At 41.5% G+C, this 70412-nt stretch overlaps 8 protein-coding genes across 8 annotated transcripts in view; 5 read left to right on the forward strand and 3 right to left on the reverse strand.

The window, feature by feature from the left end:
* Positions 1-5242: 5242 nt before the first annotated feature.
* pnpla8 (patatin-like phospholipase domain containing 8) lies at positions 5243-17866 on the reverse strand. The gene is made up of 10 exons (XM_080050800.1): positions 17791-17866; positions 14523-15649; positions 13974-14123; positions 13435-13586; positions 12989-13083; positions 12726-12897; positions 12545-12602; positions 12097-12291; positions 7181-7376; positions 5243-6638 (listed from the first exon to the last, which is right to left on the reverse strand). The coding sequence occupies exons 2-10, from the start codon at positions 15462-15464 to the stop codon at positions 6364-6366; spliced, it is 2235 nt and encodes a 744-aa protein (XP_079906926.1). The 5' UTR covers positions 15465-15649; positions 17791-17866; the 3' UTR covers positions 5243-6363.
* Positions 17867-21033: 3167 nt separating this feature from the next.
* On the forward strand, positions 21034-22132 carry avpr2l (arginine vasopressin receptor 2, like; the record flags this gene model as incomplete). The annotated part of the gene is made up of 2 exons (XM_080051520.1): positions 21034-21874; positions 22053-22132. The coding sequence occupies 2 exons, from the start codon at positions 21034-21036 to the stop codon at positions 22130-22132; spliced, it is 921 nt and encodes a 306-aa protein (XP_079907646.1).
* A 2492-nt stretch (positions 22133-24624) lies between these two features.
* On the reverse strand, positions 24625-26533 carry LOC307268799 (THAP domain-containing protein 5-like). The gene is made up of 3 exons (XM_080051545.1): positions 26413-26533; positions 26047-26233; positions 24625-25713 (listed from the first exon to the last, which is right to left on the reverse strand). The coding sequence occupies exons 1-3, from the start codon at positions 26496-26498 to the stop codon at positions 24970-24972; spliced, it is 1017 nt and encodes a 338-aa protein (XP_079907671.1). The 5' UTR covers positions 26499-26533; the 3' UTR covers positions 24625-24969.
* A 505-nt stretch (positions 26534-27038) lies between these two features.
* Positions 27039-29746, forward strand: LOC307268665 (dnaJ homolog subfamily B member 9-like). Its single transcript, XM_080051396.1, has 3 exons — positions 27039-27106; positions 27478-27729; positions 28239-29746. The coding sequence occupies exons 2-3, from the start codon at positions 27513-27515 to the stop codon at positions 28733-28735; spliced, it is 714 nt and encodes a 237-aa protein (XP_079907522.1). The 5' UTR covers positions 27039-27106; positions 27478-27512; the 3' UTR covers positions 28736-29746.
* Positions 29747-30913: 1167 nt separating this feature from the next.
* Positions 30914-37403, forward strand: LOC307268546 (aldo-keto reductase family 1 member B1-like; the record flags this gene model as incomplete). Its single annotated transcript, XM_080051221.1, has 9 exons — positions 30914-30979; positions 32271-32438; positions 32791-32907; positions 34252-34329; positions 34438-34667; positions 36189-36270; positions 36629-36712; positions 37140-37222; positions 37361-37403. The coding sequence occupies 9 exons, from the start codon at positions 30914-30916 to the stop codon at positions 37401-37403; spliced, it is 951 nt and encodes a 316-aa protein (XP_079907347.1).
* Positions 37404-40225: 2822 nt separating this feature from the next.
* Positions 40226-47119, forward strand: LOC307268684 (aldo-keto reductase family 1 member B1-like). Its single transcript, XM_080051416.1, has 9 exons — positions 40226-40338; positions 42167-42334; positions 42625-42741; positions 43317-43394; positions 43507-43736; positions 45621-45702; positions 46084-46167; positions 46619-46701; positions 46817-47119. Exons 1-9 carry the CDS (start codon positions 40273-40275, stop codon positions 46857-46859), a joined length of 951 nt encoding a protein of 316 aa, XP_079907542.1. The 5' UTR covers positions 40226-40272; the 3' UTR covers positions 46860-47119.
* Positions 47120-47131: 12 nt separating this feature from the next.
* On the reverse strand, positions 47132-52795 carry LOC307268683 (aldo-keto reductase family 1 member B1-like). Its single transcript, XM_080051415.1, has 10 exons — positions 52662-52795; positions 51489-51656; positions 51190-51306; positions 50951-51028; positions 50538-50660; positions 49518-49624; positions 48835-48916; positions 48600-48683; positions 48389-48471; positions 47132-48276 (listed from the first exon to the last, which is right to left on the reverse strand). The coding sequence occupies exons 1-10, from the start codon at positions 52725-52727 to the stop codon at positions 48234-48236; spliced, it is 951 nt and encodes a 316-aa protein (XP_079907541.1). The 5' UTR covers positions 52728-52795; the 3' UTR covers positions 47132-48233.
* An 11239-nt stretch (positions 52796-64034) lies between these two features.
* tfec (transcription factor EC) overlaps positions 64035-70412 on the forward strand; it is a gene marked incomplete at both ends in the record, with an annotated part of 40110 nt that continues 33732 nt past the window's right edge. Inside the window, one exon of the mRNA XM_080051521.1 lies at positions 64035-64250. Within this exon, the coding sequence (XP_079907647.1) occupies positions 64035-64250 (216 nt within the window). The remainder of the gene's footprint in view (positions 64251-70412) is intronic.

Below are 70412 nucleotides of genomic sequence, written 5' to 3' on the forward strand. Positions count from 1 at the left end.
GTGCGACAATGTCTCTTTGACAGCTACCAGACACCTTCTGCCATACTTTTGTTAACACACCAGCCTTCCTCAATTAGTCAGAGATGTACACCACTGTAAAGAATGTTTTTTTTTTTTTTTTTTTTTTTTAAACATCATAGATGCTGAGAGGACCCATGATTTTGTCCTCTGCGATCAAAAGATTGGACACACACACACACACACACACACACACACACACACACACACACACACACACACACACACACACACACACACACACACACACACACACACACACACACACACACACACACACACACACACACACACACACACACACACACACACACACACACACACACACACACACACACACACACACACACACACACACACACACACACACACCATCCCAGGGACTTTACTGTTGGTCGACTCGCATCATCGGAGCGACTCCACGATTATGATCACACGCATAAGTGTGTTTTACAGCGCTAGCAGCAACAGCCCATGGAGCAGGACCTCCGATGTCTCTTTGCATTTCAAAAATAAAAGCAGAGCCGTGGCAAAAACAAGGGCGAGGCGACTTGTGCCAACATCTCTCTCACTCGCAGCAATGTTGATTGTGTAAGGAGATATGGCACATCCTGGCAAGACACTGGGAAGACAAACAGTAGGCCTACGTGCCGAACAATATACAGTCTATGGTGCCAACTGAAGGAGCTTGAAAAACGGGTCCGAGATATTGATAGCAAACTTGAATGTGAACACAATATCAACCGTCAAAATAAAAATGACAGGAGCATAGGCAAAAAGAGGTCGGTTATGTAAGTAATACATTTTCAACAGATCAGGGACAATTTTAGGCGAACGTGGGCACACATACATTGAGCAGATTGTATTCAAGGAGGGGGGGGGACTATGACGGTTGCTAGGGAACACCATAAGACCAGACAATCCAACCCTGCTTGATGAACACTGCTATGAGGAGGAGGAGGAGGAGGAGGAGGAGGAGGAGGAGGAGGAGAGACGGACAGCTCCTGCCACAACAAGCAACTTGTGGAATGAACTGTATATTTTTTTCCCCTCACTCCTACATGTAAACACAGCCCGGCTGGCAGACTTCACTTTACATTGGCACTTTGGCCTTTTCCCTGCTCGATTGTCACTGCCAGCAGGATGAACATCGCCAGAGAGTGTGATAATCTCATATTCACCTCATTTGTCTGTCTGGACTGTGCTCGTCAAAGACACTCAAGTCTCCACGTAGCTGGACGTGCAAGGCTTGACACGTTTAGTGTTAAGTTTGATGGCAGAATTTCCCAAGCAACAATCACCCCTCTGTATTAACTTTTTTGAAGTTATTAAACTCAGAAAATGTATATGAGTATGAAGTACATTTGTATGCTTTGTGGTTTGGGTGTGTCAGGAAATGTGGGTATTGTTTTTTTGATTATGCATTTATCATTAAAAAAAAGTTCAATTAATGTTGTATCGCATTACAAGGAATTTAACCTGGCCTTCTGTTACTAGAATTATTTCATCAAACTACCCAAGTATTTGAATAATTGAAACTGAGTCAGGCCTTCTTGGAAGCAGGTGAATTTACTTGCAAACAGCAGCAAGGGTCAAACAATAATGTACCACAAATGGGCTTACATGATTGAATACATCGAATGAACAGTGTACAGAGATTATATGCAAGAGAAGTTGGTGTGTGCGCAAACACATACTAAGTTTGGTGTGTCCAGCCCTTATTTTGCTGGCGAAAGCAGAAATGTTTTTAATTGGCAGATATTCCCAGAAATTCATCTCAGCTGGTGTTATCCTTCATATAATGTCTGATAACAGAATATGGGGAGTGAAATTACTGTGCACATGAATGCGTCATACCTCTGTATGGGCCAAAATCTTATTAGGCAGTTTCTTTTTCAAGGCTAAACAACAACTTGAAGCAAAACACTTTGGAGTTCTCAGGTTCTGGGACAAAGTTCAATAGGCAGAAAGCATGTATTGTGCATTAAAATATTATACAATAAAGCAAATTAAATTCTGTTAACATTCCACCCTTTTTATAATATTTAATGCAACTTTTAGGTAACACTTCAAAGCAAAAGGGCAAAGCATATGAGTAGATATATTTCAGTCAAGCAGAATAATATCAAGTACATCAACATCACAGTTGTGAAAATGCAAGTGTGTGTACTGGTGCAACAGTCTATGTACAGTTTCAGAGAGGACAGTTTTTTGCAGAAGCCAGGGAACAGGAACCAGGATCGTCTTGATGGTCAACAAGTCCTTTTTGTGGCATTTTGACGCAAAGTGTCCTTCATATCACAGTCACTGGGGGAATGGTTATGTAGGATATTACCATAACCGATTCAGATTGTTCCTCAGTGTCCAATTGTCCTTATTGAAGAATGGTCAGCTTTGTCTTCTCCTTGCATCTGAAACAGAATGAATTTGAGCAGTAACATGTTCTCAAAAGAAATGCTCATCATTCTGCCAGGGTTGTTTCTAAAATATCATCCTTCAGTTCACATTTTTTTTTCTGTGTTTGGGCAGCATTCAAGCACACACAGGCAGTCAGTGAGACAGGCCCTCCCTTTTCTGCATGGGACTGAATCACACACACACCACATTCCTGAGAAGCTCTCTACTTCTCCAAATCTGACATGGTGTTATAGTTTGTTCTTCAAATAACAAAAGTTAACATGTAGGTTAAGTATAGGTGTCTTTACAGTTAACCAGTTTTTGAATCAATTTATATCAACAATACACATTATGATCATATTTTCAGCATAAAAATCCCCTTTAACTTGTAATTCAAATCAAAAGCATTGAACAAGTCTTTTCAGTGAACATTTTCATAAAAAGAACACAAAAGGTCGCTTTTTTGTAAGTTTATGCTGGAACTTCAAATGATTGACTGCACCTTTAATCTTTAAGGTTCACTATGGGGCTGGAATTGGCAAGATATTCAGCTCTAAACTTTAAAGCTTTTAGCAATTTAGTCAGAACTCTGGTCATCTTTAGGAGACAAGCATTTTCTTATTCATCTCCTGGGCCACCACCTCTCTCTGATTGATTTTTTCCTTCTCTGGGATGGGGGCACTTGCGAAGCCAGTGATCATTCTGGCCGCATCTGAAACACCCAGTTTGCCTTTCTTTCTCTGTGGCCCCTCTCTGTTTCCCACCTCCCCATTGTTTCTTATTAAACTCTTTTTCTCTGCCTCTTTCAGCTGTCGGGTGAATTACCTCATTGTTAATTACAACCTCCTCACAGGCTGTAACTAGCTGCCGGAGTTGAGATGTTAGTTCTTCACTTGTCTTAAGGAGGCTTTTAAGCTGGTCTTTGCTTATTTTTATATCAAATGTATCCATTTTACAAGTAATTTAATTTTTAAAATGTAAAATCTAATATCAAATTACCCAGTAATCTATTTAAACAGGGTGAACACCCCTATTCCCTCCAATTGATTAACAAAATTCACCAATTTAAACTAGAACACCCTATGTGATGTATTCTAAATAAAACTAATAAGTCTACTCTGCAGTTGTAGACTATTGACAAACATAACAAAACAAAACAAATCAGCTGTTAATATTCACCTGATTTCAAGAAAGCCCCGATTCGCTCAGGCTCCGGATTCCGTCACCCCCCCTCCGTCCAAGTCGAGTCTGCTGACGGCCTCTCCCCGTAGCAAAGGGCTGGAGGTCTTCTGTGGAGAGTCCCAGACTCCCCCGTCTTCACGTGCAGGCTCTTCTTGTCCAGAGAAGAGGATGTCGGATCCGGCAACCCGAAGGACAGTCAGGCCTTCTCGAAAGCAGGTGAAATTTACTTGCAAACAGCATACAAGGGTCAAACAACAATGTACCTGGCTTGATACATGGTTGAATACATCGAATGAACAGTGTACAGAGATTATATGCAAGAGAAGTTGGTGTGTGCGCAAACACATACTAAGTTTGGTGTGTCCAGCCCTTATTTTGCTGGCGAAAGCAGAAATGTTTTTAATTGGCAGATATTCCCAGAAATTCATCTCAGCTGGTGTTATCCTTCATATAATGTCTGATAACAGAATATGGGGAGTGAAATTACTGTGCACATGAATGCGTCATACCTCTGTATGGGCCAAAATCTTATTAGGCAGTTTCTTTTTCAAGGCTAAACAACAACTTGAAGCAAAACACTTTGGAGTTCTCAGGTTCTGGGACAAAGTTCAATAGGCAGAAAGCATGTATTGTGCATTAAAATATTATACAATAAAGCAAATTAAATTCTGTTAACACCTTCTTTTAAATTATTATCCTTTCTTGAGGACTTTGATAGCCTAACTGTGCATCGGGAGAACTGGTTTTGTGTAAGTGTTGTTGATTCTGAAAAGTGCATTCCTTACTTGTTATGGCTTTCCATTAGCCTGGCACTGCCCGCCTACCTACTTCTGCTCAATTTTAATTTCCCTTCAGTAGTTCCCTTCTGTACAAATGAAATTAAGTACGATGGTCTGGTAGAACCAGGCTAGCTTTCCATATGGAAAACTCAGCAATTCCTTAACAATTCCGCGCAACTAAAACCAACATTGATTCAACGTGCCATAGGCTTCAAATACTAGCGTAAGCCCATTGAAGACCTTTGTAGAGTAAGGCCAATTCTAGGCAACACAGCAATACATCAGACCTTGACATCTGGGGTTTCAAGCTCAAGCTGGCATTACAAAAAATGTGTCATCAATCTATCAGTCAAGCCTGTACACTTCTGACAGTTTGAAACCAGGATTGAGGCATGGCACAAATGAAATACCTGACATATCATTCCCCATCGTTTTGACGTGTGTCATTGTTGGGACGTTTTGTATTTGAGCCTCCTTGTGGCGCATTGTTAGCGTTGATTGGGGGGACCACGGTGTGACTGGGAGGAATGAGGCTGTGGAATTTCAGAGAGGATCTTCAATGGGATCGAAACAATAAAGCAGAACATCAACGCGTGTAACTTGGGGGAAAAGAAAAGCAATTCATCACAGGAGCACACTCCGCATTCTTGTGTGACAACTCTATTGTGGGGCTTTTTGTGGTGTGTATGTGTATGTGTATGTGTGTGTGTGTGTGTGTGTGTGTGTGTGTGTGTGTGTGTGTGGGCATATATTCCCAACGTATGTGAGCAGAATTTAGAAAGAAGAGAACAGAATTTATACTAAGGTTTCGCAAACCACGTTTTATTTTTTTCATGACATTTCTTTCACTCATATTCCACCGAGCAATAAAGAAGGGAGGAAACAGGTTGATTAGGATTCTTAAAATGTAAAAAAAAAAAAAAGACTAAATTTTATAAAAGATGTGCGATAAACAGCAGCAAAGACTTAGGAATTCAGACTTGAGCAAGCTTAAAAGGCAAAAGCTGTGTTGTGTACTAAATAATGGGCCACAACATGCTTTGTACCAAGAGGAAAACTAAAAAATTAGTATTGGAACCAATTTCAGTGTGTGTGTGTGTGTGTGTGTGTGTGTGTGTGTGTGTGTGTGTGTGTGTGTGTGTGTGTGTGTGTGTGTGTGTGTGTGTGTGTGTGTGTGTGTGTGTGTGTGTGTGTGTGTGTGGAATAGGAACATTATGCAGCAGCAGTATTTATTTAGCAATGTTCTTACATTATAGTAAGAGCACTATCAAGTAATTCATAATTATTTTAAATATTATGTACACCTGTCATGGTTAAGAATCATATAAGTGCATGAGGTCCACCTTCTGTACAGTGTTAGAAATAGGTCATGTTTGTGCAATCACCAATCAATGGCATCTAAATGTATTCAAGTCACTGAAAATGCATATGGACATCAGTCTAATTTCTTTACAAAATAGCTACAATAATCATATTACCGTATATTGTTCATAATAAGGTTGTGTGTCAGTGTCACACACTTATAATCTTTTCGTGGTTAGACAACCAACACTTTCAGCCGGCTTTAAATTCATACAGCTATGAACTTCTGTCGACGTACCCTTTCTTTCTTTAACCAGTCATGTGAATGATATCCCCATTAGTGTCAAAACCTGATAAATTCTTTTTTTAAAGTATATAATTCCTGTCTCCATCATACACACTTTATGTTCCACATAATAAATGACATCTCATTTGCAATCAAACACTATTATTCATTGTATTAATTGTCTTTTTTTAATGAATAATCAAAGTCATATATTTCTCTAAGAGTCACTTTAGTTTTACGTAGCCTCGATGATAACCAAACTATGTGAACTAAATTCCTTGGATTCTACTTACTATATAAATAGTTTCAAGTGTGCTCCCTTTTCAACATGGGGAGATTTTACCCTCTCTGTCTTCTTACCTTAAAAAAACTCTCTTGTGGTCAAGAGCCAGTGACTGACTACAGCTTGGAGATGAAGGGCAGACCGTCGTACATGTCCGATTTGAGCTTGCCCCACTCTGCCAGCCTCTGTATGGTGCTCTTCTCCTGGCTTAGCACGCTAGCTGCCTTCTTTAGCTTGGGTTCGTTGCGCTCCAGGTAGCGCTCGCCCTCGCTCTTGAGGAAGTTCAACTTGTCCGTGCGGCTCTCGTTCAACGGGATGTCCTCCGTCATGTAAGGGTTGAAGCGGAAGTATGTGTCCGGGGGCAGGAGGGCGTCTAGCATGGTGTGCACCTCTGAAAATAAGGATAGAGCGTGGAGCTTTTAGCTACCAAAGTCCAACAAAAGTCACTCTCTTGGTTTATATTACAAAAGACTGCACTGAACCAGAAAAATCCTAGTGCATGACTCTTCTAGTGAGTGCACGCCTTTTAAAAAAATGGAGTCAGCCATCTTGGAGAATGCTTGTTGTTAAAATTATTTTTTGTCAGAATCAGTGAATATCTCCCAACGATCTGCTACCTGTACGTACTGTGTGTGCGCTGAAAAACAGAATCCAGTATAAATAAACAGCCTAGCATAATGGTGTGCCCCCTTTGTTTACATGTCAGTTTACAGAGCCTAGGCTATGTATTGAGACTACATTTGTTTTGCAGCGCACTCACAATATGGACAGGAAGCGGATCATGTGGAGATATTCACTGATTTTGACTAATGGTGATTTTGACAACAAGCATTCTCAATAATCGCTGACTGCACTTTTATTCTGCAGTGTATACCTAACTATCAAACTGGGATGTCAAACACATACAAACAACAACATTTCTGGTGGTCCTACCCTCTGTATCCGTGGCACTGCTGATGACGTTAGTGATCTTGGCCTTGAGGCTTGTGTAGTTGGTGCTGTTGTTGCCTAGCGTCTCGTACCGTCCGGTGCCCAGAGACAACACACACTGCAGCGGTGTGTTGGGCCACAGACACTTACACTCGTGGATGGCCAATGCCGTGGGGTTGTTGATTAGGAGACCTCCATCCTTAAAAAGGACAAGACAGATGGGATGAGAGAAAATATAAAGCCATAGTACGTAAGTTTTTTTGCCGCCCTTGAGGAATTCTGAGCTCATGTGTCAGTGTTTTGGGGTGGGGGCGACACCAGTTTGTACAGCTGCTGCCATACTGAGAGAGAGTTTGTGGAACAGATATGCTTAATCAATGTTTTGTTGACTCGCTTGGCGATGGATCGAATGTATCCGACATTAATATCTTTGAAAAAGTTACGCACTATAGCTTCAAAAGTAAGAGAGAAGCACCAATAAAATTAATCCCAAAATAACCCAACAAGCCATTCGCGTGTGCTTACCAAGTCTAAAGCACACACTACACTTTGTATGGATAGAAAGTGCCTGTATGTTTAATATATTTGCTGTGACAGCCTGTAAAAGGAACAAATGAAGGCAAAGTGAGCAAGCATTCCCACAACTTCAAAGCTTTAAGCCCCGAGGATAAGAAGTGCCCTGGCCTGAGATGTGCTGCGCTGGCAAACAGCCCTGCTTATTCACAAGTAAACAAGTCGGAAAAGCAGTTTTTTTTTGTTTTTTTTTGGCTATAAGCAGCTAAAATAAGTCAATTTTAGTTGGTAATTTTGGTCAAGAATTCCTCTTGATAAAGTCTGACTGCAGTAATACTCTGAATTCAGCTTGATTGATGAGGCATATATTTTGAGGCGTTTAAGCTTTCTTATCTTTACTGACTTCATTTAGAAAGCTAATCACAAATGACATGCTTGTTTTTTTAAGTAGGCTCGTGCTGTCTCTTTCTCCATTCAATAATGTTACTGGAATCATGGACGGGTTGCTGATCTAAATAAAATGACGCCAACAATGAGAGAAAAAGGGGGACGATGAGGCTTGAATGGGTGCCTGGGCAGATTTAGTGCTAAACAGTCCTTTCACAGTCTTTCCCCAAGGTCTAGTTCTGGAGCGTATCCAGCCACTGAAGTGCTTTTGGCTGGGACTAATAGAGACGGACAGAGGGGCAACACAAGAGGTCCCATCCTTCCCTCGAGCAGAGCAGGGGTATGGGTCATCTTCACGCCTCTATGGGGGTGGTGGGAGAGAGGTAGAAAAGTATCCAAAAAGCTTCAAATCTTCTCCTCCTTCAGGGATAAGGCAAAAACAATATGTAGCCTCATGTTGATAGTCGACAACAACGTCTTTATTAATATTAGTAGGTTTTTCTACTGGTTAAAAAAAAATACTTGAATAGGCTTTATATTTTGGATTCAACATTTCCATCTACGGGTGACTCGTGCCCTCGATTGGCCCACTGGTATCATAATTGGACAATGACTCTTGGTCAAATTAAAAAAAAGCTTTTACCCCTCAGGTGTAAGCTAATGAAACAGTGGAACACAGTTCATACTTGAGACAGCAGGTTAATTACACAGCTGCTCCTCAGCCCTGAACCCTCAACCTCTCACCCTCAGTGTCACCTCACTGAATGACAATCCAGCATGCATCACAATCACAACACCCAAACAAAAATGCTGCATCCTCACACAGACAAAACTGGGTATAGCGTTTGGCCATGTAATACCTTGCTATTATAAATAAATAGCTACATCTTGGAGGGAAATGTTTAAAATGTGATCTCTGCTTTGGGTCTGTGAATACATCTTTTCTCCACTGTGTCTATGTGCACATGTGTGTATTTTTTTTTTATAGATGCGACGGAAGAATTTTCCTGAGAAATACCACTGCTAGTGCCGAAAACTAGAGTAGGAGTGAGATTGGTGGGTGGCAACGGTTAGCTCAAACTGTTGACGGAACCCTATGCAGCTGCAAGAGGAATTTGGAACACAACACACACACGCACACACCACTCATTCATTCATATTCCTGCTGTCATCCCAGACTCCATGGGAAACCACTCAAAACAGATACTTGGAAATAGAAGTCATAATTTATAAATCCACATCACATTATTATAGCCATTAGAGGTCCTCAACTCATGTCATTCTGGCTAAAAAAAAAGCTAATTTAAAAAAACAAAATGACTCCATCATGCTATCTTGCCCCCATGGATTAAACATTTTAGCTTGAGGGTGATCATAAAGGCTTTGATTATATATCAGTTAATATCAGTTTGTAATTTAGCATGCCAATCAAAATAATATTAATCAGATTTCATTTTTTATATATATATATATATATATATATATATATATATATAGGGGAAGGTGGGGTGATTTGTGCAACTTTTTACTCAAAGTGATTTTAAAGTGAGGCCTTGACAGTTATGTCTCCAACTCAAATATGTACATATATTTCAGGATGTTATGCATCCCTGGCAATAAAAACTTTGGATCTGGAATAAACTGTTTAAGAAATATAGCTTTCGGAAAAAAAGTTGTCTTGTCGCACAAATCACCCCACGTAGTGGGGTGATTTGTGCGTCATTGTGTCACAATGACAAAGTCACCATCATCATCTTTCTGGCCATCTGAACTCTCATCAGTGGTGTCGTTAAGTGGAATTGAGATGTCACTCTCTCCTGAGCTACTGTAGACTATCACTTTCTTTTGGTGACCAGCGTATACAGCCATGCCACTGGCACAACTCTCAGAAATGTACTTTGCACTAGTTGCTCCGTGCTTGTGGAACCAACTGCCACCTGACAAATGTGATTCCCCCTACATTTCTGCCTTTAAATCAAGGCTCAAAACCCATATGTACACCCTGGTGTTTCCTCCCCATTAACCTCTGCACTACTTACTTACCTCTGCACTACTATCTGTGTTTATGTGGATGTATGGGCTTTACGTCTTTTATTTTGGTTATTGTTATTTTACCTTCATTGTTTACCTACTGAATGCACTATGTACAGCACTTTGGACAGTGCAAACTGTCATAAATGTGCTTTTATAAATACATTTTACTTACTTACTTACTTATAACTCACCCAGGCCCTTGCGCACAAATCACCCCATCCCCAGAATTTTGGATAATAGGCATGATGCAGCAATTTAGGGTTGACATTGTGCTAACTATATAGACTCAAAGTGTAGCATACCAAAGCACTAAAACATGTGTCAAATGTTTTCAAACGTGTCTATAATTGTTCAGACACAATAATCAAAAAACCTTGATCATGGAAATTTTACTTTGAAAGGCAAAACACAGTTTTTTGAGCTTAAATGTGCTTATATCTTATTCCTTGTGTCTCCCTTCTTTACAGGATGAGTCAAATGGATGGCTCTTCTTAAATATGTGGTCACATTTCCAATTTCTTCCACGGTTTTCTAGAAACAAGGGGTTTTGCAACTTCCAAAATGCACAAATCACCCCACCTTCCCCTATATATAATGGCAACACTAGCTAAACATCACACAGGAGGTTAGAGGTTGCAGTTCCATTTGTTTCTTTGCTAAATGGCTAGCTGGAAAAGCCTTGAGTCTGGGCAAAGAACTGGGAGGCCATTTGTTTGGATTCTAAATGCCAAGGGGAATAAAGGCCTGGGTCAGTAAACATGCCGAGTGGGATTCAAGATTAGGGCCTGCTATTGACTAAAACATTACAGAGGGGCCGTCTACCACTGTTGGACTGTTGTTTCATTAGGAAATGGCAGGGGACAGAAATACTTGGTGGAAGCAAAAGGACAAGGCCAGTTTTGCCTAAGTAGGTTATCAAAATTAAGTTAAGCCTTGAGCTTAATTGCTGCCCATTAAGACCATCTAAAGATATCTGGCCTAATAATCAAACTTCATAAAATAATACATTAAACGGCACTCTACGGAAAAGGCCCAAGCGCAAAAAAAAATCATAGTAGAGTGTCAAAACAAAGTGTGCCACTAAGTGTCTGATTTAAAGATCTTAAAGCTATAAACTAAAGAGTTACAATTTGAACACATTAGCTAGACAAACACTGACAGAGACAGTTTTTTTCTCCAACTTTGGACCACCTGTCTGGTCTGACACACAGGAGCCATGGTGGATATTTTCGTTCAAGGGGAATCAAGTCATAAGCTTTCCATTTCTCTGCAGGAAGGCAGGCTGAGTCATAGGGGGAAGATGCCTTTGATGTTTAGGGGGCACAGACCGGGTCCAAGGACTCTCTCTTCCTCTCTCTCTTTCTCTACGGTCATTTCATTCTCCTCACATTCTATCGCTCTCTCTCTCTCTAGGACTCTAGACAACCAGAGGAGAATATGGACCAATTCTGGGAACACCTTCAAGGTTAAGGGTTTGTTAGAGTGAAACTAATCTACACACACACACACACACACACACACACACACACACACACACACACACACACACACACACACACACACACACACACACACACACACACACACACACACACACACACACACACACACACACACACACACACACACACACACACACACACACACACACACACTCTCTCTCTCTCTCTCTGCAGTGTAATGTTTATTGCTTCTGTCCTTGGCATGAAGCAATGCATTAGCGTAGTGAAAGTGCATAGACGTCTGAGGTTTCTAGGAAATGACCATGTCACCAACTAAGGGAACAGAGGCGAACTGCAGCCCTGTTGATGCTTATGCAGCGGATTTGGACAAAATTACAAATGTGGCAACATCTAATGAAGGAGACCAAAACATTGTCATTTCTAATTCACTGAGGAAGTTTCATTGTTTTCTTTGGATTTATTATTGCCTTGTCATGTGTGTATTCTGTAGTGAGAGCTATTATTTTCAGTTGGATGTCATACCTGATGGAGGTCTCTTCCCAGGACAAATTCCTGGAAGTAGCCCGGGGCGGCCGACGAGGCCCTGATGGCCTCCCACATTTTGTATTTGCAGTCTCCGAGGTAGTGGGACCTCACTCCCGGCATGAGTCTGTAGTTCCTGAACACAAAGGCCTTCAATGGTAAACCCCTGTTCACTATGGTGCTCACTGCTGACACCTGGTGGACGTACAAAGAGCAGATTTAGAGAGGAACGCTCCAAGTCATCTTTATGTTTATAGCACTTCAGCAAGCTCTGTTTTGTACTGGTTTGGTTTTTACATTAAAGATCTGAGTAATGAGCACTTGTGTGACTCTCTGTATTGCTATGCTGCATTTAAATATCCACTTATACAATTTAAAATATATACACATATTAGGTTTATTAAGAGATTTGTCTAATCACTGTAGAGCTGAAAAACACAAAACTTACTTTAGGGCAGTGAGGGTCCCTGGCACTCTCAATCATGATCCCCTCACCCATCCGTTCCCTAAAGCAAATGATCAGATTAATTATACAGACAAACTGGGCCTATGCCACTGTCTTTAATGGATCATGGATGGAAGAGAATTGTAAATCGTAAAAGGAATGACTAAGACTGCACTAGACTAACTTGAGGATGTTCTCCCATATTTCGCTGTCGTAGAAAGCGTGGCTCCAGCTCATTTTGACCGTCCCAACGATGACGTTCTGTTTGAAGACGTCTGCGCCCAGCTTCCTGTACATCTCCTCACACTCCTCCAAGGGGATCTTAAATATTCCCAGCATGTAGGCCAAAATGGCTCCTGTAAGTGTAAAAAAGAAAACAAGTGTGACGTATTTGGTGAGCAAAAGGAAAAAATAACCGGGTGTTGGGACTCGGATAAAAATAATGACCTGTGCTGACTCCACAGATGTAGTCGAACAGCTGGTGGATTGGTTTGCCAGTCATGTCCTGCAGTTTCACCAGAGCCTGCAGGGCCAGCAGTCCCCTGCAACAAAAAAATACACAAGGTTTAAACACTATTAGACTGACAGAAAAGAAGCCATTATATTTGATCCCCTGCATTAAAGATTACATAGGTGGTGTTGTGCAGTTGACCTTTTTTTTTGTATTTGTCTAAAGTGAAATAGAACCAAATTTCTCCCATCATTTGTCACATCTCAATCAAACAGTGGAGCCAATTCTGAGACTTTTTTCTCTTTGGATTTTCAGTTGGTACATTTTAAAATTCAGTAGGTGACTAGGTGGCAGTCCTGAACTCATAGAACAGCTTACTAGAACTGTTATTGCTAAAGCATGTTGAATGGATTTTTTTTTAAGAATAGAATAGCTGTAGTACCTTGTTCCGCCTCCGTCTATGGACAGGATCCGAATCCCTCTTCCTTTGACAGCTTCGTTGTAGCCGAGCAACGCCAGCGCTTCCCTCACAGACGCCTGAAGAGGAAGGTCTCTGGCTTGGCGCAGACGCAGCAGACAAGGCAGCGCTCTCTCCTAAAAGGTCACATAGGGGGGGTCCACTTTGAAATATGTGTAAAACAAATGTTTTTACTTTTTATTTATCAAATTCGATTCGACATCTATTGTGCATAGAAAGATTAAAAAAACAAAAAAAACAAGCAAGGAATAAAAATAGAGAAGAAACAAGCAATAATTCAAGGAAGAAAAAAAAACACATACAAAAGGAAATTATTATAATTATTATCATGAAAAATTCTTATTATTGAATTTTTTTTCATGACGATAATGCAAGCTCATTGTCACTGTAAGAAAGTACAATAAAACCTTCACAGGTAAAAAAGCCAAAACTTTTTTCAATATGCCTGTTCAACCTAGAAAGCCTGTTGGTTTGAAGTGTTGACACGCCAATCAAACACGTACCTTGATGGCCACGCCTTGCGTCTCAGGGAACTCCATGAGGTGACGGCTGAGCTCCTCCACTCGACTGGTGAGGAGCTTGACATCGTTGACTCTCTGCAGGCCTTTCACTAGGCCTCTGGTCCTGTTGTCAACACTAACCCTGGCTATTATCTGTTTGTGACACATACACAACATGAACAAAACATTAGGACCATCTGATAAATATCAGACCTTCAATATATTTGACTTTTTTTTATTTATTTTTTTTAAATAAAAGGTGCACTATGTAACTTTGGGTGTGTAAAAGAGGTGAATATTTGCTAAGGTATATTCGCACAACTGAATTACCCATAGGACAAATTGGCTCCCTGGAACACTTTTTGAAGTTAACTGAAAAGTTTTACATGGAAAAAGAATTACATGTAGAGTAAATATGTTTCGTGAAGTAAGTAACTGCAGGCTCTGCCAATGTAATCAAATCCCCCTTCTCCGAATCTACATGCAGAGTGCACCTTTTAAAATGGGGAAAAATACCAAGTTTGTCTGATCTGCCAAAACTGAGCACCTGACCTTTTCTCTCTGACTCAGCAGCTGTTGCTTGGCTCTTTCCTCCTCTTCATTCTTCTTTTCGGCTGCCTTGTCCACAGTGGGCGTTTCCGCGGCGACCACCAGAGACTTGTCTTTGTCAGCGGCGGCGGCGATGCTTTTGGAATCACTTCTGAACTTGGGGACCAGAGGTGCTATGTAGCTGCCCACAAAGGCCTGGACGCTGGGCCGGGGGTAGGACAGGTATTGGGTGAAGCCTTTTCTTGGAGGGGATGCAGCAGCGGGAACTACGGGGACTGACTGAGCATCTTTTTCTGTTGCAGGAATTGTGGAAGCTGGAGGACTGAGGTTTTCTGACAAAGACGGAGAGCTAGTGGGCGCTTCGATACTTTTAGCTCCTGCTGCCACCGGAGACAAAATAGGAATGTGAACCCCGGTGGTACCAGTAGCAGTGCTGAGGATGGGCCCTGAAACAGCTGGGGGGGTGTCCTTTCCTCTTTGCTGGGGCCGCACACTGCCTTCGCTGCCTTCGTCCACTGGTGTGCTGGTGCCAAAGTAGCTGTTGATGTGCTGCGCCACAGATTTGTAGGTCTCGTCAATGTTGGTGGATAGAGCCGCCGGGTGAAACAGCTGCATAGATTGTTTTGCCACGGTCGAGGAAGAGGAGGAGCTATGCGCGGATAAACTGGCTGCTGCTGAAGCCAAACTTGATGTGGTGGACATCTTGGCGGCAACGACAGCCTTCTCCGTGTCTTCTTCTGTGGTGTTCCTCTCGACACCTACTCCTTCTTCTTCTACTTCTTCTTTCATGGCGGTTTCGGTGGCTGTGTTGTTTAGGGATACGGTCTCGGCTTTATCGACCGCGGCGGCACCAGGCTTGCGGCGGGAGAACTTGGAGATGAGGTCAGAGCCACTGCTGCCCACTGCCTTGGTGACGCTGTCCAGCGTGCTCCTGATTCGAGACATGCGTTGGCCGGCTCACTCAGCGCAGGGCTTGGGAGTTAGTCGGACAAATTGAAGACGATTCTCGTTGACGGCGTAAATAAAAGCAGCATCCTGGCTGAGCAGCTGCCATCGGCTACAGCGGCTTTACTATCGGTTCCATTTGTGAGGGTGATTATTTACAAGGTTGGATTTGTCGCTGCATTTTCCTATAAGAAAGGGAAACAAGTATTAAAAAAAAAAAAATTCTCCAAACTATAAAAAAAAGTTTCAAAAGAAGGAGGTTGCACTTCAACAATTGAGGTTCTCAGTTGAGTGCTAAACCCCAAATCCAATAGACATGTTCCAAAAAGTAAAGACAATGGAGCACATCTCAAGTTCCCAAGTTAAGGAAGACAACATATTGCCCCCATCCCCTAAACTGACTGCTCCGTAACCCACCTCTAATCTGATCTCAGTAGCCACTTTTCACCCTCGCTAGTCACTTTTATAATTGCTAACTGTGGGACTTTATTATTGTTTTAAACATTTTATTATTTATAATCGATTGGTTTTTTGTTGGACATTTCATATTATTCTGACGCCAAAAAAAAAAAAAATCGAACTGTTTTAATGTTTTATTTTATACTAGAATCTTTTTAATGTTGAACAATTTGTCTAATGTTTGTCTGTTTTGCACTGTCGGACGGGAGAGACCGTATTTTTTTTCCTTATGTACGCAAGTAGGCTACACAAAAAAATGACAAGAACCTTGTTATAAGAGCCAACAAATGACACTGCAAAGTAAAAGTGGACCAACAGAGGGCTCCAACACCCTTCCCATCCCTTGTAGCCATAGAAACTGTCACAACAACAAAAACAGATGCAACAACGCCTTTCAGAAAATAACAGAAACCCTGCAGTTCCCAAGTGCCCTGCGTGCTGTTTACTATTCTTACAAAAGACAAGATGGCAGAGAACCAACATTCATCCATCCCTACAGAGTCAGCTCGGCTTGAGAAAGCCTTGCTGGACAGACACCGTGACACCGTCTCGAAGGAGGATAACCCTCTTGACAGTGGGCTGAGGAATATCAACTGGGTGGCCTGCAAAGACTTTACAGTGGGAGTGGGTCTGGATCAGATCAGGGAGTACATTCAGACCTGGGGGGTGCGGCCCTGCTGGCTTTACAGTCTGGACTTCCTGGATTCCAGCGAGTGGGAGCATCACACCTTCCATCACTACCGGGCTCGCTTCAGTACCCCCACCCCGCAGAGACCGGTGCAGGGGACAGCCAGCGTCTACTTTGTGGTGGACGTATCTAAAGTCAAACCCAGCAGTGTGCCCGTGGAGGTGCGCTTCATAGTGGAGTCAAACAGGCTGGTGCATGCGCCCGGGAGGAGCCGGTTCAGGGAGAAGTGGCTGGAGGACGTGGTCGAAAGCAAGACGTTGCTCAGACAAGCAGTTCGCCTTTGAGCCAAAGTGGCATGTCAGATAACGCTGAACGGACATCCACCTTGCTAAGTGTTAAAGTAGCATTAAAGGAGAAGTATGGCTTTTGAATTTAGAATGTTCTGTCGCCGGAAATAAATGCTGTTAACCCAGCTGTCTACAGAGTTCCTACAGCTTAAGGAAAGACTTTTGAATGCCATTTGGAATGAAAAAATTACCAATTTTACAGTGACCAAGACTGAAGAAAAAAACGAGATCATTTACTTTTTGGGTAGGGACACTTTTGCCAAGATGTTTATTGTAACATAATTGTTGGGTCTGGTGAAAAGACTATGCGTTTTACTTCAAATGATGGAAAAAAATGATTACATTAATTTATTTTGATAGGCTGTGTGAATAATATTGGATTATAATATGCATTGGTAAAGTATTTAAAAAAATAGATAGCCTACAACCGATTATTTTGACTTTTTAAAATGCGACTTCAGAAAAACAAATCCTAAAATCCACCTCGCCATGTGTTGGCATATTTAAAACTTTTGAAGGAATGATTTCAATTGTTTACATTAATGAACTAGTTGACTTTTACCTACGTAGCCAAACTGGCGGTCTAGTGACCTTCGTCTGACGTTATTTTGTTAGACCTCACAAATAATGTTACGGTAACCGATAGCTAATCTGGGTTCAACGTTATGAAGCGGATTCAAACGCATTGAATCCGACGAAGCTGTGTTAGCTAATATGCATAAACTGTTTAACAACAAACACGTCTGACGTCAGGTGCACAGTGTTTGGAAGCTAACGGGCTAAACACACCGCTGGATATGTAAACACCGGAAGACGTTACTGGCCCAACGTTAGCGCTAATGCTACAATTCTAAACGAATGTCACTAAATAAAGAAATGTTCTCCTTCTTACCGTACAAAGCGGAGGCCGGTGAATATTTAATTCAATTGTGTGCTGGTACAGTAGTTGCATGAATGGTGTTGCTGCTGGTTCAGGAAAAAAAAAACTAAACAGGAAGACGAGAGGAAGTGACGTAACAATGACCTCGATGGTTTGGAGGTGTACAATGCAATGTTTTATTTGTGCCACCAGATGTCAACAAAAACACCGTAGGGGTAAAGAGAACACACTTTTGCATTGATGTGAGGAAACCACAACACAGTGTGTAGGCCTACGTTGGAATCCATTGCAGACACTTTGATAAATTGACAATGAAGTCAGTTTGACAATATCACCGTATAGGCATACTAACTTCCCTGCTACATTAGCCTACCACAGCGAGCAGCAGCTATACTGTAAGAATTTCAGCACCACGGAGAGCAACATATAATCCAGTGGTTGCAGTGAAACGAATAACAAACTAATGCATTCAAACCATGGATAAAAACATGACAACACTATTCAAATATCCCTGCAGCCATCTTTGCAGCCATCTGTGTCTTGAACAGAAAACAGAAGAATATGTCATCCTAATGCCATGTGCAGGCTTTCGAGATCTCGGGCACGGCTGTCTTGAGTTTGCAGTAATCAACTATTCAACACATGTTCACGTAAAACTGAGAGAAGCCAATTGACAGAGGTTTGTCACATATACTGTACACAGTATCACATGTTGAAAATGCTCGAGAATTACGGAATGGACTTAAAATTCACAATGAACTGTCTCCCTTTCTCGGTTAACACACACTCACTCACTCAATCATTCCCTTCCGTTCCATATTGGCCATAAAATGAGTGTGACGTGGAGACTTTCAAACATTTCCAACCTTTCTGTAGCTATAATCATAATCAAGTGATTGGTCTCCCACTCTTACTGCATGGGGTAGTGTCTTTTCAACAGCTTTGTTCCCATGAATCACCTATAGTGGCTGAGTACTACAATCTGTGATAAAAGCGTGAACATTGTCATGAGTAGTCTCCATAGGTCCCTTGAAAATTGTCCGAGACAAAAATAATTTTTTTTTGTTTTGTTTTTTGTTTTAATGAAAAAACACAATACATTTCTATGAGAAATTTTCAAATTCACAATTTCGGACATTTTGGACAATTTTCTTGAAAAGTGACCCATGGAGACTGGTCATGCCAATTTTCACGCTTGCATCATCAACACTGAAAGATTCTGACGAAAATAAGCACTTAGCCGCTCCACTACCTACTCATGTTGAGCACTTCACAAGTGCACGTCACTTATTTGAAGTGGCACAGCGGTTACTTCGGCTATACGACCACTAACCGTTCAGGTTAAATGTTAATTCTTGGGAAAAAAAAGCTCCTGTTCACTTGCAACCAGCAGTAGAAAGACAACACTTTTATGTTCTTTTCACTTTCTGCCCACTGTAATCTTTTCTCCCCCAGGATGAACACCCTGTCATGGTCCAGAAAGAATGTAGCTATTGTATTTTCATTTGTCATGGGTGAAGTGGTGGCGACCTCACATATAGGCTAGCTTCTCCTTTTGTTGTCACTGTTCCAACATGGGGATCGTATATACTGTAACCTATGCACTTGTCAATTGCTGGCAACTACTCCCCAACACATTCTCATGTGAAACCTGCTCATTGTGCTACACACTGCAATGCATAATTTAAAAAAAAAGTCAAAAAGGTCATGCAAAGAAAGACAGAGCTGCACTTTGACAGATAATTGATATGTTTAGTATGTTCTGTACAGTATGTAACATTGCTTTAAAAAGGTGAACTTTGTAACGTTTGGCTGTGTCAGAGAAGTGAAAATGTTGTAAGTATATTGTATATTCTCATAGCTGAATAAACAAACTTTCATCACAGGAAAATTGGATCCCTGGGACACTGTTATATGTTAGAAAGCTTCCTGAAAAGTTACTCTTATACAGTTGTTGTTGTTGTTTACAGCAGCAGGGCCCACCATTTTTATTTAAAATATATTCTTGTCTCACATTTGGTTCCTGGTTTGATCGATGATGATAGAATGATTCATTCATAAGAATTACATGTAGAAAAAAATTGGTTTGTAAACTACCTGCGGGCTCTGAAAATGTAAACAAAATTAAGAAAAAAAGACCCCTCTCCTGAATCTGCATAGTGCACCTTTAAAGAAAGGTGACATATTGTGACCTCTGCGAAATACGTATTTTGATCAACAGGCTATTCTTGAAAAAATATTTGACGGAAAACCTGTAGTAAAAAATGAGTTGCCTAAAGTGAAAAGTGAAAGGCATTGCACAGACCACCATGGAATAATGGAAGAGGCTCTTGAGTTGCAAGTGCCTCTTGCAAGCCCTGCAACCACATGGAGATGCAATGTAAAATCTCTGGGGTAAGCAAATTGTGTTGTTCGACAGCCATCCATTGCTACTCATCTGATTTCACTGAACACCTGCAACAACCACCACCTGATACAGTCTAAGCAAACTGTCTAAGACTATTACCCTGCCTTTTGATATCCAGTCTGAATTGTAAAGTGCACAACATTCATTAGGCCACACACACTGTCCAAAGTGTTGTGTTGAAGGATGTTATTGACACTGGTAGTTAGTGCCTCTCCATTGTGGTCTTACATTCCTCTCTCTCAGCCTCTGCAATCTAAATGTCAGAGTTTTTACTGCCACTACCAGAGCAATTACTGCCAAGCCTCAATTATAACAACAATGAAGGGGACCCCCCCTGCATGTGCAATGTTCTGTGTTCCTTAATTCAATTGCTCCCCCAAGACCAACATTAAGATGCAAAGCCTTTTAATGACATTACTATTGTAATTATATTGGCGTCATGAAGACATGCTGATATTCCACGCAGAAAGATTGACGACAATTGGATACTTGGAAGACTATATTGTGCTTTTAAATACATTTGGACAGTTATGAACAGAGTGAATTGTAGCCAGAAGCCATAAGTCCTTGTGATTCATAAGCCTGACATTTACAGTATTCGGAAGTGTCACTGAATTCCCCCCCCCCCCCCCCCCACACACACACACCACCGCCACCACCCTTCGGTTGATTGATTTTCCTCCACAGAGCCACTTGCAACGTGCGCGCAAAAGGAGGATCATTAGATATGTATCTGTGCGCACACAATGCAAGATTCCAACACGTGGAACATGAACACATATATTTGTTAATTAAACTCTGAAGTGGCGGCACATATATACAGGGGAACGCCAGGCATTCGCTGCTAAATGGATTCCAGCAGCAACAGATCTGGAAAGGCAACCGGTGGGGACGAAGACGAGGAGGAGGACGCGCACGGACGATTGGCGCTTCTCAGGGCCGGGATATTGGGTTTGGTGTTTGTGCTCGCGACGTGCGCCAACCTGTTCCTCTTGGGCACGCTTTGGAAGAAGCGCAAAAGGAGCACGAGGACCCAGCTGTTCCTCTTGCACCTGTGCCTGGCGGATCTGGTGGTCGCCTTCTTCCAAGTGCTCCCGCAGCTGTCCATTGAAATTACGCACAGGTTCCGAGGCACGGACTTCCTGTGCCGCGCCGTCAAATACCTGCAGGTGGTCGGGATGTTTGCCTCCACATATATGATCGTGGCCATGACCATAGACCGGTACCACGCGGTGTGTAAGCCCATGGTTTCCTTCCTGAAGGGCTCGTTCAGGAGGTATCTCTCCATAGGCGCAGCGTGGTTCGGGTCCCTCGCCTTCAGCTCTCCTCAGCTCTTCATCTTCTCACTGCGCGAGGTGGAGGAAAACCGTTACGACTGCTGGGCCACATTTGTGGAGCCGTGGGGCAGCCGGATCTACATCAGCTGGATCACGTTGGCGGTGTTCGCCCTTCCTGCGGTCATTCTACTCTACTGCCAGGTCATGATATGCACCACCATCTACTTTAACATGAAGAGAAAGGCGCTGCAGCAGGCCGGGGGGCGCGCGGGCACCAAGGGGGTGTCCAACGCCATGCTCAAGACCGTCAAAATGACATTTGTGATCATCTTGGCGTACACGGTGTGTTGGAGCCCGTTTTTTGTGGTCCAGTTGTGGTCTGCGTGGAGCCCAAGCAGTGCGCCTACTCAAGGTTTGTCAAAGAAGGGGTCCCCCCATCCTTTGCCACCCAAAAGATGCCTGTAACATTTGTATTTGATGTCACTGTAGTGTAGTCACGTGATATTGGAGGAAATATTTGTGTTCCTTTTTCTTTGTCAAAGTATTTCAGTGTGTCAATACATTACCCTACCTCTCTTTCTCTCACATAGGTCCAGTATTTGCCATCATCATGCTGCTGGCCAGTCTCAACAGCTGCACCAACCCTTGGATATATCTTTACTACAGCTGAAAGACGGGGAAAAAACCCCACAGCTGCATAATCCAAAAACTGTTACAGACCTTTTCTAAATCAATGGATTTGCCCTGCTGGAGTCCAGTTTGGTCATCTATGAACATTTATAATATAATATAATATCATGGTTTTCTTAAAAATGTAGCAAAGTGCTGTTTTTACCAGAACAATGGTTACAAGCATGCATATTTGTAAATATGAATAAATAAAAAGATTCAATGTGGAAAGGATCTTTTCCCAAGGTTTTACAATATCCAATTGTTTAACCCTATTATTACTGTGTTATTCAGATAAAATATGGCCAGTCATTTCAAAATAAAGCCTTGTTTAAAGAAATACACATTTAACTTCTTTTTAATTGTTCTATCAATGTTTATGGCATTGCAATGTAAACCGCACACATGAGTTACATTCACTCTTCTTCTATCTGCCCGTATCACTTTGCCTTTTGTGTAATATATGCACCCAAAGAAAAGTAAAAAAAATAAAAATAAATCCTGATATTCAATCAAATGAAAATGTACTATTTAAAGCATTGATGTTTCCTTTTTTTAATTTTGCCTGCATTATCCAATGCAACTAAATTTGTTTCTGTATACCGCAGACATAAAGCACATGACACACGACTGTACTTTTATCATAAGTCCTTTGGTCTATATAATGTTATGTTTTTTCTCATGTAATCATTATTATATGTTGATGTTAATATTGTTTTTTTTTTCACTATCAACATTTTATTCTCTAATGTCCATTTCTTATTGATCCCATTTCATTACCCCGGCTGTGAAGGACTGCGTTATTAATATTATACATTTCCAAGCCAAGATGCATGAGTCCACTAGTATCTGCACTTATGGATGTCCCTCCTCACAACCATGAGTCACTTGCAACACACATGCAAAAGGAGGATCATTGTCCCCCGCCAAGAGATAACACATTAGTCCCCCTTTAGGCACCGTTTTGACATCATGTTTAAAATTACATTTCATTATTAGTTTTGAGAATGAATTCTTTTCAACCCTGCTGGTGCAGTTGAGCTCCGGTGTCAATCTCTGCCTGGGGAATATGTTACTTTGTAATGCAATGCCTCATAGTGAATTGGAATTGCACTTGGCAAACCTTTCCATACGCATAGATAAGGTGTAATTTATTCCAATGGTGCCTTGGTGCCAGTAAATAAGTATCTCTCTCCAACACTCCCCCCCCAACCCCCCACCACTCACACACAAATACATACATGCAGTGGGATTACTGCTATCACCCTGACAACCAGACACTCCATCATGTGTATAGCCTTCTTGATTTTTAATCCACAATGAAATCTTGATTTAAAGCAGTGCCAGTGACGCAATGTTTTGCTCAGTAAAAAGCACAACAGGTGGATTTCCTCCTTTGTCCCAAGCTTTGCTATTTGGACAAGAAACGCAAGTTATCCTAGTGCACACGGGCAGTTAATTACTATTCTCACCACATGTGTTTTTTTTTTTAAACAACACTGTTTTAACATGGTCACGATCCATTTAGTAACACTTATAGATTATGTGGCCAGGAGTGCTACAGTGCAGGGACAGCCTACGGCACATTTCATCCTGGAAAAAGCTTCTTCAAATAAGATTATCTTACCCATTTAGCCAAAATACTATGATGATGACGAATTCTTGGCCCAAGGGTAGACACGGCCGGATCAATAATGCTGCTGGCTCATGATCTTTTCATTGTGGCGGGGGGCTTAAAACAATCACAGGGGACAAAGTGGCCACAAATGGAGCCCCCAAGAGAAAAAATAAATAAATTTACAGTACATTTTGTTCGAATTCTACTCATAAATCCATCGCTGCTATTACATTGAAGCTTTGTTCGTTGTTGGACTTGCGGGATATTGCGCGTTATGACATGGTGGTACTGGCAATCAAGCCCAGGAGAGCAAAACAAATCAGCCTCTGCTTACACCGACATGTCCTGCAGCGATTCCTGGACACTAGCCGTTATATATGTGTGTATGTGTGTGTGAACAGTGCTGTTTGAAAAGTCAGAATAATTGATTTGCTTTCAGGTAACACAGCAGGTGGCAGCTGATCCTGCTGTTTGTTTGGTCTCTCCTCTTTCCCTAGTTAGTTCCTGGGAGAAGGATCCCTCCCTCTGTGCCTCTTGCCCATCTTTTTTTTCTTTTCATCTTCCATTCAATCATGGTGGTGTGCTACTTGGAGGAGATGACACCTAACAGACGTGTTAAAGTGCAGTTTGAAGGATATGGCAAGGTTTGTGTCCATTTAAAAAAGCGATCCGCTGCATTAAAGCATCATGAAACTTTCAAGTCTATTCAAATGTAAATAAAGAGAGGGCATTTGAAGAACCAAATTAAAAACAGCAAAAATGACACCAATCAAACATCACATCACACCATATAATTATATTGAAAAGGACCATGACACTGTCACAAAAGGCAATTTGTTAAAATGCAGACCATAATCTTATAAAAAGTGTAAACACCAAAGACAAAAACCTATTATGTATCAGTAATGTATACTTTAGCAAAGAGCTGCAAATCAAAGCTTCAGGCAATTACTTTCTGTAAAGACAGTCAAACAGTGCCACCATGTGGACATTAAGTAAACTTCGACAAGAATTGCAGTGGCGTGAAAATGTGAGAGCCGACTCTTGCAGGACACTGGGCACAAAGAGTTTTTGCAAGACACAAGTTGAGAGTCTGACCTTGATGCATGGGACCACATGTAACACAGCACTGGTAACAATTAAAAAAACATATGCGCGCACACACACACACACAATCTCATTTTTGAGTCTGTAATGGCTTGTGTGAATGGCTGGCAGTATCAGATCAACACTGATGATATACAATCTTCTAAAACTTTTTGCCTCTCTTTGAAAGCAGCCCCGTCTCTCTTCAGCAGGGCCATCTCCGTCTCCAGTTCACGGATTTTGGCCACCGTGCTCTGCTCCCGTTGATCCAGTTCCATGAGCTTGGCGTGCAAACTCAAGATCTTACTCCATAGCTGCTCTTTGTCCGTGTCCGCTCGGCAGTACGAGTGCTCGCAAGCCGAAATGTGCTCTCCCTCGCTCGGCCCACCCGCCTCCCAATAGCACCCATTGACCATTTCCATTGGGACAAGGCTAAAGGCCTGGCCCAGCGCTGTGCGGAGGGCATCCATGTTTGCCTCCCCATTAGATAGTGGGCCCAGTGACTCACAGCACAACACTGTCACAGTCGAGTCAGCAGCGTGCTCCTCAGAATGGGGCTCAATGTGTGGGGACGGTGGCAGGAAAGACACTGGTGATGGCTTCACAATCTCACAAGCAGACGTCTGTACTTCAGAGAGGTTTAAATGGCAGGAGATGTCAGTGTCAGACACGGGAGGCGTTTCAAATATCGTCCCCGTGTTTTCGACAACAGTGTTATTCCTTGTACTCGACTGGACCTTTTTGCAAGTTCTTCTCAAAATGAGAGGCCTCTTTCTGAGAGGAGGAGAGTCCAATCGTGTGGGCTCAAAGTCATTGTCTAAAGTCCCGGTTTTGGCGTTAGGACTTCTTTCGCTGGAGGTAACCTTATTTTCCCCATCCTGACATAAAAGAAAACGAGTCTTTGTTAAAAATGGGATTATGGCTAAATCAGCAAAGTACATGCACAGCGCACAATACTGTGACATACATGTGCCTACTGGGATGGAGAATTATCTGGAATTCCCTGCAGAGCATTAGGATTAAGACGCATGCAGTTAAATCGCAGGCAATGAAATGCAAGACAATAAAACAAAACACTCTTGATGCATTCAAAACATATTGGTATTTTCTGCAAGTGAAAGAGAGCTCTTCCACTAGCATAACCACGCAAACGTTTGTGGCAGATGTCCATTACTTAACATTAAGAACTGCGATGAAAGACAGATACATACTTCTTCAGTGGAGGGAAACATGGTCGGGACTGCTGTGTTCTTCAGGTAGCGGATGCCCCATCGAATGTCAAAGCAGTCCTCTGTAAAATGCTCGCTGCACAGGTACTGATGTCGACTCGGGGTCCACTCCTCCCTCTTCATGTTGTCCACCCATGCCTGAAGCCTGGACTTGTCTTGCAAGGGAAACCTATGATAATTGCAAAGTAAAAGGGTCTTACAACCGAAACTACTCAAGGTGTCAGCGTCACTTGAATGTCACATTATTTTAACAACCTCACTTCCACTCTACCTAAAATTATCTTTGACAAACATTTGATAAACCAAGCAAACACAAGTGACACATCATTAAGAAAGCAGAAAACATACGGGTAGAAGCTAATTCTCTTGTTGTCATGTCTCGAGGCGGTCCCCCCACGGTTGCTGCAGACTTTCACAGCGCAGTACCTCGGCATGTCTGCAGCCAAACTACACCAATATTCTTTGCATAGGCACGTTTGTGAATATCATCTTTTTGAAAAACCAGGGCAGGTCGCATATGGGCAGGTCGTAGACTCACTTCCGGGTTTTAGTCCTCATATCGGATGTGACGCTTACTCCACGTCAAGACAGTTAACGTACCAGTCACTGCTTGGAGGAAATTAAATTAAATAATAAGACACAATTGCCCCCTTACAGCTTTATGCAGTTACAATTTAGTATAGTACATATATACACTACATTCTATCATTGACTAGGCTAAAAACACATGTTGTTCTCATACTTCAAATTGATAGTGCCAAAATAAAAAGAGGAAAGCAAAGACGGAAGTGAAAACAGCCAATCCTCTTGCTTCGCTTGTACTCTTTTCGGATGATTCCCCGCGCTCCACGTGCACACTGTTTCCACCAATCGCATAGAGTTCAGTCATCGCGTTCAGAAAATGGGCCAATGGCGTTGCGAGTCGTGGTTTTACAGCTCAGGAATGCGGCTCGTCAACAATATAGCTTTCGTTTCGCATCAGCTGGAGCTGTTGTCGGCTGATAGAAGTGTCCCCAGGCTGTGTTTGTCGCCCCGTCTCCAGGTAATGACTCGTTTTCTTCTATACGCACTTGCGCTATGTGTCGCGGGTGGTTTATCTGTCATTTAGAACAAAAAAAACGAGTATAATTTGAAAGCTTTTTGAAGGCAGAACTGATATAGCCTTATAAGTTTCTCCCTTTTTCGTCTGAACCAGTGAGTTTTCATTTTTCGTACGCGTCTCTCTTTTGAAGCCAGCTAGGAAAGTAGGGTCAGTCGTACGTCATGTAACCTAGTTCCTGGCTTTTTTTTAAAAATACTTCGCATCCGAATTCAACATTGTTTTCGAACCAGTTCTCAAAGTATTCCTGTGTATCAGCGGATTGGGGTGTAAAACTGTCTTTGACCGAGCTGTCAAACTGCTTCTCGTCACAGCTCCCCTCCCTCAAAAGGTGCCAAAACCAGGCAGTATGGCCACAGCGCAGTCGGTGTTGCTGCTTGCGGTGCATATCCTGCTTATCTCGGAGTTCATCCTGGCCAAGAGGGACTACTACGAGATCCTGGGGGTGCCCAAAGATGCCACGGAGCGCCAGATCAAGAAGGCCTTCCATAAGCTGGCGCTCAAGTACCACCCGGACCGAAACAGGGAGCCCAACGCCGAAGCCAAGTTCAGAGAAATGGCAGAGGGTAAGCGAGTCATCGTGTCACTCCATAATATAGGGCAATAATCTCTCTCTTTCTCTCTCTCTGTCTCTCTCTCCTTTGCCATGTCTTCTGTATTTGCTGCCTGAAGTTTCTGGAATTCAAAACATAACATTACTTGTAAAATGAATTAGAATATATATGAAATTAAATGTAGCCTATAAGTAAATTGCGAAATGTCAGTGACAGCCCCATAATAAATGTCAATAGTTGGCTTAGGTAACTCATCCTATAGTTGTGTAAGTTGAGGAATGCCTCTCCCCTTTCTTCACTGAAAGACAAAATAGCTTGTCTTGTTTCTGCAATGTGCTGTCATGATGGCAGCTGAGGTTTCTCTCCCTTCTCTCTAATGGGCCTTTTTTTTCTATAAAAGGTAATAGGTTAATAATTTAATGATATGCATGTTACTTGCATGGAGGTAAGTTAGGTTGAAGTCGAGTGGGGATCTTCATAGCAGCTAACTAATTCCCTGTGTGTTTTCTGTCTCTTGTCAGCATATGAAACGTTGTCGGACGATAAGAGGAGGCGGGAGTATGACCAGTTGGGCCATGGGGAGGAGGGACACAGAGGAGCTGGAGGCGGCAACTACAACTTCAACCAGCACCACCAGTCATTCAACTTTGATGACATCTTCAAAGACTTTGACCCCTTCGGTCAGCAGCAACAGCAACAGCGCCAGCACAGACACCACTCGCACTTCCAAAACCAAGGCCACCAAAAGAGACACTTTGACAGCCACTTCCAGGCCCACCAGGAGGCCATGAACAGACATAGGAGACAGTTTCAGGAGCAGCAGCAGCAGCAGCAGCAGGGGGGGGGCTTTGGTGGGGGACTTTTTGACGACGTGTTCGAGGACTTGGAGAAGATGTTCTCCTTTAACGCGCACGCTTCCAGGAGTGAGGACAGGTTCCAGGGCTCGGCCAAGCAGCACTGCAGGACAGTGACACAGCGCCGCGGCAACATGGTGACCACCTTCACTGACTGTTCCTAAAGGCTCCACTTCGATTTTCAGTTGTGGTTTATGGAATTGAATACTAATTTATCACTCGGGGGTGGAACAGAGAACGATTTTTGTGTGGCTTTTGTAATTTTCTCTATGTAATTATTACCTCTAGGAACAAATATCTAAGCCGGCCTGATAAACGGCTTACTTCCAAGCAATAACTCTCACATTTACTGCTCATAGCACAAGTCAGATATTTACCCATTATTTAGCTCTCCAGGTTAATTATGTTTACTTGATTTTTTGTTGGTGGTATAATCTGTTTGACTCAGGTATGGCCTAAGGTTATAAGATCATTTTGAATTAGAAATATTGTTCTTTTGAGAGCAATAATGCCATACGATTTGAACTACCACCGATTAATTTTGCAGCTATTTAGGCTATACTATTATCTTCCTGTCTACAACATATAAGCCTTTCGCTAAAGTAAAACCCGTCTTGGCTCTTTTAGGATAGTGTACTCCACATATTTACTCTATTGATTTTGTTACATAAGCTTCAAGAAAATTACTCAGTTTTAAGTCTCGCAAATTTCGATTTCTATAACTTTCTATAACTTGCATCAAATTTTGCTGTGAAAAGTATGTGTTAAGTTGGCCCTCATCAACTGTTACCTCGTTTAAGTTTCCTCCTCACAGATTTGCATCTACCTTCACACAGTCAGCGTAGGGGAATTCTCATCAGACCAATGACAAATGCTGGTATCCTAAGCTACAAGAAGGTTTCTTAACTTTCTCAGCTGCTTTGATGGTTCCACAAACCTGGGGTCAGCTGCCAGTGAAGCTAAATGGTCTGAAGAGTTTCCTTGAACTGATCATAATGTGCAATACTTAGCACCTTTTGCTCTTCATGTTGCCTATCTTTCGTAGACAGTCATTGTCTAATGTCTGCACTTTGTGTGCGTGTGTGTGTGTGTGTGCGTGCGTGCGTGCGTGCGTGCGTGCGTGCGTGCGTGCGTGTGTGTGTGTGCGTGTGTGGAGATCTGCCTGAATGTTGACTGACTACATAATGTTTGGAGAATTCATAAAAAGTTGAACGCATAAATGTCTCTTCTTTCTTTTCTTCTTTTTTTATATATTGGGAGGGGACAAGTGATGAATTGGTCTTACAAGCTCTGTAAAAAAAAATCAAATACCAAGATTTGGAATGGTTAATATAGTAAGATGTAGCATAACGGAAGAAGATGGAACATGAACAACTGTACAATTCAGAGCAATCCACCAGCACTGTAGTGAATACTCCCGTTGTCAAACTTAAATTGATCAAATTAAATTAGATGAGGTGAGTTGGAGTACACATTTTTTAGTAGTTTTCTAAAACGTATTCAAGCCATCTGTTGTTCTGTAAAGCTGCTGTTTAGGTTCAACTCCAGTAGAGAGCGCCCTTTCATAAGATAGTGTCCCTAACCCTGCCTTTCTATCTCCAATAGCCTGTCAAATGGAATGACAGGTGATGGTCAAGAAAAAAAGTTGACAAAAAGATAGTGTGGGTTACACATAGTTTTTAAAATAACCCTTCTAGACATTATGTCACAGAGCCTATATCGATTCTCTTGTAGAAAGCAGATAGTACAAACAAGTGTTTTTAAATGATTAAACTGTTTAATACAACATTTAAATCAATTTAAATCATACCTTCTCAACAACTTTTAGCATTTAATCCTTTGAGTTCCATCTGGCAGAGGGTGCATAAGACAACATTTTGATATCCAAAGATGAGGGTCTGGCCCACTGCAGGCCTGTTATGTGTGTGTGTCATGCTACACTTTCACTGACAGGTGTCATGCATTTATAAAAGAGAACGAAAAATGGCTGGTCTCATGTTTGTTTTTTTCACAGTCATTTGTGCTTTGCTAAATGGACCTTAGAGGCTAAACCATGGACCTATAAAGAAATGAAACCACCAATGTATGTCATTCGCATCCGGGTTCTTGGCTGACACGGCCAATAGAATCAATAGAACTGTCCATCCACTGCCCACTGTCGCTTTCTCTACTCGACACGGCAGACGTGACTAATCAAACCCTGACACAACCTCTTGTGTTACACACACACACACCACCCACCTCTATCAACCACTTAAAATGCAGAAGGCTGCCTCTGACTTCAGCTCTTATTGCAATGCTGTAACGTCTGCTCGCCTGTTGCTTCAACCAGAAAATCCAGCATGATACCCTCAGTTACGCTCAACGATGGCGCAAAGATGCCCATTGTGGGTCTGGGAACATGGAAGGTATGGATGAACATTGTATAGGCCTACGTATAATATAAAGGGTTTAAACACTGCATTGACGTAATACCTTCATTCGTTTCCGTGGTGTTCTTTCTGTCATGCATGCATTCCCTGCGTTATGTAAGGCTACCCATTACGGTGATCCTGCTCGCACCCATGTGCTCGCACCGCAACTTCAGACATTCCTATTTGAAAGAAAGTGTGCAGTATTAAAAGAGAACGCGCTGCAAATACAGAACACATTTTTTTAAATAAGAACGTTGACAGCATTATATTCAAAGTTAACAAATGCACCATATTATAGCGTTTGCTTCATTCCTTCAAAGTGTAGCTGCGTTAGGTTAATTAAAGCCAAGAAGTGAAATGAATGTATCGTCTATTACAGCCTACACAGGCAACGGTCCATCACCTTTCATGCACTTACTATCTATGGTCATACACTATGAATGGCATGAGTAGATACTCTCTCATGTCCCCAATTGTCTCTCTGATTTTACACTGTTGTCGTTGGGCTACAGCGGAATCTAGTGGTCACTTTCGTAGCCTCTCTGAACTTTGTTGTTTTCATTTCATGTAGCCTACAACTTTTGTGTTTCGAGTCGCCCCATTCTAAGTGCACAATAATCATAGAATCCACAATACATATGATCACCAAATGTTGTGTTTGATCTTTTTGTTATGAACTAGTTTTACTTCAACAAATGGCCACGCCTACTAAGATTAAACATATTGTGCTACTTATCATTACATTGTGTCAAAGTTTAACAAGGATCATTTCAGTTTTTTTCAAATGGCAAAAAATCCAATTCACTGTGTTCCCGCCTGGCAAGCGACCATTGGGCCTATGATTTCATTAGTAAGGAACATACTTAGGCCTGAAACTACACATGAAAACACCACAATAATACAAAATTAATGTCGGACAATAGGGATGTCTTTTCAAAAGGCAGCCTTAAAGTAGCCAAATAGCAGCAACATGATCACATGCAGATCCCCACCAGAAGGGAGTATATACAGTAGCTGCTATTGTACCTGAAAAACTAGGCTCAAAAGGTACAGATACATCTGTTATAGAGAAGTTATATTAGAGATACCGGGATTGACAACATAACCTTTTATATTAATTTCTTACCCTTCATATTTTATTAATAGAACATTCACTGATATGAGGCAGAAAGAACAGACAAAAGACCCTTAATGCCAGGGCTGCCGCTGACACATATTTACCGCAATGTTTTGATGCTTATCCAGATCTGTAATATCCTTCTTTTTAATCAACCAACCTTTACAGGCAGATCCAGGACAAGTCACTGAGGCTGTGAAGGTGGCAATAAGTGTTGGTTACAGGCACATCGACGGTGCATATGTTTACCAAAATGAAAAAGACGTTGGAGCTGGAATTCGTGCAATGATTGACGAAGGAGTGGTTAAGAGGGAGGATCTGTTCATTGTCAGTAAGGTACGATATATGAACCCAAATTGAGAAAACACAAGGGGACATTCAAAATACACAAACCTGTGAAATCCAGACCGAAATGTGGACATATTTCCTCGTTTTATTGTAGATAACGCGGATTTCACCACTTTACTTTACTGGTGCTTTTGTTGCTATTGCTTTTCAAGCTTGTCAGGGTTATGCAATACTGTGCAGAAATGGATATCCGATTCACCTTATCCCATTTTACATTCACATTTAATTCCCCTGCTTGTTTTACCCTCTCAAAGCTGATGAACCCCCCCCCCCCCAAAAAAAAAATGCCACAAACCGACAGGTATGGTGTGTGTAATAAAAACGGTTTGTTTTTTCCTAGCTGTGGTGCACCTTCCACATCCCATCTCTGGTGAGGGGAGCCTGTGAGAAGACACTCAGTGACCTTAACCTGGACTACCTAGACCTTTACCTCATGCATTCCCCTATTGGAGTCAAGGTAAGAGCATTTCAGTTGATCATTTGCCTATTTCACAAGCCTGAGCATTGAGCAATCTTGACATCAAATAGGGGAGAACGGGGTTGGTAGGCACACTTTTTACTCTAGTGAGAATTGCTCATCACCAAAACATCTTACAACAGCCATTCCTACATTAAATTGATGTTTAAGGTGTTGGCTTGAAATGTGTATCCCTCTCATTTTCCACCTTATTGTAATGACAGACATTCTGGGGTGGATAGAAGCAGGAAGCACGAAGTGAAAATATATAATTGATATAATATGGGGTGAAAGATCATAAATAAATAGGCCTACATCTAGCCTATGAATAAAGAAGAAAAACATCAAATTATTGTTGTTTCATATGGTTATAATATGTTGCTTATGTCAAGGTTACGTTATGTGGCTTGAAGCCTACGATGTGAAACATAATTTTTAATGTATTTTTGCTGCTGGACGCACGGCTCTCGAGAAGAATTGGCGCAAGCTGAGCCGTGTGTCAGTTCGGCGCAGCTCAGCTCCAAACTGACATGGGGATAGTATTGACGGTCTTGTTAACATGGGAAGCAAAATAAAAACACACACTTCATGCAAAGCACAGCGTGAACCTGTTGGCACTGTGCGGGAGACACTCCCCTCTCCTTCATGTGATCACTGAACACATAATTTTTACGCGTCCTCTTTATCAAATGCACAGGCTCCTGGTCAAACCACAACTAATCTTCTTAACAATGGCGACAACAACATTTTCCTATATTGTGAACCTGACGGCGATTTATTAAAAAAGAAAATAATTAAAAGGCACAGTGCTTCCTGCAATTAGGTGGGATCGAGTCCGGCCAAATTCACACCACAAACGAAGTGCAGCAGAGTGCGTTTGGTAGCGCACCGATACCACCTCTTCAGCTGGGTCTCGGTGCTCTTGTTTGGTCCGTCCCCGAGTGTGATTGCTGTATTCACACCTGCCTGAAAGATGCGCACCGAAGGCGGAAGTGCACCTGAGTTTGTTTCAGGCGAACTGAAGTTGTAGAAAAACCCTGCAGTTTAGCATACAATTGAATGGATATTTAGGTTTTAGGTTAACATTTATATTCGCTTAACGCCATCTCCAAGGTAACACACTAACTATGCCTAAGTACCTCATACAACCCCACTTCAAAAATACTGAACTATCCCTTTAAGACCTTAGCATTTTGATGGCCAAGTTTCCCTTTCTTAACATTTCTATGTAATGCATTGCATACCTGTTTACACTGTAGACACAAAAAAACAAGCCAATACATTTTTTAACTCAAATTAAAAAAGAATGCTCATGTCTTAACACTTCTATTTTTTACACTGCAGCCAGGGGAGGAGCTATTTCCCTCGGATGAGGAAGGACAGGCCGTTCCTGATGGCAGCAGCTTCTTGGACACTTGGGAGGTAATTTAAGTGACTAAGTGCACTTTCAAATGGAAAGCAAAGCACACTGTCAGACTAGTGCAAAAACTAAGATGCATCACTAACAGCAGTGTATACTGTGTCTCAAAGGCTATGGAAAAGCTGGTGGATGCAGGTTTGGTCAAGACCATCGGGATCTCCAACTTCAACAAAGACCAGATTGAAGCTGTACTCAACAAACCTGGCCTCAAGTACAAGCCTGCCACCAACCAGGTGGAGTGCCATCCATACCTGACCCAGGAGAAGCTGATCAACTACTGCCACTCAAAGGGCATCTCAGTGACAGCCTACAGCCCCCTGGGATCCCCTGGCAGACCCTGGTGAGAGGCAGTGGTCTTCAATCACACAACTCCATACATCCATCATCATCTGCTTATCCGGTGGTGGGTCACAGGGGAAACAGATCCAGACTGAAACTGGATCCAGACCCAAACTTTCCTTTAAGGGCCAAATCAGCCCGCTTTGGTTCGGGCATTCCTAGGCCAGTGTGGCGATATAATCTCTCTACCTAGTCCTTGGTCCAGCGTCTCCTTCCAGCTGGATGTGCATGGAACATCTCCCTAGGGAGGCAGCCAGGGGGGCATCCTTACTAGATACCCTAACTACAAAGGAGCAGCAGCTTTACTTATTTCCTTGCGTATGACTTTGCTTCTTACCTTATATCTGAGAAAAAACCAAGCCACCATCATGAGGAAACCCATTTTGTCCACTTGTACTTGCAATTTTTAGAGGTTGGACGGCTTCCCTGATCACCAGTGTTCACCACCCCATAAGCGACCCTAAGACCCTGAGACCATAGCTTTCTGCCGCAGCTTCAGCAATGGAAGCTTTGAACTTTGTCCACGCAGGTTCAATGTCCTCAACCTCCACAGCTCTTCAAGAGCGCTTAGATGTTCCTAGTTCATCCGCATTACTCCTTTGGGTTTACCAGTAATATCCGCACTCTTCCCCCATTCCTTGACCCACTAAATGGGGATCAGTGGACAGCTCCACCCCTCTCTTCACCCAAGTGTCCAAAACATGCAGCCTCAGAGCAGACGTCTGCCAGCAGAACAATGGTGTCCACTACCAGATCCCCATGCAGGATTCTATTCAGGGACTCCAAGAAGGCTGAATACTCTGAGCTGCTGTTCGGTGCATATGGACAGACAACAGTCCAGGTTTTCGCCCTATAACCCGTAGGCGTAGGTAGGTGACCCTCTTGGGTCCGGGGGAAAACTCCAATGTAGCAGTACTCAGCTAGTGGTCTGGTATATCCCCACACAGCATCAAACACTTTGGGCACCTCCAGAGGAGAATATGGTCCAACCCATGTCCATGGGTACAGTTCCAGAACCGAGCCTGTGCGTAATGGTTTAATTACGCCTCCTACACAAGCTCCAGCTCCTTGTCCAACAGAAAGGTTACATTCCAGGTCCCCCGAGCCAGCCTCTGCCACACTGGTCTGGTCTGTCAAAGTCCCTGGCCTTCACACAACCTTAGTGTGTCCTACCACTGAGAAGATAGGGGTGCCATGTAGCTCTTTTTGGCTGTGCCCGGCTGTGGCCCGGGGCAGACTTGGCTCCAGACAGTTGCCCCGGACTTCCTCCGGGCAATGTTACTACTCTTCTTCCTCGTATGGCTACTCGCCTAAGACTAATTTGCCATGGGACACCCTACTAGGAGCACTATGCTCCACACAACATAGCCCTCAGGTCCATAGGGACACACAAACCGCTCCACCATGATTAGGTGATGGTTCCCGAAGAGGTCACAGAACACAGAGGTCAGAGAAGCCAGTAAAGCTCTAGGTGCCTAGAATATAAGCAGTCACTCATTCTTTTTGTTCCTTTCTACAAAAGGGCCACATCTGATGAACCCTCTCTGCTGGAGGATCCAGTGATCAAAGCCATTGCTGACAAATACAACAAGACTGCAGCACAGGTAAGAATGAGAATCTTATCTTTACCTTTCTTTGTCTTTTAAGAAAAAGGTCATACAACATGTTGGATTATTTATGGAAAATGTAGTCCCAAGAAAACCCACATTAACTTTATAACATTGTATTTCTTTCATAATTGATGAAGCAAAATATATCCAATGAGCACAAACTGGGCAATGTGAAGTTTTTATGCAAGATACCTCATATTTGATACAAAAAGATCACAAACCAGATTGCTTGAGCACAAGTGTGCAGCTCAAACTATTGTCAACACTATCACAACTCTGCCAAATTACACAATAATGTATACCTGAGTAATGCTTCAATAAAGGCCACTTATTATGTTTTTTTTTTCATCAGGTTCTCATTAGATTTCCCATCCAGAGGAATGTGATTGTCATTCCAAAATCAGCTACACCACAACGAATCAAGGACAATTTCCAGGTATGCTAACCATACATAACCTCAGAAACCAATGTTTAGTTATTCGACTTGTTCTACTAATATAGTTTGAATTTTGAATAGTTGAGCTAATTATTTTACAAGAAATAAACCCGACTGACTATACATCTGAATAAACACACTGTTCTTACAGACAGCCCCCTACGGTTATCTGGTCATCCTGCCCCTCCCTGTCTGCCTCTCAGCCTGCCTCTTCTCCTATGTATTGTAATTTAGTCTTTTTTGGCCGCGACGGGCAGACTGGAGCTGCCTGAAACGGACCGGTGTGTCCTGGCCTTTAGCAACATACCCACGTGTACGAGGCAATCAGTGACCCCTCCGGAGGACCCTTGCTATTTTGAAATAAACCTTTTGCTTTAAACACTGTATCATTCTGCTTTATATCACACCACTGTACTTTCTCTTGCAGGTGCTGGACTTTGAGTTGAGTGAAGACGACATGAAGACCATGCTGAGTTTGAACAGGAACTGGAGAGGATTCGACCAAAAGTGGTGAGTGGACAGGAGGACGATGGGGGAGAAAAACCGAGAGGATGTGACGATAACAGGCTTAAGTGGGTTCTTGCAGGCTATGAACCTATTATTTTCATAACCGAAAAAATTCTAAGATTCCTCTACTTTTCTCTACAGGGCTGATAAACACAAAGACTTCCCCCTGAATGCAGAGTACTAACGCATCATCAATATGGTACCTGGCTAACGTGATGCTCAAGACAGAGCCTGAAGAGTTGTTCACATTTACCAAGCTTGTAATGAACTTTTCTATTGAACGTGATCACCATCAACGTTATGGAGCTACTTGAGCCACATTGGGAGAAAACCTGATATTGTATACTAACAACTTACTGGTAACACTTCATACTTGACAACATCAATTATCTCACCTAAATCAGTTGTATAAAGCTCATGGGGTCACCCTTGCCGATGCACTTCCATGACCTTGCTTTTAAACACTAACTGTTAAATATTATATATGTATGTGCATAGCATTGCCACATATACATCTGGAGGCTCCAGCAGCTCATTTCCTACATCCACACTATTAGAATTTCTGACAAACTGCATAGGACACTTGCACTAATTGGTTCCATTTTCATCCACAGGATTTTATATTCATGCTCCGAACAGAAAACAACTCAGAAGTGAAAGTGGCTATTTCGTAACAGTGATGTGAATGCTTACATGAATAAACACATGTGATTATTTTGTCACCCTAAGACAGGTCGAGGTAATGTGTTCTGCATTTAACAGAGATAATAGTGGGGGGGGGGGGGGGGGTGCCCTTAGCTCAGTTGGTAGGGCGTCCCCCCATGGGCCTCGGCCAGCAGCGGACCCAGGTTCGATTCCAGCCCGCGGTCGTTCTCTGCATGTCACTCCCCTCTCTGCCCCATTTCAACTCTGTCTCTCTCTACACTATCAATAAAGCATAAAAAAATGCCAAAAAACATATCTTTAACAGAGATAATAGTGATTTGAAGTTCGTCAGTTAAATGTATATGCCAAGGGCTCTGCATATGTGGTGAAAATAAAAATGGTCACAAAACTCAAATAAAATGTAGAGAAAAATTGAGGTTAGTGACATGAGGAGTGCTTTAAACTACAGAACATATCTGGATACTAGATTACATGTGTGTTCCTCTTACAAATAAAATATTTACTCAGAGGATTTTGTAAATTGTTCATTCTTTTCTAGATACAGTTCACACACTTTAAAAGTATTTCATCTGTAATGTATAAGGCACACACATGGCCAGGGCAACATGGTGACAACCATCACTGACTGCTCCAAAGGACAGCAGCCAATCGGGACATTGCTTGATTTTCAGTTGTGGTTTTGGAATTAAATACTAATTTATCACTCGGGGTGGAACAGAGAACAATTTTTGTGTGGCTTTTGTAATTTTCTGTATGTAATTATTACCTCTAGGAACAAATATCTAAGCAGGCCTGATAAACGGCTACCTCCAAGCATTACATTACCGCTGATAGCACAAGTCAGATATTTACCATTTAGCTGCCAGTGAAGCTAAATGTTCTGAAATGTTTTTAAACTGATCATAATGTGCAATATTTAGCACCTTCTGCTCTTCATGTTGCCTATCTTTCATAGACAGTCATTGTCTAGTGTCCGCATTGTGTGTGTGTGTGTGTGTGTGTGTGTGTGTGTGTGTGTGTGTGTGTGTGTGTGTGTGTGTGTGTTGAGACCCGCCTGAATGTTGACTGACTAAATAATGTTTGGAGAATTCATAAAAAGTTGAACGCATAAATGTCTCTTTTTTCTTTTCTTCTTCTTTATATATTGGTGGTAGCCTGGTCCAACCAGACCATTGTACTTCATTTCATTTGTACAGAAGGGAAAATGAAATTTGAGCGGAAGTAGGTAGGTGGGCGGAGCCAGGCTATATTGGTGGGGGACAAGTGTGATGAATTGATCTTACAAGCTCTGTAAAAAAAAATCAAATACCAAGATTTGGAATGGTTAATATAGTAAGATGTAGCATAACGGAAGCAGATGGAACATGAACAACTGTACAATTCAGAGCAATCCACCAGCACTGTAGTGAATACTCCCGTTGTCAAACTTAAATTGATCAAATTAAATTAGATGCCTTGCTTTGCTTTAGTATGGTTAGTTGGAGTGCACTTTTTTGAGTAGTTTTCTAAAATATATTCAAGCCATCTGTTGTTCTGTAAAGCTGCTGTTTAGGTTCAACTCCAGTAGAGAGCGCCCTTTCATAAGATAGTATCCCTAACCCTGCCTTTCTATCTCCAATAGCCTGTCAAATGGAATGACAGGTGATGGTCAAGAAAAAAAGTTGACAAAAAAAGATAGTGTGGGTTACAAATAGTTTTTAAAATAACCCTTCTAGACATTATGTCACAGAGCCTACAGATCAATTTTCTTGTAGAAAGCAGGTAGTACAAACAAGTGTTTTTAAATGATTAAACTGTTAAACACTATAGGGCCCTATGTAAATCAATAAAATAAGACAACATTTTAATATCCAAAGATGAGGGTCTGGCCCACTGCAGGCCTGTTATGTATGTGTGTGTGTGTGTGTGTGTGTCATGCTACACTTTCACTGACATGTCATGCATTTATAAAAGAGAACGCAGAATGGCTGATCTCATGTTTGTTTTTTTCACAGTCATTTGTGATTTGCTAAATGGACCTTATTATTAGAGGCTAAACCACTCTCCCCTCTGTCTGTCATTCACATCCGGGTTCTTGGCTGACACGGCCAAAAGAATCAATAGAACTGTCCGCTGTCGCTTTCTCCGGGGCCGCAGCTGGACTCTACTCGACACGGCACACACACACACACACACACACACACACACACACACACACACACACACACACACACACACACACACACACACACACACACACACACACACACACACACACACACACACACACACACACCACCCACCTCTATCAACCACTTAAAATGCAGAAGGCTGCCTCTGTTACTTCAGCTTTGATTGCGAGGCAGTTAAGAGTCTGCTCGCCTGTTGCTTCAACCAGAAGATCCAGCATGATACCCTCGGTTACGCTCAACGATGGCGCAAAGATGCCCATTGTGGGTCTGGGAACATGGAAGGTATGGATAAACATTGTACGAATAATTCAAAAGTGTGCTAGACAATGCATTGTTACCATAATTTTTTCATGCATTCCCTGCCCTGCCCTTAAGGTGACCCTGGGGACTCGCTCCGCAACTCCAGGCATTCCTCGAAAGAAAGTGTGCAGCATTAAAAGAGAAAGCGCAGCAAATAGCCTACAGAACACATTTCTGAAACTAAAAACTTTGACAGCATTATATTCGAAGTTACCGATATAGCGTTTGCCTCACTCCTGCAAAGTGTAGCTGCGTTAGGTTTAAGCCAAGAAGTAATGTATCGTCCTCCTCACGTCTATTACAGCCTACTATGCAGCCTACACAAGCAACGGTCCTCATCACCTGTCATGCACTATGAATGACTGCGGTCAAGCCAGCCGACCCATCGAAAATGACAGTCAAGCCAGCCGACCCAAGTTTTTGCTGTACCTGTTTGTACTAGCCATTACGGTTATAGCGCCACATAACTATTTTCAAAATAAAAACATAGTTTAAAAATAAATGCATTTGTCTGGTACATACCAGAAGACAGTAAATAAAAGCAAATACTATCAAAGGAAATGTACGGACGTTGTGATATGTACTTTCAAAATAAAAGCCCAACTAATTGACAAATGTAAGCTTACGTCAATATATTTTTCTTTATTGGAGGTTTAAAAGGAAACGCCTTGTTATCACAGACCAATCTGATCTCACCTTCTGATGTGTAGTTTCAAAATAAAAGCCTACTAGATATTGAAAATATGAGACAAATTAGATATGATTTTGGATTCAATTTAAAAGGAGACTACCTGTTATTCCAGACTCATTCCACTCCAGGGTCATAGTTCACGACCCCATAAGGTCACCCAAGACGTTTCAGGACATTCTGGTGTATATACTTTTTAAACCCTCTCCATGTAAAGATTTATGATGTACAATATTTTCTATGTATAATCAAGAATGGTTATTTCTGTTTGATTTCCCATTTTTACTTTTGGCCCTTTTCCTCCAGCATGTGGGCTTCATTGCTGTTCACGTTTCTTCTGGTTTAAATATTTTAATCCTTTTCTCTTTGTAGGATCACAGTGGAATACTTATATGGTCTTGCAAGTATAGGAATCGTAGTTTTGATGAATAAGAAAAGGTTCGGGGTCACCCAAACTCCATTACTCTACAGGCCAGCACCATCTTTGCAGAAACCATTTCACCCCACCAGGAGTTCCATGAATAATTTCGGGCATGACTGTGTGCGAGTATGTATGACAGTATGTATGAGAGTATGTATGAAAAAATAAAAATGTACAAAGTTAATTTAATAAACTATTACATTATCCATCGAAGTATAATACTAAAGTGCTGCAGCAAAGTTGATAGATGAAGACCCTATGCTGCTGCCTGTCAGTGATGGAACTCCTGGTGGGGTGAAATGGTTTCTGCAAAGATGGTGCTGGCCTGTAGAGTAATGGAGTTTGGGTGACCCCAAACCTTTTCTTAAAAGCGCTGCAAAGCTATTTGTGAACTATTTGCAGCACTTTTTTCTAATGTGTTGTGTTCTTTGCAATGCGTTTTCTAAATGCTGCGCATGTGTTGTCAAATTGATGAAGATGTTTTCTTAATTTGCTTGTGTTTTATCTTTGTGCATGTGTTTTCTTAAGTTGCAGTGCTGTGAGCTTTCAGGGCCACCGTAGATATGAGGCCGAAAGAACAAACAAAATACCCTTAATGCCAGGGCTGCCGCTGGCGCTGACACATACAGTGTTTACCGCAATGTTTTGATGCTTATCCAGATCTGTAATATCCTTCTTTTTTAATCAACCAACCTTTACAGGCAGATCCTGGACAAGTCACTGAGGCTGTGAAGGTGGCAATAAGTGTTGGTTACAGGCACATCGACGGTGCATATGTTTACCAAAATGAAAAAGACGTTGGAGCTGGAATTCGTGCAATGATTGACGAAGGAGTGGTTAAGAGGGAGGATCTGTTCATTGTCAGTAAGGTACGGTATATGAACCCAAAGTGAGTTAACACAAGGGGACATTCAAAATACACACACCTGTTAAATCCAGACCAAAATGTGGACATATTTCCTTGTTTATTTCAAGATAAAGCTTGTCAGGGTTATACAATACTGTACAGAAATGGATATCTGACTCACCTTATCCCATTTTACATTCACATTTAATTCCCCCTGCTAGTTTACCCTCTCAAAGCTGATGAAAACCCACAACAACTCTACAAACCAACAACTACGGTGTGTGTAATAAAAAACGTTTTGTTTTTTCCCAGCTATGGTGCACCTTCCATGTCCCATCTCTGGTGAGGGGAGCCTGTGAGAAGACGCTCAGTGACCTTAACCTGGACTACCTAGACCTTTACCTCATGCATTCCCCTATTGGAATCAAGGTAAGAGCATTTCAGTTGACCAATTGCCTATTTCACAAGCCTGAGCAAGCTTGACATCAAATCATTATGCAACAATTACATTTTCAAGGGAAAGTTCAGTGTTTCTGAACTTGGGATGTATGGGTTACTTAGGAATAGTTAGTGTGTTACCTGATGGAGATGGCAGTCAGCGCAGTCACTATAAGGTGTTTGTGGGAAACTTTGCTGTAGCAGAAGTCAGCCTTGTATTGTTGCCAATCAGCTGCTCAACTCTAAAATACTGCGCTTATTCAACAATGCAAGGCAGACTTTGCTACAGTGACGCCTCCCTCAAACTCCTAAAAAATTACTGCGCTTAACGCCATCTCCAAGGTAACACACTAACTATGCCTAAGTACCTCATACAACCCCACTCCAAACATATTAAACTATCACTTTAAGACCTTAGCATTTTGATGGCCAAGTTTCCTTTCTTAACATTTCTATGTAATGCATACCAGTTTATAATGCAGACACACAAAACAAGCCAATACATCTTTTTACTAAAATTAAAAAAGAATGCTCATGTCTTTACACTTGAATTTTTTACACTGCAGCCAGGGGAGGATATTTTTCCTGTGGATGAGGAAGGACAGGTCGTTCCTGATGGCAGCAGCTTCTTGGACACTTGGGAGGTAATTTAAGTGACTAAGTGGACTTTCAAATGGAAAGCAAAGCAGAGACACTGTCAGAGTAATGCCAGAACCAAAATACTTCACCAACACCACTGTATAATGTGTCTCAAAGGCTATGGAAAAGCTGGTAGATGCAGGTTTGGTCAAGACCATCGGGATCTCCAACTTCAACAAAGACCAGATTGAAGCTGTACTCAACAAACCCGGCCTCAAGTACAAGCCTGCCACCAACCAGGTGGAGTGCCATCCATACCTGACCCAGGAGAAGCTGATCAACTACTGCCACTCAAAGGGCATCTCAGTGACAGCCTACAGCCCCTTGGGCTCCCCTGCTAGACCCTGGTGAGAGGTCTTCAATCACACAACTCCGTACATCCATCGTCATCTGCTTATCCTGGGGCGGGTCACAGGGGAAACAGAAAAACTGGATCCAGACCCAACCTTTTTCCTTTCAGGGCCACATTAATAGGCTCTGGGTGGGGCATCCTGAGTCGTTCCTAGGCTAGTGTGGAGACACAATCTCTCCACCTAGTCCTTGGTCCACTCCGGCACCTCCTCCCAGCTGGATGTGCATGGAACATCTCCCTAGGGAGGCAGCCAGGGGGGCATCTTTACCAGATGCCCGGGCCACCTCAACCTTTACTCCAATTTCCTCGCGTATGACTTTGCTTCTCACCCTATATCTGAGGGAGACCCAAGCCACCATCCTGAGGAAACCCATTTTGGCCACTTGTACTCGCAATCTAGTTATTTTTTTCATGACCCACAATACATGACCACAGGTTAGGGTATAAACTAAAATTGACTGGTAGATTGAGTGCCTTGCCTTCTGGCTCAGCTCTCTTTTCATTACAATGTTGTAAAGCGAGTGCAATACTGCCCCCGCTGCTCCGATTATTTGGCAAATCTCACGTTCCATTGTCCCATTGAAATTTAGATACTTTAACTCCCCCACTTTGGGCAAGGATTCATTCCTTATTTGGAGTAGGAAGACTTCACAGACTTGCATCCAATGTTAAGAGGTGGGACGGCTTCCCTGACCACAGGTGTCCACCCATTGAGGCACCTAAGACCTTGAGACCATAGCTTTCTGCCGCAGTTTCAGCAGTGGAAGATTTGAACTTTTTCCACGCAGGTTCAGTGTCCTCAACCTCCACAGGGATGCCAGAACATATCAGCAGGAGGTGAGTTGAAGCACTCTTCGACAGCGCTTAGACTTTCCTAGTTCATCCACACTACTCCTTTGGGCTTACCGGGTAGGGCCAGAGTCTTCCCCCATCCCTTGACCCACTAAATGGGGATCAGGGGACAGCTCCGCCCCTCTCTTCACCCAAGTGTCCAAAACATGCAGCCTCAGATCAGACAATGTCTGCCAGCAGAACTATGGTGTCCACTACTGGATCCCCAAGCAGGATTCCATTTAGGAGAAGGCTGAATACTCTGGGCTGCTGTTCGGTGCATATGCACAGACAACAGTCCAGGTTTTCGTCATATAACACATAGGCGTAGGGAGGTGACCCTCTTGGGTCCGGGGGAAACTCCAATGTAGCAGTACTCAGCTAGTGGTCTGGTATATCCCCACACGGCATCAAACACTTTTGGCACCTCCAGAGGAGAATATGGTCCAACCCTTTCCAGCGGTACAGTTCCAGAACTGAGACTGTGTGTAGAGGTAAGCCCCATCAGATCTGAGTGGTTTCACTACACCTCCCACACAAGCTCCAGCTCCTTGCCCAACAGAAAGGTTACGTTCCATGTCCCCAGAGCCAGCCTCAGCCGCACTGGTCTGGTCCGTCGAGGTCCCAGGCCTTAACACAACCTTAGTGTGTCCTACCGCTGATGGTGGGTCCACAGGATGGAGAAGAGAGGGGTGCCACTTAGCTCTTGGGGGCTGTGCTCGGCTGGGATCCGGGGCAGACTTGGCCACCAGGCTCTAGATGGGGGCCCCGTACTTCCTCTGGCTAGAGTCCATACTCTTCTTCCCCGTTCTTTCATGGGTTGTTTTTAAACCATATTTAGTATGGCTCCTCGCCTGAGACCACTTTGCCATGGAACACCCTACTAGGAGCACTATGCTCCACACAACATCAGGTCCATAGGGACACACTAACCTCTCCACCATGATTAGGTGATGGTTCCCGAAGGGGTCACAGAACACAGTGCTCAGAAAAGCCAGAAAGGCTTTAGGAGCCTAGAATGTCAACTTTTTGTTCCTTTCTACAAAAGGGCCACATCTGATGAACCCTCTCTGCTGGAGGATCCAGTGATCAAAGCCATTGCTGACAAGTACAACAAGACTGCAGCACAGGTAATAGAGGGACTCAAATATTTACCTTTCTTTGTCTTTTAAGAATAAGGTCATACAAAATGTTGGATTAATATGGAAAATGTAGTCCCAAAAAAAACCACATTAACTTTTTAACATTGTATTTCTTTCAGAACTGAGGAATCAAAATATGTCAAATGAGCACAAATGGGGCTTTTTGAAGTTTTTATGCAAGATGCCTCATATTTGATACAAAAAGATCACATACCAGATTGCTTGAGCACAAGTGTACAGCTCAAACTATAGTCAACACTGTCACATGGTGGATGAAAAGGATAGAGAACTCTGCCAAATTACACAATAATGTATACCTGAGTAATGCTTCAATAAAGGGTTGCCACTTATAATGTTTTTTTTTATCAGGTTCTCATTAGATTTCCCATCCAGAGGAATTTGATTGTCATTCCAAAATCAGCTACACCACCACGAATCAAGGACAATTTCCAGGTATGCTAACCATCCAGAACCTCAGAAACAAATGTTTAGGGGCGCGCCCTTAGCTCAGTTGGTAGGGCGTCCCCCCCCCCCCCCCCCGGGCCGGGCCCAGCAGCAGACCCGGGTTCGATTCCCACCCGCGGTCGTTCTCTGCATGTCACTCCCCTCTTTGCCCCATTTCACCTGTCTCTCTGAACTGTCAATAAAAGCATAACAATGTCAAAGAAATATCTTGAAAAAACAAAACAAACAAATGTTTAGTTATTCGACTTGTTCTACTAATATAGTTTGAATTTTGAATAGTTGAGCTAATTATTTTACAAGAAATAAACCCAGTTTATACAAAGGACTACGTCTGTTTTGATATACTGTATATTTATTCCAAATTATGAGCTATGTATTTTCATTCCAGCATTAGTTAGTTTTTTGCATGCTTATTAATCGCTGTTCTCTTCTCTTTCAGGTGCTGGACTTTGAGTTGAGTGAAGACGACATGAAGACCATGCTGAGTTTGAACAGGAACTGGAGAGGATTCGCACAGAAGTGGTGAGGGAGAAAAATCGATGGGACGATACAAGGCATAAGCGGGGTCTTGTAGGCGATAGACCTATTATCATAACCAAAAACACTTCAAGTAATATTCCTCTTCATTTCTCCACAGGGCTGATAAACACAAAGACTTCCCTCTGAATGCAGAATACTAACGCATCATCAATATGGTAACTGGCTAACATGATGCTCAAGACAGAGCCTGAAGAGTTGTTCACATTTACCAAGCTTGTAATTAACTTTTTAAATCCTAGCTATTGAACGTGATCACCATCAACGTTATGGAGCTACTTGAGCCAAACTGGGAGAAACCTGATATTGTATACCAACAACTTACTGGTAACACTTCATACTTGACAACATCGATTCTCTCATCTAAATCAGTTGTATAAAGCTCAAGGGGACACCCGTCCAAATGCACTTTCATGGGCTTGCTTTTAAACATTAAAAAGTATTACATGTGTATTTTTGCATATACCGTTATTCACATATACACATGTGAATGCTCCAGCAGCTCATTTTCTACGTCCTCACTATTACATTTTCTGATTAACTACATAACACACTTGGACCAATTGGTTCTCTTTTCATCAACAAGATTTTTATTTTAATGTTCCTAACAAAAACAGCTCACATAGGAAGTGAAAATGGCTATTTCGTAACAGGGTTAGCACATGGGAATGCTTACATGAAGAAACACATGTGACACACAAGTAACAGCGTGATACTTTTGTCATTCTAAGACAGGTCGAGGTAATATGTTCTGCATTTAACAGATGATAGTGATCTGAAGTTTGTCAGTTAAATGTTTATGCCAAGGCCTCTGCACATGTGGTGACAATAGACTTGCGACACAAAACTCAAAATGAAATTTAGAGAAAAAAACATGTTAGTGCCATGAGGAGTGCTTTAAACTACAGTACATGTCTGGATACTAGATAACATTGGTGTTCCTCTTCCAAATAAAACATGTACTCGGAGGCTTTTGTAAATTGTTCATTCTTTTCTAGATACAGTTAACACCCTTTAACAGTATTTCATCTGTAATGTATATGGCACACACATTTTGGTTATTCAGTTACTTTAAATGCTGCGCTGACCACAAAATAACACAGTTGACTGTCTATAGCCCCCACCTAGACTTGATGAGAAAGCAAATTTAAAAATGTGTTCAAGTAGAAAAAGAAACATGTATATGTAGGCTGATAGAACACAAAATGACCACGTAAGGAGAAGGAGCAGCTCATATTCAATTGTAGTTGTGCAAACTCATACCGACAATTACCTTATTTTGGTTGAGTTGAGCATCTCAAATTAGGTTTTAAAAAAGGTCTTTGGAGTGTGTAAACTGGTAACAAAAGAAGTACATTTTCTCCTGAGAAATGTTATGTGTAAATACAAATCCTATTCAAGGCCACACTAACATCGCAGAATGCTCTGGAGAATAAGAGAGCAGACTAGTCTAGAGGGAAGAGAAGCAAACTCCAGCACCCTGCAGTAAACCTGTGGAAAATCAGCAATTTTTCTTTTCAGAATTCATCGTTGAATGGATAGTCCTTGTGCTTCTTACACCTGCAGAGAGGGGAAGAGAATGAAAATAGGAAAATGAAGAACAGTTGCCTGGACAAACAGCATCTTCTTAAAACATTTTACAAACAAAAAGGAAAAAAGGGGAGGATCTCACAATTGCATGGCACAGACTCTCCAGTTCCTGTTGAATCCCAATATAGTCTTCATTTCCTCCTCGGTTAGTTCAAAGTCAAACACCTGCAAAAAGATTTAGAACAGCGGTCTTCATTCACGAGCCAAAAAAAGGGGGGGTTAAAGGGGGGTTGAAGCAAAGAATGAGGACTAATCCTAGAAAGTATCTGAACAATTTGAAACAAGCCAATTACCAGGAAATTCTCCTGAATGCGCTGAGGTGTGATGGACTTGGGGATCACGATCACGTTCCTCTGGATGTGGAAGCGGATCAGGACCTGGCAGCGATAGAGAAGGGGTAATAACTTGTGAACGTGACTAGAGGTCATGATTTTTAAGTGGAAAAAAACAGTGAGCAATGAGAATGAGATTTTAGATGTCTGAATGACTGTTTTGTTTATTCATTTTGATTGAGTGCGAGTGCTGTACCTGAGCAGACGTCTTCTTGTGCTTGTCAGCAATGACTTTAATGTTTGGATCCTCCAGCAGAGAAGGGTCTTCAGGTTTAGCCCTGTAATTAATGCACATCATCCAGTGGAGTTAAAGGTGCACTATGAAATGGTGGGTGTGTCAGAGAAGTGAACATGTTCTAAGGTATATTCTGATAACTGATAAACAAACTTTCCAAATCGGATCCCTGGAACACTCTTTTGAAGTTAGATAACTACCTGAAAATGAACTGTTTCACTGTCATTGTTTACAGCAGCAAAGCCCACAGTTTAAAAAAAAAACATATTCTAGTCTTACGTTTGTTCCAGGTGTCTCAAAATAATTTAGTTTTGATTCATGATGATATAATTATTCAATACTAAGAATAACATATAGAAAATATGTTTGGTAAACTAACTCCAGGAAACTGCATAGAGCACCTTTAACTGGACTCACATTATTTCTCTGACAATCAAAATGTAGACAAAATAATGGAAATACCTCAGGGGGAAAAACAAGATAGACAATGAGGAACAACAGTCACAAGTTGAAACAAACCAAACGGGATATAAGATGATATAAGGGGCGTTGACAAATACTGAGTCAGCATTTTGTAGCAGTGTGTCGACACAGATACTTTCTCATGTTATCTTAACACAGCTGTCAGTGTCACATTAACTGACCAGGGTCTGTCAGGGGAACCCAGCGGGCTGTAGGCTGTCACTGCGATGCCCTGAGACTGGCAGTATTCGATTAGCTTCGCCTGGTTCAGGTATGGGTGGCACTCCACCTACGGGGTAAACAAACACACATGGCATGGGAGGAAGTGCAGAGAACTAAGAAGGATACATTAACCAAAGTAACTCAAAAACCAAAAGATTTAAATTGCTTCTTTTTTGTGTGACACTAGCTACTGTTAAGGTTTAAAAATCTTTAAGATGCTTATGTTCACCTCTGCTTTTGACTTCTCCTAATTACATCAGCCTGGTTATGAATTGTATTGTATTTTATTATAATTTATATATTGTTGTGAATTAACTGTATTTTATTCATGCATTTTACTTAAAATTTTATTTTTATGTTTTTTTTAAAATATGCTTTCGATGTAAACCACTCTGAAATGCCTTTGTGTATGAAATGTCCTATATCAATTAACATGCTTGCATTACGCATAATACTTTTGGAGCCAGCTAGATTTATATCCTTTTGATATAATTTTTTGTATAGTCATGGTGACTATACAAAAAATGACAAAGGACTCTCATATGGTGACTCACCATGAGAGTCCTTTGTTCTGTGTTTGGCATGTATGTTGACAAAGGCTAGAAGAGGGAGCGGTGCCGTAATCGAATACACAAGACAAACCCAGACATTGATGGTAAACGATGTATCCGAATAACAGCAAAAAATATAAGGTCACTGCGGCTAATTGGTCTAGCCCGAGGGGAAGCTGCTTTGGCAACATCAGGGATTAACCAGACATTTATTTGTCAGACCTGATAGGAGCAGAGAGATAATGCCATTATAGGCCCTTTCCCTTAAAAAGGACCACAGTATTGAAAACAATCCATTCAAGCTTTAAAAAGAAGCTGCCTCCTACAAATACCAGGGGAAATGTGTCCTCTCTCTCTTCTACAATGATGTCTTCAGCAGTAGGTGACTTTACTTTGATTTAAAAAAAAAAAAAAGCATCTACGTTTTACCTGGTTGTTGGCAGGCTTGTATTTTAGGCCGGGCTTGTTGAGAATGGCCTCAATCTGTGCCTTGTTGAAGTTGGAGATACCGATAGCTTTGACCAGGCCAGCATCCACCAGCTCTTCCATCCCCTGAGAAAACCGACCACAAAAGCACATTGTAGGTCACACAATTCTCAATAAACTTCATAAAAGACTCTTAAATTGTTTGTATCCGTTCTGTTACAGATGCTCCCATTTATTTATTCAATCCGTCCATGCCTCCATTTGGGTCACAATAGTAATCAACAATCCTATTTTTGAATATTAGGAGTGCATAGGTTACTGTTCTTGTTTGGTTATTGCTTTGTTTGTGCAAATAGATAGAGGCTTATGCCAATCATAAGTTCGTTAACAGCGAGCTGTTTGTCCGTGTAATTCACCTCCCAAGTTTCCAGGAAACTGGAGTTGTCATTCATCGTCTCTCCTTCGCTGTCCACAGGGAAAAGCGCACTGCCAGCCTGTAACATGACAAAGGCATTGACAACACATTATGACACTCATGACACTGACGATATGCAGCCCAATACTATAGGAAATATAGTATAGTAAACGGACATTTTACACAAGGGACATGATATTATTTTTTTTAACAGTGCTGACGAGACAATACTGTACTCACCTTCAAACCCATGGGCCAGTGCACTAGATACAGATCTAGGTAATCAAGTTTAAGGTCACTGAGAGTCTTCTCACAGGCTTTCCTCACCATGGACTTCTCATGGTAAGTGCACCACAGCTATACAAAATCAAAAGGGACAGGGAAACCAATTAACTAGTATGCACGCCCAAGGAAGCCAGATTTTTAAGTGAACATGCAGTAAACAAACAAGAAGACAAGTAGTTGCGATGCCTAGAAGAAATCAATCATATTAATGACATGAGTAGCCTGTGTATGTACGTGACACACCCGCAGCTCACCTTGCTAACAATGAAAAGCTCCTCTCTTTTGACCACGCCGTCCGAGATCATGGCCCGGACACCCTCTCCCACCTCGGCCTCGTTCTCGTAGACGTGTGCCCCATCAATGTGCCTGTAACCTGCGGAGATGGCCGCTTTCACTGCCTCTGTGACCTTACCAGGGGGAGACTAACACAAAAGGGAATGCCTTGTTATTATGCGATGCAAATTTAAGGGTAAAAAGTGTTCACTTTAAAATGCTTACATAATACCGTAGCAAATAGCACACTGCTTACTCTGTGACATCTTCTACCGTCTAGGCATAACACCCAGGATAAATACTTGAGGTGTAAATGGTTGATGTTTTGCCAATGAAACCCGTATAAAAATTCCACTGAAGTACTAATACATTTTTTGTTGTCTTAAACTGAGTTTTACTTCCTGATTTTTATCCCCGTTTAATTCCAGAGACGTGTCCTCTTTAGGCTACTTGATCCCTACAATATGTTAAGCAATTCACACTTGATTTTTTAATATTCCTTATACTTAACATGCATGTCTTTGGTGGAGGGAGGGGGAAACAAATTGTGTAGCTACATTTTTCTCTTGATGGTCAACAAAGTCTTACTAAACATTTTATTTAGTCTATGTTATTGGTAATGCTAAGTGCCTACATTATTGTAGTGTTGTATGGAGGAAAAATTACAAAAAATGTAAAGCAGGGGAAAAAAGCATGCTTCTTAGATAATTACAAGTAACACATTAAACGGAATTTGCCCGTTTAAGCTGTATGGCGGCTGAGTATGCTTGGCCTACATGTTCATGTATAAAACAATGTGAATTGGTTACACTGTCTATGAACACTGCCAGCTCACATTCTGTTATGCACACGGCGGTCATGCTTTTGCTGTTAAAGTGCTTTAGCCGGGCTGGTGTCAGCTCAAATGCAAACAAACGTCAAACCACAGTTAGCCTACTTGTAAATTACATCAAAATTCAAAGAATGGCGAGTTGACTTTGATATAACGATAGGTAGGCTATTGTCGAGGAAAGTTCAGTTTCAAATGACTCGTTTACGTAACAGCCAGACTTTCTGCTATCTGTTGGCACCAGACGTCCAGCTAGCTTATCTAACACGTTTACTAATAACTAGACAGGATAAACACAATAGGCTACATGAATATTGAAACGCACCTTCCATGTCCCAAGTCCAACAATGGGCATTTGTGCGCCGGTGTTCAGTTTCACTGTTGTTGCCATGATTTCTCCTGAAAACGAGCGGGACCTGAATGCGGCTGTCACGGTGGAGCGGAGGACAGAAATGCACAGCACGGAGCGAGCAGGACGCTCACATCGTCGATCGATTAATTATGCCTTTTAATTCACACACGCTCTCTCTCTCGGCAATCTGATTTTATTTGTCGGTATCAATTATTTCCATATCCATTTACAATGTATTATCTGCTTGAATACTGGTATGAGATATTTCAATGCATAATGCATTGGAAATTATATAATAGGCTTATAAAAAGAAAAGGTAGGCTAGGCCTATGGGTAGTAGCCTATATGGCTAAATGCAACATAATTGTGCTTTAATGTAGGCTACTTAGTTCTGTCAAGTTGTAACAGATTTCAATGGCTTAATGTACAGCTGGTTAAATCAATAATAAGACATAATTGTGTTTGGTAATCATGGTTTCTATCTCTAATTTTGATTGACAAAGTAGGCCTAACTAGTAGGCTACACACCTTTTTTTTAAGATAAATGTAAAATACCCAAACATGTTTAATCTAATCTAAAGATGTTTCCCCTTTACAATGTAGTGTTTAAGGTAAAATGGAAATTTACAAATCACATGCATGCAACTAAAGTGCAATAGGCTACTTTGGTAAATATGAGATAGGCTGCTGGTGGCCGCAGATAATTAATGAAAATATAATATGCTTTACACTGGTAAATAAAATCATATTAGGGCTGAGTGAGCCTAATGATATATATATTTTTCCAATATTGATACGTATCTCTTTACATAGCAAATGTTATGTATGCACATATAGGCCTACAGTAAAAATTCATATAAAATACTAGTTTAAAAAAAAGGTAATAATGAACATCTTTAATGCATTTCATACCAGCAAGGTGCATTATATAGCTAGTTTTAAAAGCTGTCAGATAAAACCTTCTTTTTACATTTTACGAAGTTTTTGTTAGTTCCGTCTAGGCACCACTAGAGGGCACCATTACCACAGTTACCAAACTGGTGAAACACTTAACCAAACTGAGGCTCACTCCAAACGAATCCCCATCGTTTCATATTTGAGCTAATATGGCTGATAATTACCAGTGACTAAAGTGATTGATCAGCACTGTGTCTTTCACTTAAGGCTCTTTTAAAACCTTCTGCACACATCCAATCTTTGAATTCACTTCATCCACATGAATAAAAGCTTTTAGGACAAGCCCTGGGTGTGTTAATTGTCCCTCAGCAGGTACAAGGAGATTAGGCCTATTATTTTGACTACAGCTATCTTGTGGCATTAGGCGTACACTGCAAAGGAGATGTGCACACCCACACACACATACACATACACACATGCACATACACACACACACACATGAACATACATACACACACACACACACACACACACACACACACACACCTTAAAGACAGCGGAAAGAAGGATCAAATAAGAGGCGTCTCTTTTTTTTTTGTCAAAATCTGATAAAAACCTCACAGACCTTTAACTGAGCCATTCAACCCTCTGAGCGAAAGATAAGAGAGGGATAGTAGAGAGCGATATAAGAAAAACACACAGACACACACAAAGGAAAAAAAAAAGTTGCACGAGACGGCAGCCACTGTGTACCCTCACAATGGCTCTCTCGCCATAAAGTTTGTGTCTCTTCTGATCTTCTCCCAGCTGGACTCCTTGCTTTTTTTCTCCGTCTCCTCTGATCTATAACTTCAGACAACTGGAGAAGGCCTTTTTGTTGGCCCAGCCCTGGCAAAACTGTCAAAGTACCCCAGGAATCAAACACCGTCTGTGGCATGCTGTCATGATCAAAGACCCCCGCCAGGTAAACCAGACGAAGACACGGCCACACGCAATTGTCATTCTTAAAAGAGTGTGGGGGAGGGGGGGGGACAAGTTTTCATTTCAGAGGCCTCTTTATTTGGCCGTCTGGAAGGGTTGACACGGTATATCTGAGTGTGTCGATTTAGAATAAAGGGGGAAAAAAGAGAAACGACCAGGCATTTGAAGATACAACAGAGCTTGTAGAAAAAAAAACCAAGTGCCTCTCAAAAAGGAAACTTTTGGACAAAAGCGCGTATAGACTTTGGGTGAGATTTCGGAGTGTGTGTGTGTTGCTTCAGGAACTTGAAGAGAGAAAAGTTTGGAAATATTCATACACTTGTTGGGTGGGGTGGATGGAGAAAGGATGGTGTGTGTGTGTGTGTGGCGAAAAATATATCCATCACAATGAGCTTCTGTCTCCCTTTTATATATTGTGTATTGCCATAGTGAACTCTAGGTGCAGCCTGTGGTGTGTCCATTCTTTCGTATAGGCTGTGTGCATCAGATCAGACACTCCTGCGGTAAGACCTGACCTGTCCTGGGGAGATCAAACACCTCATTTCATTTCATGGCCTTTTCAACATTCTCCCCACCTCTCTCTCTCTCTGTGTCTCTCTCCAACCTCTTGTCTCTCTCTCTCTCCCTCTCCGTTGGCCTTGGCTTTTGCTGTCTTTTTCTCAGTTTTCTGCCAGAGCGCCCCTGGGTCATCGTCTCTCCCCCTGTAAATCTAATGTCGAGTGTCAGCTCCCATGCCGAGTTCACTCACACCCTTGGCATTCCGCACATTCTGTCTATCCAAAACAACAAAAAGATCAGGGAGAGAAAACCCCAGCGTCATGAGTGGTATCATGGTACCCTTGTTGTTGTCAGGTGCATTACATCTTCCTGGGATACACTTAACTGGGGATCATTGGGGCTGATCAGTCAATTGGACAATACATTATAAAAAACATTGATTGGTTCCATCCACTCAAATGTAAATATTTGCAGATTTTTTACTTTTCTTCTATTGAATATTTTATTATTTGCTTGGACGAAAACAAGCAATTTGAAAATGTTTGAAAAAGACGTTGGGTTCTGAGAAGATCTGCTATTACATTTTTCCACTATTTTCTTTGCAGCCTTTAATAGTTTTATTTTTATAGCAGCAACACAAATCAGAACATTATGGAACATTTTGAAATCATATCAAAAAGAAGAATTCCAAAAAAAGAATTTCCCATACTTGGTTTATACTGTTAATTCTATGGCATTCCGCTGCATAGGGTTAGGTGTGAAAATTACTATTTTTTGTACAGCACGGAAACAAGTTCCATAATGACAATTTGTGTGAGGAAAAGGGTCAGCACTACACACATACCGTGTCTGTTTGCGAATGGTCACGTAACATAAAAATCGGGTTAAGGCGTTGATTACTCCACCAGAATAGTTAAGGCAGCTAATGTTACGGAATGTCTGTATGAAAGAGCCTCTATGCCACCTGAAGCCTTCAGCATGTGTTGTGTGTTTGCTAATTGACGTAAGAGTTTTTTCAATTCTCCTTGTCGCTGAACATATTTTAAGCGACTCCTTGTAAGGGACAGAGAATTTAAGATATTTGGTAAATGTATTATTGAGGACAATGGGGAAAATATGAGTAAATTATCATTAACAGCTGTCACTGTGCTTCTGAATGCAAGTATTTATAAATAAAAAAGCAGTTCAATGGTACACTCTACTGAGCCACCATGTTTGGAGAGAGTTTATAAAGATGTAAGAATGTTGGGTTACAACTCAACTTGTGGCAGATGCTGCTATTATTATTCATGCTACACTTTTCCATTTTGGATGTATTGCCATGAAATTGTACAATAATCGAAATGACTTCATTGATCCCTTGACCATTCCCCTAGCTAGCGCCACCATAAAGTTAACTTATATCCAAACAATTATTGGAGTGCATATAAGGGACTATCAATATTAAAAAAAAACATTTTTTCTCGAACTACAAAATATGATATTCTTCAAAATATTTAGCATGGCAGTTTAATTTGACACAAATTGGTGGGTATAAAAAAAGCTCAAAATGTATATGATAGGAGATTGTGTTCATTCTCCACTAAGGCCTAGTTAACTTTATTTAAAGCTATAGTGTGAAACTTCTCCCATGTTTCCCATGAGGTATTCTGAGTTACTAATTACAAAAACACTGTCGGCGCATCTACATGAGGTACATCTTTAGTGATCGCGCATGGATTTTATACCTTCCACTCTACGTACAGGTTTTTTCTTAGCAGTACAATCACCAACTGAAAGATTTTTTGGCCACTTTCCTGGATTTTTCTGAGCTCCTGCGCCAGTGTCATCTGTTAGTAAACGCTGCCATACTGAGAAATACAGAGATGATATAGTGGAAAAGTTACGCACTATAGCTTTCAAGACTTGTTATCCTTTCATTTGCAACAATATAATTTAACTTTGTATCTTAAGAAAATCGATACTGCAATTAAGCTTCATATTGTCCAAGCTTTTGGAACATTTAAGGACACACAGAGTGACAATGATTGTTGCATAATAATGAATCCTATTTGGAAAGTAGCTACTGGGATCTTTCGGTTCTGGCATGGACCAAAAACACCTACACACACTTTTGTATCTGTTCACACAAACAAACATACATACATATTGTGAGCGTGCGTGTACACACATTCACGCACGCACGCACGCAAGCACGCACGCACGCACGCACGCACGCACGCACACACACACACACACAGGCCTTGTCTTTTTGAGCATAGGTGTCTCCTCTCTGGCCCCCTCAGACATGGTGTGGTTTTTTGGCTTGATTAACCACTTAGTTCGCTCTCTCAGACACAAGATTGCAGGGAAAAAGCAAGTAATGAAGTGCTTTTGAATTTGCATTCCTGAGAGCTTTGGCAGACGCCTTGATTTCGGTCTGCCTTTGCTGTTTGTTCCTCGTTTGGAGAGATGTCTGCTATTTTAACGGTAACACGTAACAAGTGTCCATCCAGCCTCCTCCATATTGCTCCCTCATCAGCCTAACTGCCGTGAACAAACACAATCAACATGCGACTGAAGGGGAATTTGGAGGCTTTTTCTCTCAACGCGTCCCCCTGATGGCTTGTTCATCATTGTCATTATGCAGATTACAGTGTGACCGTGAATGCCTGTTTTGTTCTTACAAGTTGACCGGTGCAAACTGTCTGAAGAATATGAAATTACTGTAGAACGGCATTCATTCTTCACTTGAAAGTCAAGCCTTTATTTTTATTTTAGCATCGACCTTGACAACAACATCAGAGTGTGCACACTGAGTTATCAGCTGTAGAATCGGTTGTAATTTACCTGGTAAGTACTGTGGTGTGGTTGAGAATTTCCCACAAAAAAATAAACAATTCAGACTTCACAGTTGTGAAAATACAGAATTCCTTTGGTTACGTTTGACAACTTTATCTGATTCACTTATGGGCAGTTATGTAACACAATGACTTGCCAGAATATGTGTGATTTATTTCTGTCCCAGATGCAGGGGCGGTTGAGGCAAAAAAAAGCTTCCCTTCCTTTGCACCCCGCTCCTGGGTGCCAGCAAAAAAAAAAAAAAGAGGAAACACAATTTGGTTTAAATCTGGGGCCCTTCCACCAGCCCCATGCTGCCAGCCAAGGATGACTAAACATCAACAGGAGGCAGATTGATAAGCTAGTTGATTTGGCTCCATTTGAAGCAGATAAGCAGGCACGCAGCTTTAACATTGGGACCTGTCATCCAAAGCCTCCAAAGAACAGGTAACTGAGAATTTGAGATTCCATTTCTTAGCCACACACACTGACATGCTTAATGATGTAATGTAATCACCTTCACTTCTCAACAAACAACATCCTATTTAACAGCACGTGTGTAAGTGGCAGGTTGGAATGTGATACAAATATTGAAAACTATAGAATTTAATTCTTAGAGTGTATGTCTTTGTATATAAGGAATATAGCAAACTATTATTTGCAGACATGTTTGAAGATATAAAAACTTGAAGACGAACCAGAGGTGTGAGAGTGAAAGACAACTTGTAAAAGCATCTTAAAAAATGTGCTAGTTAAAGTGACGGTAACCTATAATACGCGATGCAGAGGTTTCCTTACATTTCTGTGGTGGACTACAGTGAGTTCTTTATCATAACCCCTTAAGGGGTTTAGTTATGGTTAAATAACAACATTAAGGTATTGTATATAAGGCCAGACATCTGAAATATAGGTTTTTAATAGTTGTACCTGCATTATTATTCTTTTTCCAGCATGATTTGTTTTCAAATGAATACTGTGCATTGCCACTAAATTTCAGTACACATGACCAAATGTGTTAAGGTGCAAAACATATGCAGAACTAATATCATTTTTTGGATATCACAAGATTGAGTCTTGTTGCATCCTTTGTTTCCTGGCATCACTTTCACATCTTCCTGTCATCGCGTGGGCATGTACATGTGTTTTTGTTTTGTTTCGAGTGCAGCTTTGATAGATCAGAATGACACAGCGGGAAAATCTTTAAAGTTCCTCATGGGGCACTTCCTCATTTTGAGTCACCTGATAATATTTACAATATTTGAAAAAAAAAAAAACCCTATGAACTTCTCTAATCTTACATCACGGGAAGGTTGTTTTCAGAGTTGTACGTGTGCCGGTTCTGGGCCGGGCGGGGGGAAACCGTGTTGGATTGAGCCGTGTGGCAAAAGAGGGTGGACGTGTGTAAAAAAAAAAAAAAAAGGCCTCATGGGACAATGAGTCATAACAAGGATTACTCATCTTTGTTGGTAAAATGTCCAAAAAAAAATGCTTCTCACAAATAATCCTAGAAAGAGAAAAATGTGAGATAATTTATTAATTTTAGGTTAAGGGACTTTATCAAATTTATCATAATTTCTTTCAGCCCAGCTGAAAGAAACGATGTAATTGGTGTGTTAGCTGTGTAGTGTGCAGATGCAGAGGTGTGTGCAATGCCTAGTGTATGTTCAGAGGATGGGGTGCAAACTTGTAGTAGTGTGCAGTGATGCGTCAACATTAACATGTATTCATATGGAAAGAGTTTTGCAATGAGAAAGGTCACGGCTTACCAGTAATGTCATATAGAAACAGAACAGTTTATGATACACACGCCTACGCAAATGTTTCAGGAATTTTTCTTTTGTGTTTCAATCATTACATTGCAGTTTCAAGAAGGACATAGTTTGCACAATGTACATTTTATTTGTTTTGTAGTGTTGAAAAGATGCATACAACACCATCTTGTGGTTAGTCTGGAAATTACAATTTTGGATTACATTTACAAAGTAGTGCATTGGTGCATTTATTTATGACCCTACCCGAGGTTGTTTTTAGCTATTGGCTTAAACATTTATTATCTGGTCATTCCATAATAATAATAATAATAATACTCATAATGTCACCAATGAAAACATTTATGGAGACATGTGTCTGATAAGCGGTGGACTGGAGGGAGAGATGTGCTAGAAGAATGTAAGCATTGTCTGCTCTGAGAGATGACTTCAAAGTGAGGCTGTGCTGTGTCTTCCTCTCAGCGGCGGCCGGACCCTTGACCGACGGAAAGTGAAAGTGAATGTTCATCCACGGTCTGCAGCCTCTTCCTGAAACCACTCTTTGAAGTCATAGAATGGATCTGATTGACTTGTGAAGTAGACACGCATATAGAATGGTATTCGACAATGAAACACGCGCACACGCTGTCTGTGTTCCCCCACAATGCAATGGGTGAAGAAAGACTAGGAATATATACATCTTCTTTGGACAGGCTAGCGACTTTGGCACACAGCACATTCATGCGACAGTTATATTGTTAATATTGTAAATGTCATATAAAATTATAAAAAAAACCTTGTGGAGTGTACTTGCCTTCACCTGTAGCAACAGGCTTTTAAAATGTTACGAATTAAAGGGGAGGTTTGTCTTGTGAGCATCTACATTAGTTAATAATAACAGTTTGAGGAATCCAACTCAGAAATGTGTATTTAAGTTACTTGATTAAAGTTAACATTGGCTTTCAAACTGTAAAACGTCTGCATTGGTTAAATTCATTCATTTCTATCATGTAATATTACATATGGGCCTTCTTTATGTCCCATTGTCCCGTATGTAGCGTCTTCCGTCCCTCTTATTCCCAATGACTCACAAGCAGTTTGCAGTCCTGATCAAAATGCAACTTGTGCCTCAAGAGATCAGAGGCTATAATATCATTATTACCAGAGTCATGCTCAGATGGAAAGATACGTTATGTAAGTTTGGAAATCTAATTCTGTTCATTCTAAATATAGTCTAATTTAATGTATTTGTAGTTGTCCAGAGGCAACAATTGATAAGTGTCTGAAAATGCACTATAGTAAATGTAATATGAATAATGCTTTACACAGTGATTAAGTTCCATATCCCTGCTGCTCTAATGCATTTGGACACTATCAACCAGTGGGGCTAATTACACTAGTAGTGAAACAACTTTTTTTAAATACAGACTGTACTTTGAATGTCTTATTTCTTTGAAAAATGTGGTTTGGAGTGATTGGAATCAGAACAAACAGAACAGGAGCTTAACCACACCGGTTTAAAACACTATCCAAGAAAAACGATGACCTCAGCTCTTCACCCCAACACTGAACACTGTCTGTAATAAGGAAATCTGTTTGAGCGGTATAGGCCTATGTAAAGGAAACATTGCTGGTGCGATCAGTGATAGAGGCTGGATCCACTGTGTGTCTGAGCTCCTCATCATTATCATGGCTCGCTGACTCATGTCTTACGGGAACAGGGAACAAAACTTTTCGCGGCGGGTCTTGTTCACGACGCTACGGGACGCCAAGAGGGACAATAAGAGAGAATTAGCGGTGAAAAAGGCCAAATAAATAGGTGCTTCAATACATGACAGCCCAGCAACAAAGCCCACAGAGGATAAGAGGAAGGGCGAGAGAGATGGAGAGAAGGAAGGGAGAGAGGGAGAGAAAGAGAGAGAGAGGCCTTGATGAAAATAAATAGTGGAGCTCAAAGGGGTTGAGCGGATTGGAGGTGGTGATGAGTGGAGAGCTGAACAAAGTAGCACATCGACAGGAGAGGTTTTAATGAGGCAGACGTCGGTGTGTGTGTGTGTGGTGTGTGTGTGTGTGTGTGTGTGTGTGTGTGTGTGTGTTCTCAGCTGTGACACAGACAATCCTTAGCAATGATACTCCCAACTTCCTGTCTCCACGTGGGTGGGTAGGGATTTGTGAGCATAACACAGGATGGACAGATAAGCGGGCAGGCAGCCAGACAGACAAACTTCAAAAAAATTCCTCGATTTTAATTGGATGTGTTAACAATCTATAGCCACTTAATTATTGAAGAAAATAACACAAAGTTACATTACAACACTTTTTAAACTAATGGTGGTGGCCATAAAAACTGCAAAAATCCAAATCATTTTGGTTAACTTCAAATTATATTATATGATGCCTTCACTTGTTGAGTGGCATTCCCATATTCATAAAACACTCTTGTGTGTTAATTGTTATTTTTGGATGATGCCTTGCTCGTGGGCTAACAGAGTTGCTCACAAACCAGTGACAAAGACTCAGACTCAACCTGCACAAACAAACCACTTGTTCACGACAATGTTCATTCTTGTAGGAATGCAACAAAATCCTTCCTCTACATTCACAAAAAGAAAGAGAATAACGTCATCTCAATTTTTTTATTTTTTATTACACAGTGCCTAGAACTGCCTGGCAAAATCTGCAGCAAAGGTATTCCACAATGGTTGGCGACAGAATAGAGGCAATTAAACACGGTTATCACCCATGCTTGGGACAGCCAATTAACTTTCCACATAACAAGAGAGAAGGGGATAGGCAGTAACTAGTCTCGGGGATCAGAATCTCACGCCACTTTCTCAACCACCTTTCTCTTTGTGTTGGAATCCTTTCTGCGTTGTAGCAAATGTGTGACTTTCCCTATTTTGCATTCCTTCCACATTAGTATCCCAGTGGTAGTGACAGCTAATTTAAACTCAAATAATGCAAATTAGACATGAAGTACTTACTTACATTCATACTTTCGCCCCTGGCTCCCCCTGGGGACCACTGGCTATTGTTGACTTCTCCCCATCTTATGCGCTTCCTGACAAGTTTCTCCAGTGCATTCCGGCTGCGGCTTGGCCCATCACCTTTATGTCAGCCTTCAACAAAGAAATTAAGTGGTGGGTTTTAATTTGTATCATGGAACCAGGCTGGGACGCTCAATGTAATGCTACACCTGTTCATGCATCTCTTTGAAGGCTAGCATAAACTGAAAGAACATCTTAATTTCTCTACATAATTAAAAGCACCAAGCACCAAGCAAAGCACTGCATGTGATACATGCAATAAAAAAGTGACTTCCACATTGTCTATTTTTTTTATTTCTTTCTATTTCCAGCCTCTTTTTCCAAAAAGGACGAACGTAGAACAATCATGTAACAAGAAAAAACTGGCCCTACTAATTTGATAAATATATATCCGGTTTTGAAATGGAAAATACCATTTATTACGATATTCCGCTGAATGGGTGATATTTTTAACCATTCTTATTAGAGGATTGTTGGCAACAATGTTTCTGAAAAACCAAAATAGTTTTCTTTTATTATATAAATGTATCAACTGATTCCGGTTAGGACACAGCCTCCACGAAGCTTTGATCCGGAGCATGCTGCTTGTTGTTACCTCAGTCACGCCAATAATCAAGTTTGTTCATCCATTCACTCCATGATTGAAATACTGAAAATGCAATAGGATTATACTCAAGACAAATCCAATGAAAAGGTTCATATACTGTAATGTCGTTTGCAAATAAAACTCAGCTATTGTGTCTATTGGACTGAATCGCTTTGAAGAATCAAGAACATTGAAATAACTTTAAAGGAAATAGACGAACATTCTGATATCAGAAAACGATCATCTGAAATCAGATAGAAAACACGTTGGCGCCAGGCAGAAAGCTTACAAAAAAGCAGCTAATATTTTTTGGGTAACCACTGATAAATAATTAGGGTGGTGTGTGTGTGTGTGTGTGGGGGGGGGGGGGGTAGTAATACATAAGTAAACAGTGAAGGCATATCACCCTGAAAGAAAAATCATGTGTCAATTTGTCAGTTGAAAATCAACAAAGAAATCAGCAAGCAGTCAGTCAATAATGAGCCTGCAGTCTCCCAGTTATCTAAACTACTGTAACTGGTGGAACACACTCTTTAGTAATGAACATTAAATGCATGAAAATTGGCCAATCCACAAGTACACACTATACACACAACCCCATCCACCTGTGTATCTCCCTTCTGCCCTCCCATTGCCTCCCCCTTAACATGAAACATCCAAGGATGAATCATGATTTAATAAGGACAATTTCATTACATGGAACCGGGGTAATTAACTAACTAATTGTAAGTTCCTTTCTTTTTTCTTTGATCAGATCCAGTTGTCGGAAATGTTCCAGTGGAGCTCGGGCCCGCCAGACAGCCAGTGGGTTGTTAAACAGGCAGATGACGGACAGGGTTTGTACTATGACTCTGGAGCACATCCACATAGCTGGCCTCAGTTCTACCCCCCTCGGCCCAGCGCCACCATTCATCATACCCGCTCTCAGTATCCCTATGGCGGAGCACAAACTCCTGGGTGGTGCCAATCCCAAAACACGTGGAAGGTAAGGTGGCCCACGACTAAATGTTATGGTAATCATTGTATAAATCTGAAGCAATGCAGTATTTGTGACTTGGTTAGGTATCAACAAGACAATGGGCCTAGATCTAAGTTGGGTGTAGGTTATTGTTTTATTCATGTTTGGGCCATTTGACCAACAGACAGGCCGTCATTCATGAAGCCATGTTGCTAGTTGGCTAAACATTTATACAGGGATAGGTTTAGGGACTACATGCCCGCAGCATTACCTATAATCAGACATTTCAGACACTTAAAGGGCCAGTTTCACAGACATGGCTTAAGCCTCAACTAAATTGTACTTTCAATGGACAATCTCCATTCAAAATTCCATTTAGTCCAGGACTTGGCTTAATCCATGTCTGTGAAACTGGCCCTTAGAATGATGCATACACATTTGCAAAAAAAAGTTATAACATCAATGTGTTAAAGGTGCACTATGTAACTTTGGGTGTGTCAGAGAAGTGGAATTTGCTAAGGTATATTTCATATTTCCTCACAGGAAAAATGGATCTCTCGAACACTTTTTGAATTGAAGTTAGAAAGTTGCCTTTACAGCACCAGATCCCGGCACGTTTGGTTCCGGGTGCCTCAAAATAATTTTGATTTATGATAATATAATCTTTCAATACTAAGAATTACATGCAGAGTAAGTATGTTTTGTGTACTAACTGCATGCTGTGAAAATGTAAAGAAATCCCCCTCCCCTGAAACTGCATAGTCCACCTTTTGAATCCTGGTTTGTAATATAAGCGTATAATGATCCAGTTTATACAGATCATCATGTTTCCCTGTTGTGCTATTCTCTGTACTTTAATTAGTCCCATAATAGCGATAGTTCCCTTTGCTTTTGTTATGTTTGCAACCTTTGATCTTCTCAATCTCTTTACATTACATTACATTTATACAGTGTCCATACAAAGGTCCCTATGATCCCTAATAAAACTACCGCCTCCAGTTTGAAAAGATGAGCCATCCCTGTGGGTTTTTTCCCATCCACACGCCTCCCCCTAATAGCCCGTATATCACCACCACAGGTAGATAATGACAGAGCTGTCGGGATAAAACAACTTTATCACGTGTCTAATTACAGAGCTCCGTCAAAATGCATCTACTGCCATTAAAATGAATCCCAGCCAAGTCGTAAACACAGCAGTCGTCCTCTGTTGATCCTCCTCCTGCCTGTTGCATGCAAACAACATCAATGACACATTGTTGTCTATTCAGCAATGCTGTTAAGAAGCCTTTGGGGAAAACAAGGCTTAATGAAACAGGTGTTTAAAAGAGTTTACTGTGCACAAGGGCTCCATTGCAGGTTATGATATAACTCTCCTCAAATGCTGCTTTCAGGTGCAATACATTGCCTACAGTTTGTGTGTCTGCTCAATTGCGACCATATACTGTACATAGCTGTTGTTTTCGCACACATCGGGAACCATTTGAATGAACCCTGTGTCTTAAGGGTAATTTCTTTGGAATTCCCGACTGGGGATTGTAGCACCATTGTCCATGCAACTAAAACCCCCACACACAATATGCTGACAGATCGCTCAGCCGTAACTGGCTATATACTGCAATTACTGTATGCCAGTCAATGTATGCATGGCTGTGTGTATTCATGCGCACTTGCATATGTATGCTTTTTTTCCCTTTTTTTAAAAAGATTGCACAAGGGTTGCAAGTCTCATTTGGGATTGAAAGAAAAATCAGATTCTTGCTTTGATGCAAAAGTGAGACTGAATTTTGGATGCTTGGGATACTTTTGGGCTGTTGTGGATCGGCTGTAGTTGTCTCTTTAGGGAGGAACCTTCTGGAGGTGGGAGATATGAATCAGACTATTAGAAGTTGAGGAACAGAAAAACATCCCCACGTTGGCTGGTGGAATGATACTCTTCAAAGCATTGTTGCACTGTGTTTTCTCAGTTTCATAGGAGGCCTTTCATGTGCTAAGTTTGCTCTGGTGGGTTTTGTGTGTGTTTGTGTGCATGCATGCACACGTGTGTGTGTGTGTGTGTGTGTGTGTGTGTGTGTGTGTGTGTGTGTGAGTAGGTTACCGCCTCAAGGAATGAGCTTCCCTCTTCAAAACCTTGAGGAAGGGAGGTGAGATGCAGGTTAAGGTGAATAGGGGAAGGATCCCTTTTTTTTACTTGATGCTATTAGGGGAACAAAAGTATATTTGTATAATATGGCGCTCCATTATCATGTCTTTTAAGCTTTAGATTGGGCACGTCATGCTTTCTTTCTTTTCCTCAGTCTAAAAATAGGTTAATTAATTATGGGCATTATCAATATTAAAGGTGAAGTAAGCAGTTTATTTATGTTAATATAAGTGTAAAATCATACATCATTTATTCATACAGTGATCACTTACATAATGTGCGCGTTTCATAAAGCCGATCTCTCAGTCAGCTGCTTTGCATGTAATCGGCAAATAAACTTATTGTAGTCGTCTCACTCATATATAGTATATACACTCCATGGTCTCACTGCCGGTGCACGCCAGAGCAACAGATGGACGCGCCTACAATGGCGGAGCAGGTAAAAATCCTTCCCAATGTCTGTTTTGATGGTTTTTATCATGTTTTATCCGGTTTTATCACACTTATGGATCTGAGATGATGCTAGATAACTTGCTGCTTGAAGACCGCAATGCATTAATGTGGTGACGTAGGGACGAGCGAGGGGACTGCTAACTGCAGTAACTGACAGGAAGTTAGCTAAAAGAACCATTCCGCTTACAGCACCTTTAAGAAAGGATATCCGTCATATACAGATTAAAAGGCACATCTGTAATGCAGAACTTTGATTTTCAGATAACCAAAAGGTTTCCCACTTTGGATAATCAACTATTTACATCCATTCCTTTTGTGATTTGTGCAATTATATGGGTTATGTTAAATGGGTTATGGTTATGATTAGGATATGGATTATGGTTCATTCTGTTCTTTACGACTAACTGGTATACAATCTTCTCAGTCTACTGTAGCCTATTATATCGAACCAACATTGTGGTGTTAGGCCAGTAGACCACAAATGGCGTGGTCTCAAACTGCTTTCACACACAACTCAAGGTTTGTTTTGTATCTAATATCCATGGCAGAGCCTGTGAGTCACGGTGGAAACAGACACACAACCTTTAGTGTGCATGGTGTCGGCTGGTGAATGAAGCCATGTGAAAAATGTCCACACATTCAGCCAGCTTGTACACACACACATACACACTGTGGCAATTAAAGACAAATGGAGTGGTTGGTTTTCAACCAAGTGATACCGTCTATGCAGTGTGGAAACTCACTCAATTCACAACATGCTCACGACAAAGCACCCTTTAGAAGTATTAAAGCTCCCATATTATACACTTTTCGGTTCTATTATACACCATATTATATGGTCTTAGTGGTCCCTAATACGTTTTTCTTTAATTGTTTGCTGAAAAAAACTTTCAGATAATTTATTGTACTATGCTGATGTTCAGCTAATCTCACAATGGCCTATTTTTTAAAAAGAGCTGCAGCTCCCCTCGTAAATATACAATCTTTGAGCTCCCTCCGCCCCCTGTCCGGAAGCGAAGCCAGATACGCCTCACCCTCTGTCTGTCAGGGCCGTGGACCAATAAGAAATAGGGGTGTGGGCTGCACAGTGGAAGCTTCTGGCTTTCCAGTTTGTGAGGTCAGAAACGAGGAGAATTCTGACTGGAGTATATTGGGGGGGAGGGGTGGGGGTTTCAGAAAGGGGGAGAGTGAGAAAAGGAGAGATTGTTATTTTTTTAAATATTTTGGCAGTCTCTAGGCACACCGTGGACCCATGGATATGTTAGAACACATTTAAAAAGTGCATTTAGCATAATATGTGACCTTTAAAGGTGCTCCATGGAACTTTCACTTTGTGTCAATTCTTGCATCCACTTTGGACAAAAGCGTTAGTTATTTTACTACGCCAGCTGTAGGTCCTAGGTGAGGGTACCCATGAGAAAGGCATTAAGAAAAAAAATTACATAAGAATAGCATTCTTTGCACTGATGGTCTCCTTTAGTGTTACATGTAATCTATGAACGTCAGAGGAAAAATTGGACTGTTTCAGAAATATTCAAAAGTTCCTTGTAACACCTTTACATTTGATGACCCATAGTTTTTGCATAGCGGACTGTTTGATTGTAGATTTTCAAAGTGGGATCAACACGTCAAAACATTCATTCTACATTGTCAGCAATACAGCTCCATTATGACTACTAAAGACGTTCAGTGATTTGCTCAAGAACTGTCCAGTGGAGCAGGTGTTGTCCAAAGGTCAGGTTATTTGCCACACAACAGAACCAATGACAGAAAGGCAGAGAAGTGAAGATGGTGCACAATGAAGAAAAATGGTCCAGAACCAGCGAGAAAGGCGAGCAAGGTTTGTTTTCTCATGCAAAAACAGAAAAGGAGAGAGAAAAAAATGAATTTTAGGAGGATAAGGTGAAGAAAGCCCAAGTGAAAGAGAAAGAGTAAGACTTGGCGTGAAAGGAGGGAGGAGAAGAAAATGGGAGGAACGCATGAAGCGGGGAGCTAGCACAGAAAAAGCAGAGGGTGTCAGGGCAGCAGGGACACTACTGAAGCCAAAGCATGGGAGAGCACTGGTGATTGGCTTGGACCACCCATGTGGACTGGCTAGGTGCCTGGGCCTGGCTGGCTGGCTGGACTGCCGGACTGGATGCCCGATTTAAAGAGTGGAGGGAGAGAGAGAGACAGACTGACTGAAGTCCTGTGTAATAATTGGGATAGATGGGAACAATGTGCTGGAAGCATTTAATATGTCAAATGGAAAACACACATGCTATCACCAGCGACTGCACGCAATCAAGGTTCATTCCATGTACAGTAAATCAGGTAACAAAGTATGCAAACTTCGGTAACGTATTAATCTGTCAACCAGTTGTTTTCAACTCAACTCAGTGACCCCGAAATGCAGGGTAGTCATAGCAGAAAGCACATTGTATTGATTATAAAGTCATAACTTGTAAATATATATTTAATAATAAACAAACTTATTAAACATGAATACAAATATTCACCATAAATAAACTACTATGCAATTTTCCTCTGTATGCAGTTATTTTGTATGACATTAACGTGAGAGGTTCAGAAAGTGGGCAGAGGAAGAAATTAGATTGGTTTGTATCTGCTTATTAGATCTGTCCATGAAGCGCCAAGTATCTAATAGCTGCAAACAGTTTTGGGGACTTTCTTACGTACCATTGCGCTAAACCTGTTCATTTACCCTTTCCCTCGCCCAACTAGCATTCCAATTTACACAGCGTACTGTTAATGAGATTAGCTAATTGAATGGAGCGTCAGACTTAAATAGTATTTTCTAAGTGACTACAAATGATCCCGAAAGTGACAACGGTATCACTGTTTATCTTCAGGTCACTCCAATTAAAGTGTATGTGCACTGCAGTTAGTTGTAAAGGCCCGTTCGCTATACATTATCCCATATAACATACATGTTAAGTGAGTATAAAGGAGCTAGCTAGACCCTGGTTGAAAAATCGGTATGAAAATTTAGGAATGACAGAAGTTCTATAAAAAAGGATTTTCCACCGAGGTCTTTCTCTTGACCCCTCCTGATATGGCAGGGTTATCTAAGACGCTAATAAGCTTAGACAGAGAATGGCCCTCCAAATGTTTCACGTTTAATCGTTAAAAAGTGTCTCAAACTAGACACAACTCCATCCTAACAACACACACACACACACACACACACACACATCACTACCGCTAACAGCTTACCCTTGACCTCTTTCCTACGCCCGATTGTTGGACTGTCCCCGATAATTGACAACATAGAACAAAAGCATGGGCCACTTCTGGACAAAACATATCATAATCCCTCAAGGTGGGACGGTGGGGGGTTCAAGGCCACCAAGATAGCTATTCTCAGCATCCAGAGACATGGAGGGACCTCCGGGAAAGACATTGTGAGGTGTTGGTATGAGACCTGGTATGACACCCCTGGGAAGAATGGTGATTAGTAACGAAGAGGATTGACTGCACTCAGGGGGCATTTGTTACCATGTGGTTATACATGCGGGAAACATACACCGGGCATTATTGAGACACATACATTTATTAACACTACTATAAGTGAAAATGTAACATTTTAGGAAATA

The sequence above is a fragment of the Ammodytes marinus genome, assembly GCF_949987685.1.
Source record: "Ammodytes marinus genome assembly, chromosome: 22".
Taxonomy (NCBI): Eukaryota; Metazoa; Chordata; class Actinopteri; order Uranoscopiformes; family Ammodytidae; genus Ammodytes; species Ammodytes marinus.

What these genes read in the sequence shown, in the direction of transcription:
- LOC307268684 (XM_080051416.1), top strand. Translation starts at nt 40,273, where the DNA reads ATGATACCCTCGGTTACGCTCAACGATGGCGCAAAGATGCCCATTGTG. An exon ending in ATCTGTTCATTGTCAGTAAG is followed by an intron (nt 42,335 to 42,624) that starts GTACGGTATATG and finishes GTTTTTTCCCAG; the next exon opens with CTATGGTGCACCTTCCATGT. An exon ending in GGCTCCCCTGCTAGACCCTG is followed by an intron (nt 43,737 to 45,620) that starts GTGAGAGGTCTT and finishes TTTCTACAAAAG; the next exon opens with GGCCACATCTGATGAACCCT.
- pnpla8 (XM_080050800.1), bottom strand. Translation starts at nt 15,464, where the DNA reads ATGTCTCGAATCAGGAGCACGCTGGACAGCGTCACCAAGGCAGTGGGC. An exon ending in CGCAAGGCGTGGCCATCAAG is followed by an intron (nt 13,587 to 13,973) that starts GTACGTGTTTGA and finishes GTGACCTTTTAG; the next exon opens with GAGAGAGCGCTGCCTTGTCT. An exon ending in TGGGAAGAGACCTCCATCAG is followed by an intron (nt 7,377 to 12,096) that starts GTATGACATCCA and finishes GTCCTTTTTAAG; the next exon opens with GATGGAGGTCTCCTAATCAA.
- LOC307268683 (XM_080051415.1), bottom strand. Translation starts at nt 52,727, where the DNA reads ATGGCAACAACAGTGAAACTGAACACCGGCGCACAAATGCCCATTGTT. An exon ending in GTTTCCTGGAAACTTGGGAG is followed by an intron (nt 50,661 to 50,950) that starts GTGAATTACACG and finishes CGGTTTTCTCAG; the next exon opens with GGGATGGAAGAGCTGGTGGA. An exon ending in GCATTCAGGAGAATTTCCTG is followed by an intron (nt 48,472 to 48,599) that starts GTAATTGGCTTG and finishes ATCTTTTTGCAG; the next exon opens with GTGTTTGACTTTGAACTAAC.
- LOC307268665 (XM_080051396.1), top strand. Translation starts at nt 27,513, where the DNA reads ATGGCCACAGCGCAGTCGGTGTTGCTGCTTGCGGTGCATATCCTGCTT. An exon ending in GTTCAGAGAAATGGCAGAGG is followed by an intron (nt 27,730 to 28,238) that starts GTAAGCGAGTCA and finishes GTCTCTTGTCAG; the next exon opens with CATATGAAACGTTGTCGGAC.
- LOC307268799 (XM_080051545.1), bottom strand. Translation starts at nt 26,498, where the DNA reads ATGCCGAGGTACTGCGCTGTGAAAGTCTGCAGCAACCGTGGGGGGACC. An exon ending in AAGAGAATTAGCTTCTACCC is followed by an intron (nt 26,234 to 26,412) that starts GTATGTTTTCTG and finishes CAATTATCATAG; the next exon opens with GTTTCCCTTGCAAGACAAGT. An exon ending in TGTTTCCCTCCACTGAAGAA is followed by an intron (nt 25,714 to 26,046) that starts GTATGTATCTGT and finishes CTTTTATGTCAG; the next exon opens with GATGGGGAAAATAAGGTTAC.